Source organism: Enhydra lutris, unplaced genomic scaffold (assembly GCF_002288905.1).
Source record: "Enhydra lutris kenyoni isolate GAN:26980312 unplaced genomic scaffold, ASM228890v2 scaffoldscaffold21, whole genome shotgun sequence".
Taxonomy (NCBI): Eukaryota; Metazoa; Chordata; class Mammalia; order Carnivora; family Mustelidae; genus Enhydra; species Enhydra lutris.
The window spans coordinates 56,103,143-56,174,267 of NW_019154105.1; the positions used below are offsets into that span (position 1 = coordinate 56,103,143).

The 71,125-nt window shown below is 44.5% G+C and overlaps 2 protein-coding genes across 3 annotated transcripts; one reads left to right on the forward strand and one right to left on the reverse strand.

The window, feature by feature from the left end:
• Positions 1-7,701: 7,701 nt before the first annotated feature.
• On the reverse strand, positions 7,702-16,504 carry LOC111148804 (clarin 2). The gene is made up of 3 exons (XM_022505618.1): positions 16,252-16,504; positions 10,269-10,448; positions 7,702-7,967 (listed from the first exon to the last, which is right to left on the reverse strand). The coding sequence occupies exons 1-3, from the start codon at positions 16,502-16,504 to the stop codon at positions 7,702-7,704; spliced, it is 699 nt and encodes a 232-aa protein (XP_022361326.1).
• Positions 16,505-19,926: 3,422 nt separating this feature from the next.
• On the forward strand, positions 19,927-38,158 carry LOC111148980 (quinoid dihydropteridine reductase). 2 transcript variants are annotated; one of them, XM_022505838.1, is made up of 7 exons: positions 19,927-20,066; positions 22,250-22,342; positions 26,788-26,884; positions 29,712-29,852; positions 33,738-33,846; positions 35,204-35,287; positions 37,468-38,158. In XM_022505838.1, the coding sequence occupies exons 1-7, from the start codon at positions 19,968-19,970 to the stop codon at positions 37,571-37,573; spliced, it is 729 nt and encodes a 242-aa protein (XP_022361546.1). In that variant the 5' UTR covers positions 19,927-19,967; the 3' UTR covers positions 37,574-38,158. The 2 variants fall into 2 exon arrangements, with proteins under 2 accessions (XP_022361546.1, XP_022361547.1); XM_022505839.1 differs by lacking the exon at positions 22,250-22,342 and having other exon boundaries at positions 19,928-20,066.
• Positions 38,159-71,125: the final 32,967 nt, after the last annotated feature.

Below are 71,125 nucleotides of genomic sequence, written 5' to 3' on the forward strand. Positions count from 1 at the left end.
GAACATTGCTTTTCAAAACCAAAGTAAAACTTTTAGTAATTTTCTCTGATGACAGAAATCATCCTGGCAATATAATTACTAAATAGTGGATATATAGTGAGCTGTCTCTCGCATGGGTGCTCTAGCTGGGGATACCCAGGGTGACCATCAGCAGGACAACAGGGTTTCCCCACCAATTGGCTCACCGTTCTCTTGAGCAGTACCGAGAAGGTCCACTGGCTTCACATAAGCATCTCCTTCTCCGTAGAAGAATGGACTTTTTGACCTACCTTTCAAATCTTGAGAGAATTGTTAAACAAGGAAAGGAATAAATTACATCCTATTGACTCTTCCCCAAATGGCAAAAGAAAAATCACTGTGGTTGCAAAGGTGTTTGTCATTGTTGCTTATTATTTTTTCCAAAACAAAAAACAGTAAAACAAATCGTCACATGCCCTGTATAAATTTGTTTTATTTAGCTAAGAATTCAGCCTATGAATATCACAGAAATGCATACATATTCAAAATGTAGATGAACTGGAGGTTGGAACTGTCAAAATGTATACGTGTGGCATCTCCATCACCCAGTATCCAATAGCCCAAATGAAAATGCTGAACTTAGGGCCTGGAATGGAGTAGGTGCTCCATTTGTGATAAATCTGAACATATTACTTCCCATTAAAAATAACATTTTAGAGTGGGAAGAAACATTGGATACTATCTTACGCAAGCTGGTTATTTTACAAATGAGAAAACTAGATTTCTGATCTTAAAACCGATAATTAGAGTAAGTACTTCTCAGGGCTCTGGGGAGGCTAAAATGAGATGAGACGGGTGGTGTGTTCCGCGCGAAGCCTGGCCTGTGGCATATGCTCAGTAGGGATCAAATGGTATTCCAGACAGGTGGGGACTCTTCATTTGCTGACTAACTGTTGACATTGTGGTAGAAGAGAAAATGCAATTATAGGAGCAAAGGAGAGTGTGAAACCCAATTTATTTGCGAAGAATTTTGTATATCTCATAATTACATAGGTTTCTTATGATGCTCCACTTAGTTTAACAACCAAAACTCAAAAGGAGAAAGAGGAGGAGGAAAGGGGCAGAAGGAAGAGGAGCCGCAAGAAGAAGTGGGGAAGGAGGGGAGGGAAAAGAAGAAATCTTTCACAAATCGAAATTCATCTCAAATGGGCACAGGTCCTCAGGGTCCTGGGATCAAGATCCCTGCTCAGTGGGGAGTCTGCTTCTCCCTCTCTCTCTGCCACTCCCCCTGCTCATGCTCTCTCGCTCTCTCTCTCTCTCTCTCTCAAATAAAAAAGTGAAATCTTTAAAAAAAAAAGTAAAATGGGCATAGGAACTTTTCTGAGTGGCTGTTTCCAGCATCGTATCTTGAGATCATGGTTTACTTTTGAGATACCCTGTGCCTTATCTAGTCTCCTTCTGTCCCCCCATGACTTCCAAAGATGTACCCCATGGATTGTATAAGTATTTGAACTCCATGTGGGTGATGGAGGTGAGCACTGCGCTTTCAGCAAGAATTTTCTAAATTATGATGCCAGTCTAGTCGTGTTGACTAATAATAACACGGTATTTTGCTCATTTTTTAAAAGATTTTATTTATTTGACAGAGAGAGAGATCACAAGTAGCCAGAGAGGCGGGTGCTGAGTAGAGAGCCTGATTCGGGGCTCAGCCCCAGGAACCTGAGATCATGACCTGAGCCGAAGGCAGAGGCTTAACCCACTGAGCCACCCAGGCTACCACTCATTTGTTTTATATCTAAACCTTATTTATTTATTTATTTATTTCCCCTGAATATGGTGAGATCAAGAAATTCTGGATTTGAGTAACATTGCTCTGGTAGGCAGAAAAATGTTCCCCAAAGATGTCCCAGGTTAGCTGGGTGGACCCAATGGAGTCACAAATATCCTTATAATAAAAGGGATGCATGAGGGTCAGAGTCATCAGAATCATCACCTGTGGGATGGAAGCAGAGGTTGGAGGGACATCATTGCTGGAAAGAGCCAGGAGCCAAGGAATGCAGGCAGCCTCTAGAAGGTGGTGTAAGGGCCTATTTAGCCGGAGTGGCCCCACCTTGGTTGAACAGCCATTTTGTTGTTTATGCAGTAAAACTTAAACTGACCCTGTTGTACCCGCCCCCCTGCCGGGGAACTTACTTAAAAGCAAGTCCGGGAATCCAGTCCCAGGTAACAAAGCCCAAATACAAGGGTGGGTCAGGTCAGGAGGAGGTATCCAATCAGTGGGCCCTCCAACTGTCTCCCTAGCTACCAAGGAGTGTGGGCCCCACCTTTTGGGTGCTAATTCTGACCAAGGTGATAAGCTAGTTCAAATAGCTACTATGGAGTAAATTGTAGTTCAGTTGGCCACCTGTGTGTGACCTAGCATGACCGTGCAGCTTTCTCTGTGTGTTACAATCTCATCGGCCACCTGTGTGTGGCCAGGCCCAACCACATGGACTTTGGTCTATAAAAGTTAGTCTGTAAGGCAGGAAGTCGTTGCCCTCTCTGTAAGGGGTGGCCCCGACAGGTCTGTTTGACGGTCGGTTTGATTCTTGATGCTTGGCGCGAAATAAAGCTTTGCTTGACCTTCGCTTTGTATCAGTCTCGCTCCTTTGACCATGGGCCCGTTATTGGGGAACCCAACGGTGGGAAAGCAGGAAAACATACTCTCCCCTAGAGCCTCCAGAAGAAAGGCAGAAGAAGGCCCATTGAGGATTCCTGGCCTCTGAAACTTTTTTTTTTAAAGATTTTAAAATTTATTTATGAGAGCGAGAGAGAGGGAGCACACACAAACAGGGGGAGCAACAGACTCCCCACTGAGCCAGGAGACCAATGCGGGGCTCAATCCCAGGAGCCCAGGATCATGACCTGAGCCAAAGGCAGATGCTTAACCAACTGAGCCACCCAGGCAGCCTGGCCTCCAAAACTCTTCAGATAATAAATGCATATTGTTATCAACCACCAAGCTCGTGGCAATTTGCTTCAGTAGCAATAGGAGACTAATACAATTGTCATTTTGGATTATGTTGGAAACTTTTGCTATAGCATGCATTAGTTCTCACTGATCACCAATTATTGCACAGCAACCTTACAATTTAGAAAACAGTTAATTTTTTCCCCCCAGTAGAAGTGCAAGCTCATTACATTCTTTGGAAGTGTGAAGAACTGTTTAATTCCCTTTTCACAGGGTTTCCTATTTTTCTTGAAAGAGAGAGGAGTGTGTTTGTAACATAATGCTGTTCTGATTTGACATGGAAGGGTTCTTGCTATCCCAAAGTCTTTGATCAATTGTATATTTTATTGGTACATTTTCATTAATGAAAATCCTGTTTTATGGCCTGAGTGTTTGTGTTCTCCCCAAATCCGTATGTTGAAATCCCAACCTCCAATGTGATGTATTTAAGAGGTGGGGAATTTGGGTGGTTTGGGCCATGAGGGTGGAGCCCTGATGAATGAGGTTAGTGTCTTTATACAAAGGTACAGGGGTCTCTGTCTCCCTCTCTCTGCTGGCCCCCTGCAGGCCAGGACACAGGCTCTCATCAGCTACCAGATCTAGCACTTTGATTGTCAATTTTAGCCCCAGAACCATGAGAAATCCATTTCTGTCATGTAAGCCAGTTGATGGTAATTTGTTATCGCAGCCCAAACGGTCTGAGACATCATGTATTACCCAAATGTCACAGAGTGAACGTGAAGTAGCACTTCGTTTTGCTGATAATGAATTACTTCTCTGAAATTAGCTCAGTCGCAATGGCTTTGATCTCCCCAGTGAATATCAGTAATAATATATCAGTGTGTGCATATGCTAGTTACCTTTAAAGGACATATGAGAATTAATCATCATTATCACACTCTAACCCATGTTACAGAATACTGTTACGGTTAACAGTTTGACTTCGCATGGACTGCTAGCCTAGAAGGAGTGGGTCCTGGGAGCCCATCAGACACTTTGGTGAGCATTAGAAGACACCCCTTCTGGGTGGAAACTTTCCTGAAGTTGCAGGCCATTGCAAGAGGGGGTCATGGGCTAGATTAGAAGAGCTACCTCTTGGGCAGGGTGCAACCCTCACAGCCACATGCAGAAGCCCTGGGAAGGAGCCTTAGAGGTCTTTCAAGAAAGGTAGTCATGGCGCAGCAGGAAAACCAATGGCCTTGGCATTATGTAGATGGGGGTTGAATCCTTTCTCCATCACTTACGAATAGGGTGGCCTATACTTCAAATACTTCACTTCTCTGGACCTGAAATTGCTCATCTGTAAAACAAAGACAAAGATACTTATTTTGAATAATTGTCAGAAGGAGGAAGAAAGTATGGAGGGTGCCTGGCCCACGCTAGATGGTGGTCATTGTCATGTAGTTTGGAATTTCTCATTTTGTACTTGAGGAATGGAGACCTTGAAAGGGCTGGCCCTCACCTAAGGCACATTAACCTCTTTCCCCTGTTTGACCCCCAGCTGCTACTGAAGGTGACTTGAAGCATTAGGCAGGAAGTGAGTTTGGTGACTTTTTTCTAGGTGTGGGGAAAACATAACCATTTCGATGGGCTCTGGGCCTGAGATTTTCCATTCACATGAGTGATATACTTAACAGCCCATTTTGGTGACTTTGAACATCAGACACTTAATTTTTTTTTAAAGGTTTTATTTATTTATTTGACAGAGATCACAAGTAGGCAGAGAGGCAGGCAGAGAGAGAGGGAGAGGGAAGCAGGCTCTCTGCTGAGCTGAGAGCCTGATGTGGGACTCGATCCCAGGACCCTGAGATCATGACCTGAGCCAAAGGCAGCGGCTTAACCCACTGAGCCACCCAGGTGCCCCCAGACACTTAATTTTTAAAGAAGGAGTTTATTTCCTATTTAGACCGTCATTAGCAACAGGGAACCATTCAAGTCTGCAATTTGGAGGAGGGGGAATAAGAGCCTATGAATCACCTTAGTTACTTCATAAGTGGAGTGGAAGGTGTTCCCTAGGACCTCATGGAACACGATGCTGTGTTTATACCAGGTCGGTGTCACCTGGTGGTCACGGTTTAAAACTTTCAAGGTGTTACAGATGCTTCTGAAGCCCTTGAAAGCTCTGGACTCAGTTTCCAGGAAAATTCACAAAAGCCTGCAGTTGGACTCCCTGGAACCCCCTATCTTGGTCCAGGTTAGCGTCTTGATGCGATCATTCTACTGTTAGAGGCAAAAGTGAATTTGCTCTGCCTGTGTGCGGCAGTCTGCACACCCCTGAAGCAGTGATCACATTGAAGGCTGTGGCCGGACTAATGTTGTTAGTCCAGTGTGAATCACAGGGATTTTTGTCTGTCTGTTCTCTGCTCTACTCCCAGCCCCTAGATCAATTTCAGTACTCGCTGAATGAATAAATGTACCAAGACTCAGATAGTTATCATAAATAAATTTGCCAGTCTTCTGTTTGATTTATTTTTCAACTGTCAGGAGGACTTTATATAATAAAATAAAATTTAAATTTATATGGTAAATTTAATAGGACATGGATATTTCCACTTGTTTTCAACTCAGCATTGCACTCTGGCACTATCTCTTGGATCCATCTCCTATCACGTTAACCACCCCTTCTAGCCCTGTGCCATCTGCATATTTGATGAGTGACATCAGTCTGGTAAACAGTACTGCCCCTGTGTGTGGGATGGGGATAGAAGGCTGGAAGGGACAGATGGGCCCAGCAGGGAATCATGAGCAATTAGAACGGAGAGATGCCATGGAAGCCTCCAGAAGCTCAGCGTTAAGCAAAGTCGGGTGTCATTTTAGATGGAGCGAATTTAGGGAATGAGACAACTTTTACTTGGCATGAAGCCAGGAGACCTGACAAAGGAGTCAGCTCAGCTGGCATTGTAGGAAAGTGAGTTAATGGAGTTTTGTACCTGTATGAGCAAGGATTCTCCAGACAAATAGAATCAATAGGATGTGTGTGTGTGTGCAAAGACAGAGAGAGACAGGCAGAGGGAAAGAGAATTTTTTTAAAAGATTTTATTTTATTTATGAGAGAGAGAGAAAGAGCATGAGCAGCGGAAGGAGCAGAGGCAGAGGGAGAAGCAGGCAGCCTGCCGAGCGAGGAGCCCCATGCGGATCTCGATCCCAGGACCCTGGGATCATGACCTGAGCCAAAGGCAGATGCTTAACCAAATGAGCCACCTAGGCACCCCAGAGGATTTTTTTGTTTACACTTGATCTTAGCCAAAAGGCCGAGAAGGGATGAGAATTTTTTTTTAATTGGCTCACATGACTGTGGAGACTGGCAAGTCCAAAATCTGCAGGCTGGGGTGGCAGGCTGGAGATCCAAGTAGAACTGCAGTTTGAGTCCCCTGGCAGCTTGCTGGCAGAATTCCCAGTCCCTTGAGGGAGGTCTGTCTTTTTCCTAAGGCTTTCAACATATTGGGTGAGACCCACCCACATGCTGGAGGGCAACCTCTTACTCAGTCTACTGATTGACATGTTAATCCTGTTCAAAAAATACCTTCACAGAATCGTCTAGAATAGTGTTTGACCAAATATCTGGGTACAGTGGCCTAGCCGAGTTGGCACATATAATTAACCATCATTGTACTGCTGAAGGGAAACCCAACACAAAGCAACTGGGTTTATCTAACTGGTGAATTAGAACAACATTCTAATCTGTCTGGGTGTTCGCACGTCTCTAGGCCCGCTGTGTAATTCCATCGCTTGTGCCCGCCCCCCGCCATTGCTGACTCATCCCAAAATGCCCTTCTGCAAACCTGCTTCCTTCCCCACTGGAAAAACTCTACTCATCTTTCGAAGTTCCGATCAAATGTCAGCTCTGTGATACTTCCTTTAGTACCACATCCCATGCAGGAGAATGAATTCCTTCCCTCAGTCCTTCATGCACCTACTGTCATAACATTTATCACATTGCATTCCAACTGCTTGACCATCCATCCAACAGCAGATTAGCAAAGTGGTTGCAAGTATACAGTTTGGTTCCAGACTTCCTCAACTGAATTCTGGACCTCAGCAAGTTACCCGATCTCTGGATACATTAGTTTCTTTATCTATAAGGTGGAAATAAAGTACCAACAATCTGAATTTATAGTGAGGACCCCATATATGTAGGACTCTTAGATCAGTGTCCAGTATATAGTAACCACTAAAAAAAAAAAGCAATTATTTTTCATTCTTAGTGTTATTGTTGCTATCTGATGCCTGTCATGTGGAAGGATTAAATGTTTCTGGAGGGCAGGGGTGTTACCATATGCCTCTTTACTTCCACCCCTCATATTGTGTGGAACAGAACAGGGGTCTATAGACATTTATTGGAGTGTTCATTACCTTATATCTGTAGAAGACTCTAATCCCAGATATATATATTGATTCAAAGGTTGGCAACATATTGCCCATTTAAACCTCATCACAACATTGCGAGGTCTTATTACCTCCATTTTACAGATGAGGAAAGTGAGAAGCAGGAATTGAGTGAATTGTCCAGTGTCCACACAGCTGGCAAGTAGCAGAGTCTCTAACTCCAAGGTCAGTGAGAGGGAAGGGCAGAGATGCCAGGAGTATGGGAAAGCTTTTTTTTTCTGGTCCAGGCACCGCCCTTCCTCTCTCCACTTTCTCCTTCTTACCTTCCAGAACAGGGGCGCTCTGGACTGCAAAGCCTGAGCGCAAAATGTGGTGGTGGTTCACACCGCAGAACTGACTCAGGAAAGGGTGTGAGCCGCAGAGGACGATCAATACAGGATATCCTCAGCCGTGACCGTGGCCTCTTCGATTTTGGTCTTAATCTCCGGGAGCGGAATTTGACTGATGGCCACCACTACCAAGTTCGCAGCGTGGGCGGAGGCACTGGCCACACAGATCCAAAAGGACTCTTCGTACCGTTCCTCCACCACCACGAAGCGGAAGAGCCTCTCCTGGAAGTTGGCGATGCGCTCGGTGAGGTCGTGAAACTCGACCGCGGCCATGAAGCTGGTGATGGCCAATGCCACGACTCCACCTGCAACCCAAAACGTCACCCTCATTCAGCGTTCCTTGGTACAGCTGTACTGGCCATCTGCGAGAAGGCACTTCTGTAGCACATGCGACACATTTGCTTTGGGTTGAAAAATTCTTAGGGTGACACAACAATTTTTTTTTTTTTCTCAAGCAAACTTTACCTCCACCGTGGGGATCTACCTCCGGACTCCAAGGTGAGAAATCTTTAATCATCCTTAACCACCCTTTAATCATTCCCTTTCCAGCTTAAGGATAAGAAGAGGAGGTAAGAGAAAGAGGAGAGGAAGCAGACAGGGGAACCTGGAATGGTTCCAAACTTCACTCACTTTCCTACCTGTTGCTTCCAACCTCCGTGTTCTGGGCGGTTCTCTCTCTCTTCCTTTTTGCTTTTCTACTGGATGGTTTTAATTAATATTTAAAAAACACATTTATCACACTTTTTGCTTAGATTATTGTGTCTTTGTTAAAGGAAATTTGGACACCAGAGAAAGTCACAAAGATGAAAATACAAATTCACTTTTATCCTAAAAGCTGGGTATAAATACTTTGAACATTTTAATGTGTTTCTTTACATTTCTTCCTCTTTAACAAAATTGTATTCTGAAGCTTTTACTGTGTAATGCTCTTTTTTCCCCCTTTACTTGAACATTTTTCTATATTGTTAAGTATTCTGTTATAGCACCACTTTAAACTGGTGCATAATGTGTTCTTCAAGCAACACACCTAACCAATTTAATTAAGTTTAATTGAGCATGACTTTATTTCTGGATATCTAGATTGCATCTAAATTTTGTTACTATAAAGTGCTGCAGTGAACACCTTTTTATATACATCTGTGTACTCTTTTCCAGTTATTTCCTTAGCATAAATCCCTATTTGGATTGGTTTAATTAAAAAAATATTCATATTTTGGGGGTGCATGTGTGGCTTAGCTGGTTGAGCCCTACTCTTGGTTCAGCTCAGGTGGGGATCTCCGGGTCCTGGGAAAAAGACCTGCCGCAAGCTTCACGCTCAGTAGGAAGTCTGCTTCTCTCCCCACCCCCTCTCTGCCCCTCCTTCTGCAGTCTTTAAAAATATATTATTTTTAATGCCTTGTAACACTTTTAACACTAAAGTTTTGTTGAACTGCCTTTTTAAGATATTCTCATCAGTAGTGCTTGAGAGTGCCATCTCTCTGAAGCAGTAACTTGACAGAGAGGAGCGTTTATCCAATCCTAGGACTGAGCACTTTTTACATGTCAGCCGCTAGGAGGGTTCATGCGGATGGAGCCAAGATACCTGCAGTTTGGAAGGGGCCAGCCATGTATATAAGTAATTTTATAGGATGGTCGTGGTCTGCAAATGCAGGCAAATACACAGTAACTGGTCTACTGACATTACATTATGATACATGGTAAAACAACATTATGTCCTTGTACACTTTTTGGTCACCCTGTATAAGGCAAAGATATGGATAGGTTATTGCCATCATGATCCTTGACCATTTGACTGTTTTCAGAAACAGCTTCATTTCTGGGAATCTTGTTATTTTTTTGCATATGGCTTTTTACGTGCATAACTAAATGCTAAACATGAATTAAATATGTATATTATATAAGATATTATAATATAAAATATTATATATAAATATATAGATATACATATATCTATATATATTTGGGAGTAAAATATAATCCCAAATCAACACACACTTTTGTCTTTTGTCTTGGAAAATAGGTCATGATGGTTATAATTAATACGATGATTAAAGGAAAGACAAAGGGCTTAAACTTAGTTGTACATTGGTTGGAATCCCACCTCTGCTACCTATTGTTGTGTGGCCTTGGGTAAGGCTTTTAACTTCTCTGAGCTTCAGGATCTTCGTCTGTAAATATGGGTCTAACGATACTGCCTCATAAGGAGGTTGTGAGCTTTAAATGAAAAGAGGCCAGGTGCCTCATCTTCTGTCATTTGGAAGGCTCCCTCCCACCCTTACAGCTGTGGGCTCACCTCTTCCCCTCCACCCACAGTGCCCTCTCTTCCCCCTTCCACCCCCAGCTCTCTTCTCTTCTTACTCCCACCTCTCCTCTTTGCTTCAAGTCCTCAGCCACTCATGCAAGCCACCAATTTGGCTCTTTACTGTGACAGAGATTCTGCAACTTTCAGTAAAGAGGACATTCATGCCCATGAGGAAGGTTATAGTTTAGGGAAGTAAAGACTGAGGTGGGCGTTCTAATTCCTGCACAACTTCCACCTACCTACTTGGAACTCAGCCTGGTGGTGGCAGTAGACATGAATTTCTCTCCCTGGGGGCCTTCCTTACCTGCGAGGACGTTCCATAGGCAGATGCCCCCGGGGCCATTGACTGCCCTATATGGAACCTGGATCATGTTGAGAATGGCAAAGCCCATGCTGACCAGAGCCAGGGCCAAGGCCAAGAAGAGGAGCAGCAGAATTGTCACATGGAGGCCTGCATTGAGTTCCTTCACCAGGTGTGGGAAGACTGGGAAGAGAAGACACAGCCAATATTTCAGTGTCAGAGCTGGGCTCAAGTTTACCCCAGGCTTGCTTACCCCAAGGCTTTACTAGAGTGGAGAGAGGGCAAGGCAGCAAGGTCTGGGTTTTCAAAAAGCAGGAGACTTCTTGAGATGAACGCATGGACCCCAGATTTGCCATTCTCATTTGGCCAATAATCCTCTCTTTCTTGCAGTGGATGCAAAATCGGAATGTGCCCTGGCTGGCAATTTAAGTTGCACTGGCTTCAAAGCCCTGGGATCCGGTGTGAGCTAATGCACACAAGCCCTAGATGGTGGCTCTTTAGCAAAGGAGGTGGGCAAGAGAGTCAATCAAAGAGGGCCAACTGAAAAGATTTAATCTGGGTCAGAGAGTTGCTTTCATTAAATCAGACAGGTGCAAGAGGTTTCAGGTACATCTGTGAAGAGTGTAGAAGGGCATAGCAGAGTGAAGCCTAGACCTGGCATCCAAAGATCTGGGTTCAAATCCCAGTTTCACTCATTTGCCGCAGGTATAAAATAGAATCCTCTGAACCCTGCCTCCCCTACCCATCTTACCAGATTGTTGAGTGGATCAAGTGAAATGCATGGGAATAATAATAGCACTTAATAAGCACTGATAGGAAGCTAGGAGCATCACCTTGGATCCCTGGGCAAGGTAGTCATTTTTCCCCATGTATGATGGACACTTACTTTTCATGTGCACCATACTCTATTAGAATATTAATTTTCCATATTCATGTGGCAGAATAATTTAGTGAGATCTTAATTTGTATCTGTTTCCTCTATATTGCTCACCACACAGTAGCCATGAGAAGTAAATGATAAGGTATGGCAGATACTGCCTGGGAAAGACTGAGTTCTCAAGATGGCGGCTGGGGCTGTTGCAGTTCTATTGTTACTCTCTGACTTAGGAAAAGTCACATGACTCCGCAGAGCCTCAGTTTGCTCATCAGTATAATGGGGTAGCAATAGCTGCATATGAACTGAGAGTAACCAACATATGCTGAGCACAGCCACGTCAAGTGCCAAACCCTTTACATCATTATGTCATTCAATGCTTTGGACAAGGATGTAAGGTAGATTTTATTAAACCGATTTCAATTTAGGCTTGGGCATTAAGTCCCTTATCTTTGGGCAAGGTGACTCTGAATTCTATATGAGATTATAATCTTGGATGCCATATGATATATGGAGTTTAGATCGCTGTTTTCAGTAATCACACTGAAGAATTTAAAATGACGGAAGCTAAAGAAAACCCGAGCATACCCCTTCTTCTGCAGCTACTCCAGGGTTTCTACTGAGCACCTCCTGGTCAAATCAGGGTCCACTTTGTGAGTTTGAACTTCCTGCTTCATCCTTTTTTTTTTTTTTTTTTAAAGATTTTGTTTATTTATTTGACAGAGAGAGAGAGAGATCACAAGTAGGCAGAGAGAGAGGAAGGGAAGCAGGCTCCCCGCCTAGCAGAGAGCCTGATGTGGGGCTCGATCCCAGGACCCTGGGATCATGACCTGAGCCGAAGGCAGAGGCTTTAACCCACTGAGCCACCCAGGTGCCCCCCTGCTTCATCCTTTGATGTCACGATCAGCCCCTTCTTGTCCCCCTTGGGGAGCCAGGACTCAAAGCTTTCCTGGTTCCACCTCACTCCCCTGAACTCGTTCCCCTCTGGCTCTTTGCTGGCTCACCTGCCTTCCTGTAGTCACAGAAGGTTGGTGCCTCCCAAGCTTGAGAAATAAATATTGGTCCTTCTCCCTTCAAAATTCTTTCCACTGAGAAGTTTCCAGACACTCCACATTTACATCCTAGTTCTAATCTATCTTTCTTTCCAGTTCTGTATTTCCATTTGTATTTATCTCCAGGTGGTTATCTTGTGGGCATCAGAAACTACTCTGAGCGTCTTTCCAAGGAATTTTTCTTGCAAGGTTTCTCTTTAACCATTGCTTCTCTCCTTTCTTAGTGTCCCTTAGATTTTTTTTTTTTCTTTTCAAATGTTCAGCCCTGCATGAGTGAATGTTATGATAGACTCAAGTCTGTCCTTGACCTGCAGCAGTGCAAAACCAGCCAACACAGTGTAGCTCAGCTCCAGTGAGCGTTTTCAGAGAGAATCAAACCCAAGGTGCTGTGAATGGAAGTTTATATTCCCTCCTCTGGGACACCCCAGGGCAGCTGGGAAAACTAAACGTTCTTGAACGTTGTCCTACCCAGAGTTGGTACTAAAACATCTTTTATGATTCTCACACAATTCTGGTGCTGCAGAGAGCAGACTGTGTTAGATGAGCCCCCGGGGGGGCTGTCTCCTGTGGGGGCATCCCTCTGGGAAGGAAGAGGAGGGAAAGGGACATTTATTGAGCTCCTCCAGTGGACAAACAGAAAGTGCTCCTTTGCTCTGGCTTCTGGCAGAGGGAGTTTACATTCTTGTGAGCTGGGATGGCAGGGGTTTAATCAGCACTGCTGTGGAAGGGTTCAGTTTTTGTCTGTTCTCCTCGGGGCTTCTTCTACTGCAAAGCTGGTATCTGCCTCAGCTCCTTCTCCAGAAATGGTAATTTGTGCTTTGGGATTCCTAAATTATGCTAGACCTACCAACTGCCACCTCACATCCTCTATTATCCATTGAACTGTGCTCTCCCTGTCATCCCCCACAAAAAAGAAAGGTTGAAGTCCTAATCTCCAGCATTTCAGAATATGACCTTATTTGGAAATAGGGTATTTAAGAGCTAATTAAGATGAAGTTGTTAAGATGGGCCCTAATCCAATGTGATTGGTGTCCTGGTAAAAGGGGAAATTTGGACACACAGACACGTGGAGGGAAGACCACGTGAAGAGAGACGGGGAGGATGCCATGTGAAGATTGGATGACATGGCCACAAGCCAAGAACCCTCGGGGCTACCAGGAGCTGGAAGAGGCTAGGAAGGCTCCTTCTCCCATAGGTTCCAGAGGGAGCATGGCTCTGTCCACAAGCTGATTTCTGAGTTCTAGCCTCCAGAACTATGAGAATACATTTCTACTGTTTAAGTCACCCAGTTTGTCATAGTACTTTGTTATGGAAGCTCCGGGGAACTAATATACCCTATGTTTGTTGGGGTAACCACTCAGTCATTTCTAGTGGTATCTGTCCACCCTGGAACCTCACACCCCTAGGAATCCCCATTCACCCACCACTTCCCCATGACCCTTTGCTGGATTCTAGGAGAACAGTTAAGGACTACTAGGGAGATGCCTAGCTTTGGGAAAGTCACCAGTCACAAATTCCAGAAGGAGCAACATGGAGGAAATTAAGAAGTCTGGGATCAGACTAACCTGGGTTGGGGTCTGGCTCCAGCATTGAGGGCTCTGTGACCTTCAGCAAGTTGCTTAACCTCTCTGAGCCTTAGTTTTCTCCTAACTGGCAGGGTTGTGGAGGATTAGTGTAGCATGGGTCACAAGTTTGGTGTCTTGCACGGGAACATTCAGAACAGATGAATTTAAAAGTACTTTATTGTTGGGGTGCCTAGGTGGCTTTGTGGGTTAAGCCTCTGCCTTCGGCTCAGGTCATAATCTCAGGGTCCTGGGATCAAGCCCCAAATTGAGCCCTGCATTGAGCCCCGCATCGGGCTCTCTCCTCATCAGGGAGCCTGCCTCTCTGCCTACTTGTGATCTCTCTCTCTGTCAAATAAATAAATAAAACCTTTTTTAAAAAGTACTTATTGTTATTCATTCGACCAGTGTTTTTGAGTGCCAGTGTTTTGAAGCATTCTTCTGGGGGCTTGAGATCATCAACGAATAAGACAAGATCCTTGCCCTCATGGCACTACATACTAAAGGGGTGGAGACAGATAATAAATAATAAACATAACAGATAAATTATCTAGTATGTAAGAAGGCAGTTATCATGGTTACATGATACATCTTGCTATATAATTACCAGGGGCTATTTTTATTATATTCCCTAAGCACTGTCTGACTACAGTCTCTGGAATCGTGCTGCTTTTAATTGTCACTCCCTTGTTCAAGCTTGAGAACTTCCTTCATGAGGTTCTTTCATTTCCATTAATGATGACTATTTAAAAATTGTGTCTTTTCTCCCTTAGTTTTGTGTGTGAGTGTGTGTGTGTGTGTGTGTGTGTGTGTGTGTGGTTTTGAAAGAATCCCAAACTGCCAAAAATTGTAAGAATGGTACAAAGGAATTTGTTTTTTTTCTCCTGAACTACTGCTGGTAAATTGTCTCTGCATCCCTGAGTACGTTAGGGTCTATTTCGTTCAGAAAGAGATTGCCTTACAGAACCATAGTCGCAAAATCATTAAGTTAATGCTAGCACATGACTATCACTTAATCCTGACACTCCATTCAAGTTCCACCAATTTTCTCACCAAGTGATGTCTTTTAAAGCAAACAGACCCAATGCAGAATCACCTAGTGTGTATCATTGTCATGGTCTCCTTTTGATGACCTTTATTTTTAATTCTTTATGTATATGTGTTTTCCATGTGTGTGGGTGTGTGTAATGTTTTTAATGGAACTATTTTTCCAATACCCTTGGTCCAATTTAATTGCTGGGTAAATATAAATATTCCCAGAGATTTTTTTTCCTGAATATCCATAACAAATATGTATTTCTTTTATGTATATAAGTGATGCCAGCTCATATTATCATATTTGATAATGGCTTTAGCTTTCTGTCTTTATGTATTTTTTAAAAAATATTTTATTTATTTATTTGACAGAGAGAGAGATCACAAGTAGGCAGAGAGTGAGAGAGAGAGGGAAGCAGGCTCCCTGTTGAGCAGAGAGCCCGACGCAGGACTGGATACCAGGATCCTGGGATCATGACCTGAGCTGAAGGCAGAGGCTTTAACCCACTGAGCCACTCAGGTGCCCCTATCTTTATGTATTTAATAAGATATTTAACCCTGGGCAGGATTCTAAAAACTACAATTCTGAAATATAGAAATCAAATGAGTAAAAGTCCTTATCGCCTTGCATTGCATTATGTTGATGAATTATGTTTGTGTAGGACACTGTTCTCTGGAGCGTTCCAGTTGATTCTAAAAACTTGCAGAATATTGACTTTTTTGCTTTGTTTTTTAATTCCCAGAAGACCCTTTGTAAAGCTGGGCTTGGATTTCTGCTCTATTTACACCCAGAGCAGCTCTGAGGTCAGCCTGGATGTCAGCGGATGACCCTGACTACTCACGTTCATGGAGGGCAGTCAGTATCTTGCCCCAGGGCTCCCCTCCAGGGATCACCCAACTTGGGCTCTCAACCCAAGTAGTGTGATTCCAGAGCCCGGGCACACAGCCTCTTTGCCTGTTCTCAGCCTGTGGAGGTTTTATATAAATAGAAGTGGAAGCATGCTGGGCTGGCTGAGAACATCCCAGTCACGTGACAGGTGTCTGAAGTCTGGCTCTGCCACTTCCTGGCTGGGGGACCTCAGGCAAGTTATATAACCTCTCCAAGTCTCAATGTAGTCCTCTGCAAAATGGAAACGTTAATAATTCCTTCTTCATAAATTTGTTTTAAGGCTTAAGAGAGAGAAGCCATGTAAAACATTTAGCAGAATGTCTGATACTTGTAAGCGCTCAATATTTTAATAGTTATTTCTAATAGAGGTGAACTACAGAAGTATACAAATCCCCGTTTTTAATGTTTTTAAAGGCCTCTGCAGGAAAGAAAGAAATGTTCTTGGTGCTGAACAGGAATGTCAACGTGCCTTAAGTTGAGGCAGAAGTCAAATTCCACAGTTAGACATAAGCACTCTTACAAATTAAAAAAAAAAAGTGTCATAAAACAGCTTGTGTGCCCCAAATATACTCACTCGTGAATTGGGACTGGCGGCCCCCGAGCCCGCACTGTCGCACTTTACATCCTCGGAAGAGCCCGTAGTAAATATCCCCAATGAACTTGACCAGCTCTGGGTCGGTGGCATTGACCAGGTCCACTCCAGTCTGACAAAGGATTTTCCCACTCAACCAGTGGGGCGCTGCCAGGGCAACAATGATCAGGATAAAGGAGGAGAAGCTGAGTAAAGATGCCAGCCCATACCACGCCTTTTTGAACCATCCAGGCATTCTAGTGGGTGCAGGTTATCCTGCAGGTGTCCCAGGGGCGGCGAGGGTGGTCAGCATTCTCTGGACACTCTGCGGTCTCCGGCTCCAGGGTCAGCTCTTCCAAACACGGCATTTCAGGATTTCGAGTGCATCTCCTGGTCCTCCCTCACTGCCTGCCTCCACAGCCTGTGTTTACTATCAGCACATCCGGAAGTTTCTACAGAGACCGCCTTCACCTGACTCAAGTGTAGAGGCGTGTGTTACTGAGGGAAGTAACCATATATCTCCCACTAGACTACTATTTCAACAGCGGGTTTAATTGTTCCTTTCAGGTATTTAAATAACCCTGGCGTGGACCTCTTGATGGCCAGGAAGTTATTAGCAGGCAAAAACTAGGTAGATCTGACTATAAAGAAACACTAACTATTCTCAAAAAAATGCATGCAATAGAAGGAAACTGAGCATGTAAGGGTTAGCACTTGAATGCTGCCCACAACGCATGGTATCAAATGTCGAGCTCGGGGCTGTGTGCCTGGGCATTTCTTTCTGTGAAATGTCACTGCTGTCAGGATCTCCAGAACCGTTATTCATACCTTGGGATGACCTCTGTTCTCAAGGTTTTTAATTGAAATGTGTAGACAGGCTATATGATGCGTGGATTTATCACTGGGTGAATCTGCTGTGCGTAAATTGCAGCAGAAGTCAGCTTGTGGCTGGACTGGGGCAGCCTGGACCCCAACATTCACATTCCTGTCCTCCAACAGCACCTCCCCCACCAAAAACCTTGTGTCATCTGAAGTGGGAAAGAAAAGTCTTTTTCTAATGTGTTAGCAAATGATCGCCTTGTCAGGGGCTTTACTTCTAATACTGAAAATTTGTGTGTGTGTGTGTGTGTGTGTGTTTTCTTTTAATGTATAGCCACTAGGAATGAAATATTTCCTACTTTCTATCTTATACCGTGGCTTTTCAATTTTGATTTTTAATCTATTACTGTAAGCCAACTTGACGTCATGTGAGACTGATAACAGCAACTCTCAATAGTTTTGGGAGGTCGCATTTGGCAGAAGTGGCACAGGACATTGTTTATTTGGTCACCGAGGTCTGGAGGGGGGTTCAGGAGTTTGCATTGTTAATGGACAGGAGTTCCAGAAACCTCACTTGGAATGCAATGAGGGGCCAGAGGGACATGGGAATGGAAACATTAGTTTCCTTCCTTATAGTGGGGTTCACTTCTGTGGTCTCTCCATAATGAAAATAAACAAGAGTGTCTCTGAAGCTTGTGTAGATCTTTTCCTCATACAGAAGGCTTTTACTAGATGCTTGTCGTCTCCCCCGGCCCCGGTCCCCACAATGCTGCAACAAGCCTTCGTGGCAGGCAAGGGACGAGGGATGTTCTATCCTGATGAACCCTCTCATGAGAAAACTGGATGTCAGGGCTGGGGCTGGAGTTCAGGTCTTTGAAATATAGCAGGTCATCTTCATCACAATGACCTTGAAATAGCAAATGTTTTTCTGGTAATGAAGACATACAAAAGGCTGAGAAGAGGAGTTGGCGTATTAATAAATGACTAATAACGTTTATTATTCTTATAGTAATGTTAAGCATGCTTTGGACCTGTGCAATACCTTTGCATCATATTTCTCCCTCAGATGATGGGCCTATGTCAACTATTGGTGTTTTAGGGATTAAGCAATTATTTTTAGAATGATTATTTTAGAAAAATATGGGAAACAAATGATTCCCAATAAGCCCTTGAGGTGCTGAATGGAAGTATCGTTAAGTATAACTCTACTGAGGACCTGAGTTCAAATTCCTACTCCTCTGGGCAAGTGCTTGAGGCTCTGGTGCCTCAGTTTCCTAATCTGGCATGGGATTGTTGTACAAAGTAAAATGAAATAGCACATTCAGATTACGGTATACAGAGGGCATCAAATAAGTGGTGTTAATCTCCTCATCTAGACTTCTAGTAATTCTGTTCTTGGTAATGACGCTTCTGATGATAAATGGTGTTGCGGTTGGCATCCTGTTCTCCAAGAAGGTATTTTTGTGTGTCTTATCTGGCACAAGGGTACTGAGCAAACATCTGTATGTCTGCTATATGCATGACATACTGCGTGCGGGTAGAGGGTGATACAAACATGTATAATATTGCCAAAACAGTGATACAAAAATTGTAGTATACTATATTTTAAATGTTTAACACTTCACAAATTAATGCTTTTAAAACAGAAAAAAAAACCCATGAAAATTATTACAAGAGTTCTAAAAAATATGACTACTTATGGTACAACAGGCCTTGGTCTGCTAGAGACACAGTTAAAGATGTGAGTCCAATAATGGGTCCTTGGACCTCTGTGACCGTATGTAAGACCCCATTTGACAGGAATGTTAAAGGTCCACAGTGAAGCCCCACCAAATGGTACCAACTGGCCCCACTAACAGAGCCTGGCATTTTCTTTCTCGTAAACTCAATCTCTTAAGATGTGCAGTGATGGTAACAGAAGGAGTGGCAAAAGTAATTATATTAATAATGTCAATGGGCATTTATTGAGCTCCTACTACTGGCCACACACTGCTCTAAGTATTCTAGTATATTTTTTTAGATTTTATTTATTTATTTGATAGAGATCACAAGTAGGCAGAGAGAGGGGGAAGCAGGCTCCCTGCTTGAGCAGAGAGCCCGATGTGGGGCTCTATCCCAGGATCCTGGGATCATGACCTGAGTGGAAGGCAGAGGCTTTAACCCACTGAGCCACCCAGGTGGCTCCGCCCTGGTGGAGGTCCGCCCTGTGTCTTCTCGCTGCAGCTGTCACTTGCACAGTATTCTAGTATTATTTTAAAAAATCCTTTCCAGAACTCTAGGAGGACAGACCATTAGTATTCCCATTTCACTAAGAGGGGACTGAGGCACAGAGCAGTTAAGCAATTTGCTTAGGAGCACTCAGCTATTAAACAGGGAAGCCAGGCCGTGGAGCTTCAGAGCCTGCACCATTTATTTATTTATTTATCTATCTATCTATTTATTTATTTAAAATTATTATTATTATTATTGCCTGCACTCTTACTTAAAGGTAAAATATATCTATCTATTTATTTAAAATTATTATTATTATTGCCTGCACTCTTACTTAAAGGTAAAATATATACATGGTTTTGTTTGTGTCCCCAGTGGACTCTCAACATCGTGAGCGCACACCTGCTCTCCACCCTCCCCACCCTTAGCCCTGCGCCCTGCACACCGCGGGTGCCTGGCACCTAGAGGCGGGCGGGCCGCGGGGCTCTGCTGGCGCACCTGCAGGGTGTAGATACTCGCTCAGCGTGGCCGCGCGCTAGGCGGCAGCAGCGGGCCCCACGCGGGGTTGGCTGCCACGCGGTCCCTCTTGGCGGGGTCGGTGGGCGGGCCGGGGCGGGGCCGGGCGATCCCGGGCGCAGCGTTCGGGCTCGGGGCATTCTGAGCTTCGGGAGCCCGGCGGGAGTAGCAGGATGGCGGCGGCAGCGGGCGAGGCGCGCCGGGTGCTGGTGTACGGCGGCAGGGGCGCGCTGGGCTCAAGATGCGTGCAGGCGTTCCGGGCCCGCAACTGGGTAATTCAGCCGGGTCTCCGGTGGCGGTAGCGGGCGGGAACGCAGATGACTGGGGAGCAGAGGGCCCTGCCCGTTTAGCCCGGGAGGGCTGACCGGACGAAGCCGGAGCCCCTGCGCGCCCCAAAACAGGAGCGCTTGCACGTGCTTGCACAAGTCTGCTGTTCCTGACTACGAGTGCGTGCTCACGCCCCAGGTGCCGGCCTTTGCTCTGCAAGGGGGTGGGGGATGGGGCCGCTCGCTCGGTCTCCGCCGGGCCCTGCAAGTCAGGGATGGCTCCGGAGAGAATTCCAGAGGGGAATGAAGAGGAGCGGGTTTGAGGGTACAGGGAGAGACGGTGAGAAGGACGTTCTGGAATTTGGCTGCCTGGCACGGGTTACTACCTCTAAAATCGTGAACTTACTGCTTAACGCCCTCGAGCCTCAGTTTCCCCATCTGTAAAATGGGGATGTTGTTAGTAGCTGTCCCTTAGGGGGTTGTGCGGATTGAATGAGATCATTTAAAGTACCTGACTCGTGGTAAGCTGTTGAAAGATTAGCTATTAGTATTACTGGAATTAACCCCATCATTTAGCCAGCCTTGGACGTGGTATTTTGAAGGCTGGGCGCTGCAAATGCTGGTGGCTTCTTCGTTTTGAAAAGATTTCAACTACTTTGCATAATCGGGTAATGCTCCCTGCAGGAAGCAAGTAGGAGTGGAACTGATCTGTGGTCAGAGACCTTGACCCCAGCCGCCAGGCAGGGCTCAGCACATTCCTGGTGGAGGTCCGCCCTGTGTCTTCTCGCTGCAGCTGTCACTTGCACAAAATGTCGTGGAGCTCTGGGGAGCTTCATCTGGGGGGTTTAGTTAGTAGCCGCAGGAGCTTGGGCCAGGGTGCCCAGGAACGAGGGAGAGAGTTTCCTTCTCGTTCAGAATCTGGTATAGGACTTAGAAAAGATTCTAAATGCACCACCGGCTTCTACTCTGAACCTGGGAAGACTGTTTTGAGGCGTCTTCCAAGGTCTGCGGAGGTGAGAGTGGGAACAGGTAAGGAGTGCTGGCCGCGGGCTAGACACTGTGTTCCTATATACTCTTAATTTCGTTTGCTCTTTCCCAGACTTGAATATGGTGGATTCTGTTGGTATCTGTGTATTCAAGAGGGGAGGCTTGTGGGTTCCCCTGGTTGGGGGCACTTGGCACAATCTGGCAAGCTGATTGACCTCTCTACTTGTCTCCCCTACCCTATCTCTTCATTTCTAGGAGCCCTGGGAGGGAGGGGCTGGGATACAACCTTTTCTTTGTGTCTGTATCCCCTGTGGCTGGTGACATAGAAGTAGTAAGTGTTCTTGAATGAATGCTGTGTTCTTCAAAGCTTGTGGTAGAGATATCTATCTGTAGGGCCTGCAGACCTTGGGTCACTGGAACTTTCTGAGAAAGAACTGGGTGTTACCCATGCCAGGAGCTCTTGCAGTTAATTTTCACGCTAACCCTGTTAATTGTTAACAATGAACAGGCATGAGAAAGGCACTAGTTTGTGGGATGAGGACCCAAAGCCATTCCTCTGTGCTTGAGGACAGGGGTCTGAAAACTCTAGCCCTCCAAGGGCCGGATCTGGCTTGCCATCTGGTTTTGTACACCTCATGATCTAAGATTGTTTTCACATTTTTAAATGGTTGGTGGGGGGAGAAAAATGAAAAGAATACTATTTTGTGACATGTGAAAATTACATGAAATTCACGTTTCTGGAGTTTTAGTGCCTGAAGTTTTATCCGGACATAGCCACGCCTGTTGGTTTATCTAAATTGTCTGTGGATGCTCTGGGGTTTAAATAGCAGATCTGAGCCTTTCGACACAGACTGTATGACCAGCAAAATGTTTGGGCCTTTACAGACGAAGATTTATGCAGACCCCTGGTCTAGGGGGTCTCTGGAGGTAGACGGTTTGGCTTCAGAGGTGAGAGGGGAGGAAGAAGGTGAGGTGTTTGGAGGCCGATGGGCTGGGCTAGGCTGGGGCTTGGTCATGGGTAGGCTGACTGAAGCCAGGTGTCCCTGTAAGGATGGCGGGAGGTCAGGAGTGAGATCCTTTCTCCAGTGGGTTTTCTTTTTAAGCCTCTTACCTGTCTCCATTGTCCCCATTTCTGGGTGTGGATCTTTAATGGAATTATAGCTTACTGTCTCTTGACCAAAGCTGTTTTCTCTTCATGCTAGTGGGTTGCCAGCATCGATGTGGTGGAGAATGAAGAAGCCAGTGCCAGTGTTGTGGTTAAAATGACAGACTCGTTCACAGAGCAGGCTGACCAGGTAATTCCAGAAAAGGACCCCCACGTTTGCAAGCACTGTGGTAGGGGGACCATGGAGGGGGAGGGGGAGTGGTTTCCACTGGTGAATGTTCTTTTTTTTCAACTAGTATTCTCTACTTATGGAAAGCCATTTGAGCTCATTGAGGGAAATTTGGAAAAAGTAAAAACAAAAAAAAAATGCAAAGAAGATAAATTACTCATAACCCATTTCTGGTTAGCTCACTATTCACGTTTTGGCCCATTTTCTTTCCCTTTTTTTTTTTTTAAGATTTTATTTATTCATTTGTCAGAGAGAGAGAGAGTACGCACAAGCAGGTAGAGTGGCAGGCAGAGGCGGAGAGAGAAGCAGGCTCCCCACCAAGCAAGGAGCCCGATGCAGGACTCTATCCCAGGACCCTGGGATCATGACCTGAGCTGAAGGCAGTGGCTTAACCGACTGAGCCACCCAGGCGTCCCTTGGCCCATTTTCTTGTCTTTTCTATGCATACTATATGTTTTTAGTTTCATAATTTGAGATAATCTTGTATTTTATATTTCATGGTGAGCTTTTTTTTTTTTTTTTTTGACATAACACTTTATTTAAATACTTCAGTCACTTTAAAAAAAACCCTCTGGGGGTACCTGGCTGGCTCAATAGATTAAGCCGCTGCCTTAGGCTCAGGTCATGATCCCAGCATCCTGGGATCAAACCCCACATTGGGCTTTCTGCTCAGCAGGGAGCCTGCTTCCCCCCTCTTTCTCTCTCTCTCTGCCTGACTCTCTGCCTACTTGTGATCTCTGGCAAATAAATAAATAAATAATCTTAAAAAAAACAACGCTGTCGGCGTGTGATTTTTAATTTTCTTAGTTTCCACTTCCTGCACATGTAAGGGTTTTGTAGTTTTTCTTTTTTAAGTTACCAAGAATCCTGTGAACATCTTTGTCTCCATCTCTGATTACTTAGGATGCATTCTAAAAAGTGGAGCTCCCCAGTTCAAAGCATGAATACTAACAAAAGAGGTTTTTTTAAATTATAAACTGATAGCTTATTGAAAACCAGAAGTCAAACAAATATGTAAGTAAACAGTGAAATACCCGTTTCTCCCCATGATCCTGCCGCTGCCTGGAAGGAACACTGTTGACAAGTTGATGGCCATCTTGGTGTAAATATCAGAGAAGCCCCTCAGTGGTCTAGTCTTTCCTGAAGAGCTGTTCCCACAAGCTGTTTGGGGGACTGTGCTGTCTGTGGTTCTCATGCTGGCGCTATAGCCCACATTCCCAAGGAGATCTCCACATTGTTCTTTGTGTGGTGTGCCATACTTCTGTGAGCACTCTGTGAAGCAGGTGGGCAGGTGGGGATAGACCCATGTTGGAGCTTGGGAGACCGAGTTTCAGACATTTAAGTGACATGGCGAACAGGCTGGCTGGTGGTGGATAAGGAGCATGGATTTTCTTTTATTTTTTTTAAAAGATTTTGTTTATTTGACAGACAGAGATCACAAGTAGGCAGAGAGGCAGGCAGAGAGAGAGAGGAGGAAGCAGGCTCCCTGCTGCGCAGAGAGCCTGATTCGGGGCTTGATCCCAGGACCCTGAGATCATGACCTGAGCCAAAGGCAGAGGCTTTAACCCACCAAGCCACCCGGGCACCCCGGAGCATGGATTTTCTAATAAGGGACTTATCGGGGCGCCAGGATGGCTTCATTGGTGGAGCATCTGACCCTTGATTTCTACTCATGTTGTGATCTCAGGGTCCTGGGATTGAGCCCCACATCAGGCTGAGCAGGGAGCCTGCTTCTCCCTCTCTGTCTTCCACTCCCCTTGCTTCTGCTCTCTTTCTATTCTGTCAAATAAATAAGATCTTAAAAAAACAAGATCTTAAAAAAAAGTGATACATGTATGATGTAGAAAATTAAGTAAAGCAAAAAGAAGTGGGGGGGATTTTAGCCCCACTATGTACTTAATGTTTTGCAGTATTTCCTTCCAATCCATTTCTCCAAATGTACACATGTGTAAGTCTAAAAAATGAAAAACAATAATCCAAACTGAGCATACTGTCTTGCTCATTTGCTCTTTCTACAGCATCTGTTTGACAGAGGTTAGGATGCAAAAAGCCAGCTGACTTATTCCAGAATATAGGTTTTTGTTCTTACTTTTCTTGACATGATCCTAATGTTTGCTGAACCCAGTGATTACCTGTTGGCCTTAATGGGCTTAATAATAAAACCCAGCTAGGCAATGTTATATGTCAGGCTCTGGTCTAAGTGCTTGATTCACTTTAACTTGCTTAATCTCTGTTACACTCCCAAAACAAAGTTTCTGATTGATCTCTCTTTTCAAAATGGGGAATTTGAAGCAGAGAAAAGCTTTGGCATTTGCTCAAGGTCAAACAGGCAGGAGGTGGCAGAGTTGGGATTTGAACCGGCGCAATGGGGTTTGATATCTGCGCTCTTGACTCCATGCTAAGCTGCCTCTCAGCAACGTAGCTCCATGTGAACCAAGTAATGAGAGCCAAAGTAAATGCAAGGAAGCACCTGGGCTTGGTATCGGCAGCTCTTCTGTGTTCATTGTCTTGTCTCTTCCTGTTAATTGCAGGGTTTTGAGGTCATGTGCGTTTTTGAAATTGACCCCATCTGAGACTTGACAGTGCATTTTATTTTATTTTATTAAAAAAAAATTTTTTTTAAAGATTTTATTTATTTGACAGAGATCACAAGTAGGCAGAGAGGCAGGCAGAGGGAGAGGGGGAGGCATGCTTCCCGCTGAGCAGAGAGCCTAGGACCCTGGAATTATGACCTGAGGAGCTGAAGGAAGAGGCTTTAACCCACTGAGCCACCCAGGCACCTCAGTGCATTTTAAAGAGAAAGATGGAGCAATGCCTTAGTTATTACAAGTTCAGACTTTAAAACCTTTAACCCTCCCTAACCGCCACTCACTTAGTTAAGAATTTCTGGGTAAACGGCATGACATCCAGTTTTTGTTTTTAAGGCTTCAGAAAAGGAAATTCAATCCTAATATGAGTAAAATTGACCCCTGAGGCAGGAAATTCACTAGAGACAGTGAGGAGATAAGATGTGAGAAAGGCATTAAATCTTTTTTTTTTTCTTTTTTCTTTTTTCTTTTGGGAGAGAGGACAGAGGGAGAGGGAGAATCTCACATGGGGCTTGCTCTCACAACCCTGAGATCATGACTTGAGCTGAAATCAAGAGTTGGCGGCTTAACCGACTGAGCCACCCAGGCACCCTTAAAGGCATTAAGTCTTTGGAAAACTATTGGGCAGAGAGTAAAATTGAAGGGGGAGAAATTTTAAAATGCACAAATGTAAAAACAAGTCAAACAGGCGCATTGTTTCTGTGGGCTCCATACTTCCCTGAAGAGTAGAACATGCACAGGGCTGTGTGTACATATGGACATTGGAAGATCTCCAACGTCTGGCAGCTGGGATCTGGGCTCTTGGTAACAGGACTTGGTTTAAGAATGAGAGGCCGGGGCAGCCTGGCAACCAGCGTAATAGGAGGAAGGTCGACAAACGTAAGGCAGGATTAGGTGAGACACTCGTGAGTAGAGACCAAGGGAAATTCAGGAATTTCTTAAGAGGAAAGATGTAGGTATGGGGCGTAGGGAGATTGGTTTCCATTGCCCAACCCTTCTCTTGGAGGCAGTGATTGGAGTCCTTAGAAATTGATGGGGAAAGAGGTGGGGGACTGAAATGTTGCCATTGGTAACACTTGCCACTTGGGTCAGGTCATCTTAGCCATTCTAGAGAAGTGCGAAAGGGTCATGTGGTTGATGGCCAGAATTGCCTGTCTTGCCAGATTTTTGTTCTGATAAATTGTAACAAAAGGACAGTGTATATTTTCAACACTTCAAAAATTTCAAACAGAAGTAGAGAGATAAATGAACACCATGTATCTGGTATTGACCAACATTTTGCCATTGACTATTTTTATTTTTTTTAATTGAAGTATAGTTATTTTTTATTGCTCTTTTTAAAAAATATAATTTTTCACTGGCATTTTGATTTGGAGTTGCACTTCTGGGGATTTTTGTATGGAGGGGAGAAAAGAATTGATTATCTCAGATAGTGTTTCTGTGATGCGTGAAGAAAGTCTGGAAAGAAATACACCAGAAGGTTAGTTGTGGGCAGTGAAGCTCTCGGTGAATTCTTTAAATTTTAAAGCCTTCTCCTAACTTTACTCCCGTTGTTTTATTCGAGGCATGCTTAGGTCCCAGCCCTTCAGGATGCTCCAGAGAAGACTCTAGATTGCTTTGTAAAAATCACATTGAATTTTCTTTATCCAAAATGCTTATTGTAGATTGGTCGTGCATCCAGTCTTTCAAAGTGTTCATTGCCAGTGCTGTTAACTGACTTTGAAACGAAGTGAAAAATAAACAGAGGTGTCCATGAAGATGTTAGCTTGTTTAGGTTTACCTGACGGTTTATGCACTTTTTTGTCCGCTTTGTTTAAGGTGACTGCTGAGGTCGGAAAGCTCTTGGGTGAGGAGAAGGTGGACGCGATCCTTTGTGTGGCTGGAGGCTGGGCTGGAGGCAACGCCAAATCCAAGTGTGAGTCTTTTTCTGCATTAATCATTCATTCCACTCTGCTCTTTGTCCAGCTGGCACGGATTGGGTCCATCCCGTGTGCCGGGCCACATGTTTTCTGTATTCTCCCAGAAGCTTTGCAATAGCTCGGAGAGGTAGGGATTAACCTCCCATGTGACAGATAAAGGAAAAACTTCCCATAAAAGAGGGTTAGGGAAAAGGGACGTTGAGTTTGAAGTTTAGAATAGAAGCAGAAAGAAATCAACATTGTGTCCACCCTAATCTTTCAGGGCCTCTTACTGGGAACTGGAGGATATGTGAGAAATGGAGAGATCCTTCTGAAAGTCAGACTCAAAACTGTGTGTGTATTAAAGCTGAGTATAGGGGCACCTGGATGGCTCAGTCGGTTGCCTTAGGCTCAGGTCATGATCCCAGGGTCCCTGCTCCCAGGGTCCCTGCTCAGCAGGGAGTCTGCTCCTCCCTTTCCCTGCCCCTCCCCCCTCCGTGGTGCTCTGTCTCTCGATTTCTTTCACTCTCAAATAAATAAATAAAAAATGGTTACTTAAAAAAATAAAGCTGAATATGTTTTTCAACTTACTATGGAAATTTTCAAGCATACAGAGAAGTTGAAAGAACAGAAGTTGAAAGAAGTGGGGCACCTGGGTGGCTCAGTGGTTAAGTCTCTGCCTTCAGCTCAGGTCATGATCTCAGGATCCTGGGATCGAGCCCCACATTGGGCTCTCTGCTCAGCGGGGAGCCTGCTTCCCCCTCTCTCTCTGCCTACTTGTGATTTCTGCCTGTCAAATAAATTTAAAAAAAAAGTTGAATGCACTGTGCCCTTACTTATATATAAGTGTAGGAGGTAAATTTAATATGTATATATATTTTAGTTGAAAATATATTTTAGTTGAAAACATGAACATCTGGAAATAATAAAATATTAACGAAATTTTTATGGTTGCCTGACACTGAAACATTTTTTAAAAACGTATTTACTAGGGCGCCTGGGTGGCTCAGTGGTTAAACCTTCTGCCTTCAGCTCAGGTCATGATCCCTAGGTCCTGGGATTGAGCCCCGCATTGGGCTCTCTGCTCAGCAGGGAGCCTGCTTCCTCCTCTCCCTCTCTCTGCCTGCCTCTCTGTCTGCTTGTGATCTCTGTCAAGTAAATAAAATCTTTTAAAAATAACCAAAAACATATTTACTTACTTATTTTTCTTCCTTGTTATGATTTGTGTACATATCTAGATTCAGTAATTAACATTTGCTGGACTCCTGCTCTCTTTCTGGTGTGTGTGTGTCCTGTGTGTGTATTTTTTTTGTTAACCATTTGAAAGTAAGTTGACATTGTGCCACTCTTCGGCATGCATCTTTAGGGAGTAAACCCATTCTCCTACATTCTCATAATACCATGGACCTCCCTAAGAAAATTAATAATGGTTCCATAAGATTACTAATACTCAGGCTGTATTCAGATTCCTTAATTTATTCCAGATCTTGTATCATTTTTTTTTCCCCACCTAAATGTTCTAGTCAGGGTTTGTGCATTGCATTTTGTTGTTTTTAGTCCCTTAATCTAGAATTTTTTTTTTTTTTTCCTATGATAGACTTGGTGTGTTCAGGGCACTTTTCTCATAGACTGTCCTACATACTGAATTTGTCCATTTCTTTAAGGTGTCACGTACCTTGTTCCCTTGTCCATGGTATTTCCTGTGAACTAGAATTTAGATCAAGAGACTTACTTAGATCCAGGTTAAATATTTTGGAGGTGAGTGTTCCTCCTGAGTGATGTGTGCTTCATGTGACATCATGTTGGGATACTTAACGAGGTCAGATCATGTCGCCACCCACAGTGATGTCAATTGGGTGCTCGGTTAAGGTGGTAGCGACAGACTGCCATTGTGAAGGTAACGTTTTCATGTTGGTAGTTAGTGATTGTGGGATGCTATGTGGGCATCGTGTGTGAATGTCCTATTTCTAAGCCTCTTGAGGGTCTCAAATTCCCCAAACCTAGTGGTGTTAAGCCTCCATTGATAATCTCTGCCTGAGTCCGTGGTTTTTAAATTCTGTCATTCCTTCTTTGTGTATCAGTCAAAGCTCTATAAAAAGGAATTGATTTCTCTGTGAAATCAGTTACATGTAAAATTGGTATTTTGTGGAGTGATCAGATTGGCAAAACACCCTCATAGCCTTTTGTGTGTTTTGGAAACAAGAATTGATGACTTTTTTTTTTTGGTCTAGTCCTTGGTAGCTGGGAAATTCAGTGCCCAGGTTATCTCTGCCTGATGACCTGTCCTCCTGTATCAGGAGGCCTTTCTCTCTGGCTTGTGGCTTCTTTCTCTCTTGCCTCGTGGGTGATGGGATGTACATTAGCACTTACTCCCCGCCACATCTCAGGCAAGGCCAGAGGGTGAAAATAAGCGTGAAGTGGTTGTTTTATCAGCTCTCTTTTAAAGAATCTTTAAAGCTGGCATTAAACTTTCAGGCATAAAAAATGTAGCTCTATAAAATCCCTCTACTAGTCCCTCAGACTTTTATTCCAGGTAGAACATGACTTAGACTTACAGGTTCTTACTCTGAGTCTCTTGCCCTTTATAAAGAAAACAATTTTTTAGTTAGAGCCAATCCAGAGTATTAGTTAACATTGAGGAAGCTGAGACTCCGGTAATCCTGTGGTCTGGCTTCGAACTCAAGTCTCTGACTACAGGCCCTGTGCCGTTTGGACTGGACCTTGTCGCTGGGGACAAGGAGGGGAGGAGTCGCTGTTGGGGCCTCGTGACGCCATGAGTGGAACTCACCTTCCACTGTCTTTCCTGCAGATGCCGAGCTCACATGTTTTTCTTTCTCCACTCAGCTCTCTTTAAAAACTGTGACCTGATGTGGAAGCAAAGCATATGGACGTCGACCATCTCCAGCCACCTGGCCACCAGGCACCTCAAGGAAGGAGGCCTCCTGACCTTGGCTGGTGCCAAGGCTGCTCTGGATGGGACTCCAGGTAAGCCTTCATTTCCCAGTCTGTGAAAAGGGAGCACTCCCCCTTCCCTCCTGGGCTGCTGGGTGCGTCCCTGAGGTCAGGGACCTGGGAGCCCCTCACCCTCCAAGATGCTTTACAGCTGGGTGGAGTTGGCTTCCTTGAGGCCTGGATCTTTATAGGGGGAGGACTCCTGACCCTTCTAGGTGCATTGTCTTCATGCTGGTCTGGGGACAGAGTCCTGTAATCTGGCATTCCCACCGGCTTCCCGTGTCAGAGATCTACCCTTCAAGGCATGGTGCTGAGCCAGATACTGATCAGTTAATAAACAAGTTTTATCTTCATGGCAGAGTGTCTGCATGTCCCCGGGAAGCAGCTCAGCCTCTGGAAATGGGGGTTGTGGGGTAAGAGAAGCCAGCAGTGGTTTCTCCACCAGAGCCGAGGGGCTTTGAACAGATTCTTTGATGTCTTTGACCAAATTCTGCTGTAGTTTCTCACTGTAAGTGGCAGTAATGCCACACCGATGTGTAGCCATGAGGCATTGGAGGCATGGACGCATATCCAGTGCCCAGCACGGGCCCAGCCCTCTTACAGCTGCTCCTGTCCTCTTGTGTATATTCTCACTGAATCCTGAGGTGGGTAGTTCTTCTCTTGCCTTTTACAGGCAGGCAGACTGGAAGTTCAGTGAAGTGATGGGTCATGATGGCATCAGTGAACTGCAGATTTACTTTGAACCAAAACCCTGATCCTTTCTAAATTGTGTATCTTTTCTCTTACACCACACAGATGCGAGTTTTCCTTGGCGTTTTTCCTTCCTCTTCGTTTCCTGGGGCTGCCGTGACAGTGGACTGTGGCCTCAGGGGTAAACAGAGAAACTTATTTTCTTACAGTTCCTGGGGCTGGAAAGCCTGAGACAGAGGTGTCGGCAGGCTAGGTGTCTTCTGAGGCCTCTCTCCTTGGTTTTCAGACGGCTGCTCCCTGTGTCCTCTTGTGGTCTTCCCTTTGTGTGTCTGTCCTGATCCCCTCTTCTTGTAAGGACACCAGTCACATTACTTTAGGGCCCAAAGACCTCATTGTAACTTCATGACCCTTTTAAAGACCTTGTCTCCAAATACAGTCACGTTCTGAGGTACCACAGGTTAGGATTCCAACATATGAATTTTGGGGGTACAAGTCAATCCATAACCCTCCCTTTGGGATAAGGCTAATGAAATTTAAGTGGGGTAGGGGAACAGCACAGAGAGGCAGAAAGTGTCTCCCTCTGCTACCTAAGTAAGCTCTTCTCTTAAAAAAAGGAAGGGAGGTTTTTTGGGGAGGAGGTGCTTTTTAGTAAGTGGTAGAGATCTCGAGCACCTTTTTCAATTTTAATGCAAGTCACTGAAGTGTGAGGCTCTTACAAATTAACAATTTCTTGGCACTCGTTTTCATATTAGATGTCTTGGAGCCTGTGATCTTACACGCCCATGGCTCTTGCAGTAATTATAGCTCTGTAAATGTTAGATGTTAGTGTGGTTGAGATCTGATTTTTATTAAAGGTGACATAGAACAGAGGCACTAGAAAGTGAGTAGAGAAATGAGTAAGTTTATAGCTTGACATTTAAAAAAGAAAACCCTATGACCAAAAGACTAATTTTTCTAAAGAACAAAACAGTCTTTTCCTTTATTTTGGCTTTTAAATATCTTTTTTATTTATAGTTTTGGATATTGGCTAAGACTGCATTGTTTTGGAACCACACTGATTGGTTTTCTGTTGTGGTTTGGTCGCTTACTGTGCAGTATTTGGCAAGTTATTTAACTTATCTGAGCCTCAGTTTTGTCATCTGTAAAATGGGGATAAATAATTGTACCACCTCTGTGTGGTAGTTGAGACTTGTAAATATCTTAATGGGTATAAATGGCTTAGAAAGATTAAATTATAGAGTCAGTGGTCAGTGTGAACTTTCATTATTATTTATTTCAGACTGATGTTAAAAGCCCAGCTATTTCTGCTTTGTATATTAATAAGCTTGTTCATGTTTAAGTTCTTAGTTAGATGTTGTTAAATGCATTTGAGTCATGAGGTCTTTTAAATTTGATTCAGATCCCAGAGTAATCTGGGGAAATCTATGCATAATCCAAAAGTAAATGATGAACAGGCTTAGTGGTCCTTCAAGCACATGAAAGATTTTTGTTTTTGTTTTTTTAAGAAAGGTTGTTCAAAGGGTGCCTGGATGGCTCAGTGGGTTGGGTGACTGCCTTCGGCTTGGGTCGTGGTCCTGCGGTCCTGGGATCGAGCCCCACATCAGGCTCCCTGCTCAGTGGGGAGCCTGCTTCTCCCTCTCCTTCTGCCGCTCCCTCTGCTTATGCTCTCTCTCTCTCACTCTCTCTGAAATAGATAAATAAATAAAACTTAAAAAAAAAAAAAAAAAGAAAGGTTGTTCAAAATTGGAGAGTTTTCTCTTGGAAAAGTACTCAGAAAACCTCACCCTTCAGTGTCCAGGCTTGTATCTATAGCATCTCCTGGTGGATAAATGATTAGAAGGAAGGTGATTACTTGTTTACCACCTAGGGACCTGTGCTGTGTTTGGAAATCAGTCTTTAGGGACTACACTGATCATTTTAATAATTGGGAGGAAAGTGTTTATCTTCTCCATGAATGCATCTTGCAAATGATCCCCTTACCTACATTGTGTGGAATCCTGTGGAATTAAGTCATAAGGGTCTCTGGTAGCTTGTTGCTGGTTGCTGGTTTCTTTCTTCTTCGTGTTGTTTGAATGGAATGAGGAGGGGGCCTTGCGTGTCTGCTGGGGCCTGGGGCTGCGTGCATAAGATTCGTGTGCTGGTTAATTTTAATCACGCAGAGTGTGTTAGATCTTTATATCATTGTTGGTTTCCTTTCCCAGATGAGACAGAGAAGCCAGAGATGGCGAAATCTTCTTGTGCTTCTCAGTAGCGCTTTGAGACCTTGACCCTCTTTTGCAATTCAAGGTTGCTGTTGGAGAGCGCAGTGATTGGTTCCTTAGCTGGGCTGTGGTCCCCACCTCCCCTGGATTTTTGATGGCCTTCTCGTCTGTTAATACCTTGAACAGCATGCTTGCTGAGTTTTTCTAAGAAGGCTGCTGATCTCCAGAAGAAACAGTGGTTTTTTGAAGGAGGAGAGGTGTTTACTTACTTGGTTGTTGTTGGTTAGAGAGAATCTACAGCTGGGTCCCATTGGGGAGAGAGACCGGTTTCTTGCCACCTGTGGGACAGACGGAAACCGGACCTAGTGAAATGCATGCCTTGCTTCATTCAGCAAACATTCACCAACCAGGCGGGAGGAAAGGAAGATTAATAGATTGTGTGTATCCTTAAAATGTGAGAATTGTTCAACTGCTATTCCTTATAAACAGTGAGTGGGGCACACTACTGCTGTCACTTTGACGGGAAACATTTATTGAGCACCTGTCCTGGGCTGAACCCACAGTCAGGTAGTTTCTCCCCATTTTCCAGATGGGGTAACAGGATTAGAAAAGTTTTGAAAACTTGGCTGTGATTTCTTTAGCGGTGAGTGGAGGAGCTGGGACTTGAACTTGGGCAGCCTGCTCTCCAGATGACTGCTCCATCTTGCCCTTGAGCATGTATTGATCTGAGGGTTTAGACGCAGCTCTTGCCTGGCCTCTAACCTCGAAGCAAGTCTGTGTGTGAGCCTGGGCACGTTTCGCATCCTGTCTGCGCCTCGGTTTGGTCAGCGGTAAAAATAAGATCGACCTCATGGTTTTTATGATAAATGTGAACTGTGGGGTGAGTAACAGGAACACTTGAATATTATGTCCCTTTCCTTCTCTCTACAGGTGTCCATCCTTCTCTTCCTCCAAGACTGGTGCTATGGTCTCTGGACACACTCGTGGTGGCCACTGGTCACTGAACTGTTTTCTCCCCCTTCCCCAGGGATGATCGGCTACGGCATGGCCAAGGGCGCTGTACACCAGCTGTGCCAGAGCCTCGCTGGGAAGAATAGCGGCATGCCTTCTGGCTCTGCAGCGGTTGCCGTGCTCCCGTAAGTGGTGGGGCTTCCCGGTCCCTACCCACCTCTGCCCCACTGCCAAGAGTTAACATTTGAGTAGCTTTCCACCAGGGACTTGTGTGTGCTGTTGTCTTGGCTTCTAGAATTTGCCAGAGGCCCTGAAGATGCTTCTTCAGATGTTGGGCATGTCCCCGGGCTGTCCAGAGTGGTTGATTGGCTGAGGGGTGGGTCTGTTTGTCTTGCCTCTTTTCTTTCCGGGTTTTTTTTCCTTCCCTCTATCTGTCCCTCTGTTCCTCCTTATTAAACGTAGCCTACACATTTTATTTTGATACGTATAGTTCTTTTAAGTTATAAGGTCAGTGGAAGAGAGATTGTATTTAGTGTTTGTGTGTGGTAGGGGATGGGGTCTGAGAGAATGTGGGAAACTGGGAGATGCTCCTATTTGTGACCAGGAGGAGGGTCCCTAGTCAGCCGTTCCAAGGCAAGGCAGCTGCTTTGGAGGTATAGTTCCTTCCTGCTGGAAGGATTCTAGCACCGACTGGCTTGCCTCTTGCCGGCAGTTCTAGAAAGTAGACATTGGAACCGAGAGGGTCCTGGGATTTCTGGTTCCCTTTCACTTGTGAGCTTCTGTGAGTCTGTGACCTGCTCCCCAGCTGTTTTGTTTTTTTTTTTTAAAAGCTTTTATTTATTTATTTATTTGAGAGAGAGAGAGAGAGAGAGAGAATGAGAGATGAGAAGGTCAGAGGAAGAAGCAGACTCCCCGCTGAGCTGGGAGCCCGATGCGGGACTCTAGGATCATGACCTGAGCCAAAGACAGTTGCTTAACCAACTGAGCCACCCAGGTGACCTCCTCCAGCTGTTTTGAATGATTCCTGAGGTCTGAATGTTCTTGGGAGAGTCATACCTGTCTGCATTCTGTATTTTCTTGTTGAAAATCTCGAGGTTTTACAGAAAACAGCCACAAAAACAAAGGATGAGACTTTTCCCATATTTAAGGGAATATTATTTTTAGTACCCTTAAAAAATCCTGAGAGACGAGTCTGCTACGTTTTAGGGCATGGAGTAAAGATAAAAGCAGCGAAGCAGTTTATTTGACTATACTTAAGAAATGGCAGGACTGTGTTTTAAAAGAGACTTTTTCATTTTGTTCCTGTCTGCCTGGAGGGTGAGTCATGAAACACCTCCCTGAGTTAGGTTCGGACGTGATATCTATAAGTGTGGAGGGCTCCCTGGCTTCCCTCTGACTGTCCTCATGGGACCTTTCTGTGTAAGTGTGGCCACCCCTGGTGCCAGAGGCTCATTGTGCATTTTCCCAGCTGAGGAGGATGGGGAGGCTGTAATTCTGAGAGCCAGCAGGTACACACAACAGCCCTGTGTCTGTGCCCTGCAGGGTGACCCTGGATACCCCAATGAATAGGAAATCCATGCCCGAGGCCGACTTCAGTTCCTGGACGCCCTTGGAGTTCCTGGTTGAGTGAGTACTGACATGGTGTCATAATATGGGCAGCTGCCTGCCTCAGTTGTCCACCTTTTATAGACTGGGGGACAAGCTGTGTTATCTTAGCTAACACACAGCTCTGTGAGGTCACCAGGCCCCCGAGGGTGTGTCACACATCCCTGTGAATCTCAGAGGGGGCTTGATAGTGCTGACCTCTGAATCTTGAGCTGACTGGCTTGAGCACATTGTCTCACTGCTCCAGGCCTCAGTTTCCCCATCTGTATAATGGAGTCCTTCATAACTGTGAGGGGGATTACATGTGGGAACGCTTGGCTTGTCACGATGTCTGACCCATGTAGTAGGTGTTCCGTAAACCTCTACTCCTGTTAACATTGTCATCTCTGCTAAGGGGAGCAGCGGTCTGGGGGTAAGATGCTGATCTAGGGCACATCGGGGCTCCTGTGTCTGAATTAGCACTGAGACACAGACCTACAGAAAGTGTCCTATATTCCCCAAATCCCATTCAGCCCTTTGTGAATTTGGGTGGCATTTGAAGATCACAGAGAAAGAGTGAGCTTTCTCACTCTGTTGTGTGTGTCTAGATCTCAGTTCCCCAAAGCTCTCCATGTGGTAAGATGTACTCCCTAAGCACCCACTGTGGGCCAGGTGCTGTGCTGGGCCCTGGGCAAGGGAGATGGATAAGGAGCAGTCCCTGCCCTCACTGAGCTGGGGCTGACCTTCCCCCTGCTGGCATCGGTGTGGGCCAGGTTTGGGATGTGCTTCTGGCCTGAGGTTACATCTCTTTTTCATTAAATTGAGAGATACCAGGGACTTTTATCTGATGTTTGGGATTAGTTTTAAGTAGTCCTTTTTATGTGCCAGGCACCGTTTTAAACCCTTAACTATTATCTTATTTAATGTTCATAGCAAGTCAGTGGGGGTGGTGCTCTTATCTTTATTTAAGGTTTGGGGACTTGGAGGCCTGGAAGCTGGGGAGTAAGGAACGTGCCTAAGATCACATAGCAGAGCCGAGATTTGAGCCGAAGGGTGTGGCTGCTGAGCCCGTGGTCTTAATAGGGCCCACAGTTCTTTCTGCCTCCCAGGGTTTGAATTGGGTTTTGCATTTAAGCTTCTTTTTAAAAGCCAACACTTCCCAACCACATCCATGACCTAGGTTCTAGATGCAACATCTGGGGTCATGTGTGTGAATTAGAGCCAAGCTGTAGATCCACAGAGGGTGGCTGGGATAGCCCTCCTTTGTCCCAGAAATCACGATACCATTTGTGGGATTTGAAAACTCACTTGGCAAAGTGGCATGAAATGTGCCTTGAATGTCTGGAGCTTGGTGTTCTCCCTCGTCTACGGCAGACTAATGAGGAAGATGAAGAAATAAGACCGTTTGATACATGTGTAAGTAACACACACGTGCTGACACATCCAGCTTCAAAACCAGTCTCCTTCAGAGACTTCCCTAAGCCCTGCCTGGCCCCAGAGAAGGGTCATGGATGTTATGTCAGGGAGTTTCAGCCGTGCTTTGGTCTTTGGGCTCATGTAATAAGGCTCTCGGATTCTTCAGCTGTCAAGGGTGGGCCCTCGAATGACTTGACATTAAATGTCAGCTCTGGTCAGGTTACTGTTAGGTATAACAAGTAGCTGATAATTTTTCGAACATTTACATGAATGTGCTGTGTCCTTTTTAATTTCTATCTTCTTAGAGGTCTTCCCAAGCAGGGTTCCCTCCTTCCACACAGAGCGTTAATTCCCCCCCATTCCTGCATTTAATATATTGTATTTTAATAGTCTGTTTTTTGTATCTTTGCCCATTGCTGTGGGTGTTCCATTTTTGTTTCCTTAAAAAAGAAAAAAAATGAATTTTTCTTTTAAATTTCTAGGAAAGTAATAGAGTAAAATATATCTCTTATCTCTTAGAATTAAATAGTTAAGGTTTCTTTTTAGTCACTTAAAATCACAGTGCTGGGTTATAAAGGATTCCAACAATGAAGAAGAATACAAATGTACTTAAGTTAAAATCTCGCTGAATCCTGCCACTTGGAAATTCGAATGAATATTGAGATTATGAGGGGCCCGGGTGTGTGTATCTGTGGCTTTTCCCACGGCTGCTGCTGCTCTCCTCTTCCTCCAAGCCACTGGTGGGAATAGAAGCATGTGTTCAGATTTTTGCTTTGAAAATGTAAAGCTGATCTTCTTTGTTCTAGAACCTTCCATGACTGGATCACAGGGAAAAACCGACCGAGCTCAGGGAGCCTGATCCAGGTGGTAACCACAGAGGGAAAGACAGAGCTCACCCCGGCGTATTTTTAAGCTTCATCTCAGTGCCTCCTCGGGACCTGCCAGATGAGTCGTTTGTCTCAGCGTGGCTGTGTCCAGCCCCGTGTTTTCTGTAATCCCTGTTTGTGGTACGAGATAGCGAGTCCTGTTTTTCCTCTTTCCCAATGTGCATTTTTCCTCCCCGGACAGTGTAAAATGTTTATGGGAAATAAAAAAGATACATGAGGGTAGAGGCCCGCAGATGGCACTTCAGTCTGTGTCAGCGATGCGAGTTAAGAGGTGTTGAATGGGCCCCTCTTGTATTTGTGTCATCTCGAATTGCATTTGAGACTCCCGATTCTCTGTCCCTGACGGTGGCTGTTGACCCGCCTGCCCAGTTCAGAGGGTTGTTGATAGGGGGGATGTTTGGGGGGCCTGAGTTATTTTTGAATGTGACATTTATGTCGTGGATATTGTTGTTGGAGCCTCAAATTGAACTGCCTTACAACTCCTTTTGTGGTGTAACTAAAATCCCGTGGATTCTGTTGAGACGCCTTCTTCCTGTACAGTTGCCAAAAGTGCAGCAGAACTACTTGTGGTCATTTGGAGTTTATCTTGCTAATAAATGCACTTCATTTATTGTGTCGTCTTCTTTCATCAGCCGCGTCTTAAATACAGATACAGATGAACCTACAACCGTCAGGGGAAAGGGTGGACTCAAAGCCCGAGATAAGTGTTTTCTTTCTTTTTTAAAGATTTTATTTATTTGTCTGAGAGAGAGAGAGAGAGCAAGAGCACAAGTAGGGGGAGCAGCAGGCAGAGGGAGAGGAAGAAGCAGGCTACCCACTGAGCAGGGAGCCCCACGTGGAGCTTGATCCCAGGACCCCGGGATCCTGACCTGAGCCGAAGGCAGACTCTGAACCGACTGAGCCACCCTAGTGCTTGTTTTTTTGATTCTTTAAAAAGATTTCTATTGAGGTAAAATTCAAATAACAAAATTAAGCATTTTAAAGCGGAAAATTCAGTAGCATTTAGTGTGTTCACAGTGCTCTTTAATCACCACCACCGTCTAGGTCCAGAATACACTCATCACCCCAAATGAAACCCCATCCCCACTGATCGGTTGCTTCTCATTCCCCATGCGTGCCTCCAGGCCCTGGCAACCATGAGTCTGCTTCCAGTCTGTGAAGTGGCCTGTTCTGGATTTGTCATGTGAGTGGAGTCCAGTAACGTGCAGCCTTTGGTGCCTGGCTTCTCACTCTGCGTGTTTTCCAGGCTCACCCACGAAGGAGCCAGGTGTCCGTACCTTGTTCCTTTCTGTGGCTAACAGTATTTCTTTGTGTAGGCAGCAATTATCCCCTCCTGCGTTGATGCATACGTGGATGGTTTCTGCCTCTTGGCTGATGTGACTGGTGCTGCTGGGAGCATTGGTGGGGGGACCTGTTCTCAGTTCTTTGGGTAGAGTGGGGTTGCTGGGCCATTTGGCAGTTCTGCATTTAACTATTTGAGGGGACTTTTCGGACCCTAGACACTGTACTTTGTGGGGACCAAGGGCAAGCCACCCCAAATGGGCCATTTGGGCCAGATGCATATTTTGAGCTGAAGGCAGGCAAGACCCCATGGGCTCAAGAGAAACTTGGGCCCCTCTCTTAACTACACAGAAGAATCTAAAGTGGGCATCTTTCCCAGAATAAGGGTTATTAGCAGAGAAGTTTTATCTGAATGACCCATCTGTATGACAGGGCAAACACCGAATTACCAAACATCTGCTCTTCTATTGCCTGTGAATTATGTTTTCTCTTCGAAAACCCAGACCCCTACCCCCTGCTCCTTAGTTCGGGATGACTTATGTAGCTCATTTTGCCTGTCTTTGGAATTTCCATGTCTGTGTGGATTCCCCATACGTGTATTATTAAATTTGATACCCTGTTAATCTGTTTCGGTGTCCACTTGGTTCTTAGACCAGCCTGAAGGACCTTTGAAGGGGACAGGATATTCTTTTTTTTTTTTTCTTTTCAGCGTAACAGAATTCATTGTTTTTGCACCACACCCAGTGCTCCATGCAATACGTGCCCTCCATAATACCCATCACCTCCCCAACCTCCCACCCCCCACCCCTTCAAAATCCTCAGGTTGTTTTTCAGAGCCTATAGTCTCTCATGGTTCATCTCCTCCTCCATTTCCCTCAACTCCCTTCTCCCTCTCCCCATGTCCTCCGTGTTATTCCTTATGCTCCGCAAATAAGTGAAACCATATAATTGACTCTCTCTGCTTGACTTATTTCACTCACCATAATCTCTTCCAGTCCTGTCCATGTTGATAAAGTTGCGTATTCATCCTTTCTGATGGAGGCATAATACTCCATAGTGTATATGGACCACATCTTCCTTAACCATTCATCTGTTGAAGGGCATCTTGGTTCTTTCCACAGTTTGGTGACCGTGGCCATTGCTGCTATAAACATTGGGGTACAGATAGCCCTTCTTTTCGCTACATCTGTATCTTTGGGGTAAATACCCAGTAGTGCAATTGCAGGGTCATAGGGAAGCTCTATTTTTAATTTCTTAAGGAATCTCCACACTTCTCCAAAGTGGCTGTAGTCTCTTCAATAAATGGTGCTGGGAAAATTGGACAGCTATATGTAGAAGAATGAAACTTGACCATTCTCTTACACCGTACACAAAGATAAACTCGAAATGGATAAAAGACCTCAACGTGAGACAGGAATCCATCAGAATCCTAGAGGAGAACATAAGCAGTAACCTCTTCGATATCAGCCACAGCAACTTCTTTCAAGATATGTCTCCAAAGACAAAGGAAACAAAAGAGAAAATGAACTTTTGGGACTTCATCAAGATCAAAAGCTTCTGCACAGCCAAGGAAACAGTCAAAAAAACAAAGAGGCAACCCACGGAATAGGAGAAGATATTTGTAAATGACAGTACAGACAAAAGGTTGATACCCAGGATCTATAAAGAACTTCTCAAACTCAACACACACAAAACAGATAATCATACCAAAAAATGGGCAGAAGATCTGAACAGACACTTCTCCAATGAAGACATACAAATGGCTATCAGACACATTAAAAAATGTTCATCATCACTAGCCATCAGGGAGATTCAAATTAAAACCACATTGAGATACCACCTTACACCAGTTAGAATGGCCAAAATTAGCAAGACGGGAAACAATGTTGGAGAGGATGTGGAGAAAGGGGAACCCTCTTACACTGTTGGTAGGGACAGGATATTCTTGGTCCCTGACAGCTTCAAGGTGATGGTATCCAAATTGTACAGGAAAGCAGGAAAGAAGGTGGGGGCTCAGGAAGGCGGGACTGATTTGTTCAAATCCCCCAGGGCTATGGTCTGAATGTTTGTGTCCTCCCCATCTCATTCCCAAACTCGTATGCTGAAATCCTCGTGCCCAGTGCATTGGCATTAGGAGGTGGGCCTTTAGCACCCTTATAAACATGGCTCCTGTGAGATCCCTGGCCCGTCCACCGCTGAGATCCAAGTCTGTGACCCCGAAGAGGGCCCTTACCCGACCATGTCCCCGCCTTGATCTCAGACTTCAGCCTCCAGAACTGCGAGCAGTACCTGTCTGTTTACAAATCACCCCAGCCTGTGGTGTTTTATTGTGGTGCCCACGGCATTGCATGTCTGTTCTGGTGAACCCAAGACGGACAATTTCCATTCTTCATGTGAAGAAACAGTCCCATAAGTTAAGCGACTCTCCGGCAATGTAATTAGTTTCAGGAGAGCTGATTTCGTTCCACTTGGCAACCAGAACTTATGATTGATTATTTAGGCGTGTTTCTCTTTCCTTAGTGATGTACAAAAAGACGAGAAGGAGCAAGGGGTGAGGAAGAGGGGATGTTTTCTTTCATGCTTTAGCTTACTGTTCAACAAGTAGTTTCTGAGTGCCTCCTACGTCATAGGCTCTGGTCTGTGACACACAGGTGCCTGAAGGAGACAAAGACTTCTCTCCTTAAGAGTTTCATTCTGTACATTAAACAGTGTACTAGAACCTGGATATGTGTAGACTATGTGAAAAAAGTAGAGCCTGTGGGGGAAAAACATGGTGGGGGGTGGTAAAGGAGTGTTGGGGTGGGAGGGGCTTACAGTTTAAGGTAGGGGGTGGTATGCCTGAGTGTCCTCCCCAAAATTCCTCTGTTGAAGGCTGACCCCCCAATGCGGCTGTAATTGGAGATGGCCGCTAAAGAAGGTTATTAAGGTGAAATGAGATAATAAAGTAGGGGGAATCTGGATCCCAGATAATCAATGTCTTTATGAGAAGAGACACCAGAGAGCTCTCTGTGCTCTTGCTTTGAGGAAAAGCTGTATGAAGTGTGGGGGGGAGGGGGGAGACCTTCCCCTGTGCTATGGTCCTAGCTGGACCGAGATCAAGTTGACATGTGACAGATTAACAAGAGAAAATGAAATTTAAGGGGCATAAGTACAGAGAGTCCACACAGGCAGCAAATTCCAGAGACAACGAGGCAACAGGAAGCTTACATGAGCTAAGGAGAGGGGTAGTGCCTGGGGATACAAAGAGAAGCTCATTAGCAGGGAGAAGAGTGGAGATGTCTGGGGAAACAAGGTTGCCCTTTTATGCAGTTAAGTTCTTAGGTGAAGGGGAGTGTCTGTTTTAGGCTCTCTTTTCTGATGTAAATTTAGGCAGCTGTGGGGTAGGGGAGCAGAGAGCTTTTCCTGAATCTGTTGGGTTTTTATTACTTTTAACTCAAAACTATCTTTATGCCTAAGTGGCCAGTCTTGAGGCAGCCTGTCCTGGGCCCCTGCAGCTGATAAGGCAAGAAGGTGGATGTCTGCAAAACTAGGAAGAGTCCTGAGCAGAATCCTAATTGACTAGTACCTTAATCTTGGACTTCAGGCCTTCAGAAAGTAAACTGTTGGTTAGGCCACTCATTGGTGGTATTCTGTTATGGCAGCCAGAGCTGACTAAGGCAGACAGTGAGTGAGGACCTCATGTTAGGAGGTGACATTTGAGCACATCTTAAAGGAGGTATAGAAGTTAGCCACTCATTTAGGTTTGTTTCTCACTTCTTAGGTGGGGGAACCAGGCAGTGCAAAGGCCCCAAGGCAGGAGTGTTCCAGGCATGGCTGAGGAGGCCTTGGTGGTGGAGTGGAGTGGTGGGGAGAGTAAGGGGCAGCTGTAGATGAGGCCAGAGACATGATCATGTGGAGCACAGGTTCCCAAACCATCTCGGTTCATGGTGCCCTTAGTGTCTTAGTAGTTTTTCATGATGCCTTAAATCAAAGGAAATACAGAACAGTGTTGTTGTGTTTTTTTTTTTTTTTTTTTTTTTTAATTTGACAGACAGAGATCACAGGCAGAGAGGCAGGCAGAGAGAGAGGAGGAAGCAGGCTCCCCCATGAGCAGAGAGCCCGATGCGGGGCTCGATCCCAGGACACTGGAATCATGACCCGAGCTGAAGGCAGAGGCTTTAACCCACTGAGCCACCCAGGCACCCCCAGAACAGTGATTTTATAAGTGGTTAGATCCTCACAACTCAGTAGTCGAGTCTGGCAGATGTTGCTGTGTTAACCTTGGAAATGGAAGCCATCCTGTGGTGCCCCTGTGAATACACCGTGCTGTTCTAAGGTGCCTCGGGGGACAGTTCGAAAATGGCAAATGTAGGGTGGCCCATTTTCAGGACTTTGGCTTTGACCTGTGACAGCCATTGCTGGGATTCGGAGTGAAGGAGTCACAAGATACATTTTAAAAGATTGGTTCGACTGTTGTGTTGAGGGTAATTCTGAGGCTAATTGCCATCATCCAGGCAAGAGATGATAGAGCAGCTAGGGAGGGAGACATGGGTGTGGTGGGAAGATAGTCATAATAGCATCTATTTTAAAGGTGGACTCAACAGGTTGATTTATTGTGAGGGTGAGAGAGAGCGGAGTCACTGATGACTTCCAAGGTCTGTGACATGAGCGGAAGGGAAGATTGGGTTGCTTATAAATGTTATGGAGAAGGCTGTGGATAGGACAAGCTGTGCTGGGGTATCAGAAGTGTAGTTTGGACAAAGGTTTGCTCTACTAATATCCCAGTGGGCAGATGCATTTGGAGTCTGGAGTTCGAGAGAGAGAGCGATCTGGAGGCTGTGGGCATTTGAAGCTGTGTGATTAGATGGATAAGACCATGGGAGTGTGTCAGTCATGATCTAGGAGGTAAAGACCACACAGTGAGGTGAGCAGGGCAAGTTGAAGGTAAAGAATGGTTGAAGACTAAAGGATTAAGTCTAAAAAGCTAAAGAAAACTGAACCTTGGACTAGGGGAAGAGTACTCAAGGAAGGACAAATTTGGAAGGCAGACCCCTCCCCAAGGCTAGCATCTGGACCTCTTTCGAGAAGGTATGGTTGTGACTCATTGGATAGCACAGAAGTTTCCTGGGTGTTCTAGGCTAGTGCTGGTCTGTGATCACTGGGAAGCAGGAGATGCCCTGCCAAGATATAAGTAGACTGAGGCTGGGAAGCACACCCACTGGGGCATCTTTGAGATTCACTGGGGATTCTGCCCACTGGGAACTGCTGAAACTTAACAGGAAGCTATCCATGGGAGTGTTGCCAGATGTCCTCTACAGGCACATGTATGGTGGTCATGAGGCAGGGGCAATACGGAAATGAACCAGGACCAGGAAGAGAAGCCCCTTTCTCTTGCAGTGTCCCTCCAGCATGCTCTACTGGCAAACGGAACATTGCATCAACTTGCAGGAGTAATGCTTGCAGGGTTCATCTCCATTCAAGCAGAACAGGCAATGAGATGTGACTTCGGAGCAGAGAGACAATACACTGGTAACTGGCTGTTATGGACTGGATGTTTGTGTCCCCCCCCCCGCCCCATTCATATGTTGAGACCCACCCCACCCCCAATGTGATGATGTTGGGAGGTGGGGCCTTTGGGAGATATTTAGGATGAGATGAGTCACCGCAGTGGGACCCGCACGATTCGTGTCCTTACGAGAATTGTGAAAGAGCTCGCTTCTCTCCTCTGGTTGCTGCAGATGTGAGGAGACAAGGAGAAGTCAGCGTTCTGCAACTCAGAAGTGGGCTCTCACCAAACCCCAAATATACCGGCAGCCGGATCTCAGACTTCCAGCCTCCACGACTGTGAGAAATACATTGCTGTTTTTTATAAGCCACTCAATCTGCGCTAGTGTGATACAGCAGCCTGGACGAAGATGCTAGCAATCCATTAAATACGTGTGGAGAGGAGAAGGCCAAGGACCCAGAGCTCTAAAACCGAGAGAATAGGGAGAGGAGATCAACTAGGCGCACTGAGAAGGAACAACCAACAAGGTGGGAGGAAAATTACAAATGTGGTGGGGTGCCTGAATGGCTCACTTAGTTGAGCGTCTGTCTGCCTTCAACTCAGGTCCTGGGATTGAACCCCCATTGGGTTCCTTGCTCAGTGGGGAGCCTGCTTCTCCCTGTCCCTCTGCCTGCCGCTCCCCCTGCTCATGCTCTCTCCCTCTTCCTGTCAAATAAAATCTTAAAAAGTATAAGGATGCCTGTGTTTGAACACAGTACTTCTGCTTACTTGTCGTAGAAACCTCGAGTCTATCATTTAATCTATCTGTGTCTCATTCAGATGAGAGATGGGAGCATAATGGTAATGATCTCCAAGGATTAAGCAGATGAATTAATGCAAAGGGACTGGTGCATAAAAGTGCTCAGAAAGTGTTAGTTAAATAGATTAGTCTCTAATTTATCTTGAAATATGATAGGAAAACCAGAATGTTACCTTTTAAGAGCACATCATTCAGTAGTACAATTAGCTGTTAAACACCTTCTCAGGGTCAGGTTAAAAACATGCACTTAATTGGAGAACATTTACTGACCTACTGTGATTTGCAAAATGTGGTATGTATTACAAAGGTGGGTAAGAGATTTGCCTTAAGAGGCATTTGAAGACTTTTGGGGAGAGAAAGAGGAACACAAAGAGCTATCATTTACTGTTTACCTTATACTTTATCATTTATATTTATATTGTTTATATAATATATAGTATTATTGTTTATATAATATATAGTATATAATATATATATTATTTATATTTATTATAAAATTTATCATTTATTGTTTACCTTATACTTTCACTTCACAAGGGTCACGAGAGATTAAGTAATTTCCCCAAACCACATAGAGAGAAAGTATGTAGAGAGAAGCCAGGATTTGCACTGAGGTCTGTGGGATTGCTCACTAAACAATAAACTTGGAATATGTTTTCATTTGATTTTCACAAATAACCCTTGGTTTTGGTGCCTTGGTTTATGCATTCCCCAGATATGCGTGGGTGGCTTTGTGCCCAGAGCAGCGCTATGTAACCTGTAGTTCCTGCAGTTCCAGAACTCGCCCCTGATGCTGCTTCCCCTTATCTGCACCACCTGGCAGAGAGGCTGTCCTGCACACTGGCCAGTGGGACCTCCAGGGGCTGGGCTCCCATGGTGGCGACCTGGAGGGGCCTAGTGATCACTCTGAAGGGGATAAGTTGCCATCCCGTTGGAGTGGGGAGGAGCCTGGAGAGAGCCTTTTGCTCCCTTGGATGGACTTTTCTGAGATGCAATAATTCATTCAGTCCCTCTGAAGACATCTTGCCAGGCCAAGCAGCCGGCTGCCCTTGTTACTAAGCTGTGATTGGCCCAGGAGTGCACTGCCTAGAATTTGTTCTTTTTAACATTTTATTTATTTATTTATTTGAGAGAGAGAGTGAGAGAGCTATGACAAGCAGGGGGAAGGAGCAGAAGGAGAGGGAGAAGCAGACTCCCCACTGAGCAGGGAGCCGGATGCAGGACTCAATCCCAGGACCCCGAGATCATGTCCTGAGCCGAAGGCAGATGCTTAACAGACTGAGCCACCCAGGTGCCCCTGTTCTGTTTATTTTCCTGTCTTGCTTCCTTTCCTCTTCATTTCTGCTTCCTGAGATTACATAGACCCCAAAAGAAAGTCTTAGTACATAAACTTTTTTTCTTTCTCTCTTTCTTTTTTTTTTTTTTTTTAAAAGATTTTATTTATTCATTTGACAGAGAGAGACACAGCAAGAGAGGGAACACAAGCAGGGGGAGTGGGAGAGGGAGAAGCAGGCCCCCTGCCAAGCAGGGAGCCTGATGCGGGGCTCGATCCCAGAACCCTGGGATCATGACCCGAGCCGAAGGCAAAGGCTTAACTGACTGAGCCACCCAGGTGCCCCCATAAACTTTTTTTCTTTAGGCAGCTCCTGTTATTATGGGATTTTTATCTATCTGTCTATCAATCATCTCTCCAATCTATCTACAGATTTGCTGAGATATAATTCACATACCCTATAATTCACCCATTAAAATCTACAACTCAACAAAGGGCCTTTAGTATATTCATCAAATTGCCAACATCACCACGATCAACTCTAGAATATTTTCATTATGCCAAAAAGAAAACCCGTACCCTTAGCCATCAGCCACAAACCTTCCATCTCCCTCAGGCTTAGATCACCACGAATATACTCTCTGTCGCTATTGATTTGTTTTTTTCTGGACATTTCATGTAAATGAAGTCGTGAGGTATGTGGTCTTTGTGACAGGCTTACGTTCACATGACATCTTGGCAGGATTGATCTGTGTTGGAGAGTGCACCCGTGCTTCATTTTTTGTTACCAAATAACTTCCCATTGTATGGATTTGCCATATTTTATTTATCCATTCTTCAGTTGATAGACATTTGAATTGTTTCCACTTTTTGGCTATTATGAATTACGCTGCTACAAATATTTGTGTACACCTTTTGCTGTGAATATGTGTTTTGCTTCTCTCGGGTATATGCCTACGCATAAAACTGCTGGTATTGTTATGGTAACTGTATCGTTAACTGTTTTAGGAATTGCTTGTTTTCCAAAGCAGCTCACCCTTGACATTCCCATGATGATTTCATTTGGCCATCTTGCATATCTTTAGTGAAATGTCTGCTCAAATCTTTTGTCTTTTTAAATATTGTGCTTTCATTTTTCTTATTGAGTTCTGATAGTTCTTTACATATTCTAGTACACGTCGCTTATCAGATACATGAGTTGTGAATATTTCCTCCCGTTCTGTGGGTGGTTTTTCACTTTATAGGTGGGATACTTTGAAGCACATACTTTCTAATCGTGGTGCTGTCCAGCCAGCACATAAGCTGTCACTTCCAGCAGCCGTATTTTAGGGAATCTCGACTAAGACCCCCAATGAGGTAGGTGAGAGTCCCATTTTACTTGTAAGATGTCTAAGGGTTGTAATTTCCCCAAATCACATAGAGAGAAAGCATGTAGAGGGAAACCAGGATTTGCACCAAAGTCTATGTGATTGCTCAGTGTATGCATGGGGTGGGACACACTCATTGTCGATTGAGTTTTCTCTTTGACATCGTGCTCCCAGCCTGTGTGGCCTGGTAGCAGGTGCCATGCATGGACCATCTGCTCCGTGCCTGGTGCTTCACCCACCTTCTTGGCTGCTCTTCCTCAAGCAGCCTTGAAGGGTCCACATCTTCATCCTCCAAGACGGGAGTAATCATCTTTTCCTCTCTTGAGGTTCTCACTTGCTCCTTGACACAGGAGGAGGATGAGGGATATTTTTGAGAAGGGGGAGTGGCGGAAAGACTGGTAGGACCCTATGGGCCATCATCTGGCCACTGCACGGGTTTCTGGTGGGGTGGGCTCCCACTGCCCTGCCCTCTCTCCTTTGGTCCTGAAGAACTGATTTGTAACACCCTCTGCACTTTATCTCCTTTTGTCTGCTCTTGATTGTTGAGGAGCTTTGAGGAGAGGAAGAATGAAGGTCCGGATCTCCCTAACCCTTAAAGCATCATTTCTGTCTTGCATCCTCATTGTTCAGGGAATGCTGAATAAGTGGACGAAAGACAAGCTTGAAGTTCACTCACCTGCATGTTCTTCGTAATCGATGGAGTCCTATATCCACAGAGGTTGGGGAAGTCAGACTGTAATTTCTCTCTCCTGAAGCCAAAGTTCTTTTTTTTTTTTTTTTTAATATTTATTTATTTGAGAGAGAGCGAGTGAGAGAGCACAAGTGTGAGCAGGGAGGAGGGGCAAAGGGACAGAATCTGCAAGCAGACACCCTGCTGAGTGAGGAGCCCAACACGGGGCTCCATCTCATGACCCCTGATCTCATGACCTGAGCTGAAATCAAGAGTTGGACAGTCAACCCACTGAGCCACCCAGGCACCCCAGAAAGCCAAAAATTTTAAACCACCTCATTTCTGCCATCTGTCAGTCTGTCCATCTCTCATCTACCCTTTGCTTTTCTCGGGCTTGCAGGGTGGGTGGTGGACTCAAGTGTACCTTGATTCCATACTTGGCCCTGCTACATAGTAGTGGTGGGACCATGAGCAATGTGGGGGGGGGGGGGGGGGGATGATGTCCTCTGGCCTCTTTTCTAAGATCTAGTCCTTGCCTTTCTCTGTCCCACTCTGTACTGCAGAGAACTACATTTCCCACACTCCCTTACCAGCCAGCTTCCTGTAGGTTTTGGCAGTGGGGTGGGGTGGAAGAAGGGGGCCCTGGTGGCAGCCAGAGGGCGGAGGGAGAAACCACAGTATCCCTGTGCCCCCTTCCCTGAGTCAGGTGGCATCTCTGGGGGGCAATGACATCTTCAGCCATGACTGTGTCTCTTCCATTGCCCCAGCCCCCGGCTCTGTGGAGCTGGTTCCTGGCAGGCCGGCCCACGCAGCCTCTTCCTTTGATTCCCGGCCCTGGGGGTGGCAGTGGGTTTCCACCGTTGCTAATCTTTGGGTCACCTCACCATCCCCTGTTTGGACTCTGGATTTTTCCACCTCCCATGTGGTCCATTCTTTTTATTAAACCCTCCCTGTTCGAGTAGCTTCTGTTTGCTGGCTGGACCCTGATTGAAGCAATTTCTCCATCTGTAAATGGAAATGATAAGCTCTACCTTAAGGGGCAGCTGTGGATATTCAATAAGATGATACATGATTATTATTTATTTGTATTATCGTGCTGCAGGGGAACATGGTAGTCCTAACCTGGAAGAGAGTACATTTTGATTTGCACGTAGCGTCTTTAATTTGCCCCCAGAACCACTGGGTCTCAAGGTCACAATTTCCGTCTCTCTGGGAAGTGGTAGCAGCGTCATCTCTGGCCATTCTGGACACCTGTTGGGGGCCCGAACCAGTCTGGGAGAGGCCTTCCCAGGGCGGCCACATTCTGTGGCAGGTCCCAGCTCAGGGCAGGATGGATAGTATGGTGTCGTCACTATGAGCCTTCTGACGCCGCGGCTGTTGAGAAATTCTAGAACTGGTAAAGGTTGAAGTGATGTGGCCAGGGAAACTGAAGGCACGCCCTGACTCCAAAGTACAGCTCTGAGCCTCTAGGAGGCTTGAAACGTGGGTTTAGAAGGTTCTGCTTTTAGGTCTCGGCCTATGGAAGAAAACTGGGATGGAGTCCAGATTTTTTCCCACAGGTCAGTTTCCACTGTGACATTGTATCACTTGGATTTAAAATAAATGTCATCTGGCACATTTTAGGGAAAGAAGGGGGCATGGGAAGTTCCAAGGAGGCCAAAAGAAGCAGATGAATAGTAAGAGAATCCTTTTAGCCAGAGGCTTCTGCAGTCCTTGGACCAGTCTGTGTGCAGGGGATTGTGGGTAGAAACCTGATGTGCTTCTAGAATGTTCTTAACAGTAAAATCATCTCTGTGTGTCCTGGGGATACTCCTGAGTCAAACAAGTCCCTTTTTGACCTCTGTCTCAGTTTCCTAGATACATGTTTGCCCTATTTTCAGATCGAATTTCTTACTAAAATATTTGCAAATTATTTTATCTCTGGATAAAGTAATTTGGACTGGAAATCTGGATAAGAGAACAATATTCCACCTCCCTGGTTATCTAAGGAATGCAAACTGAAATGAGATAGTGGTAATAGTAGTTAACAGACAGGCAGTGACTTTTAATGCATGTGGTGATGTGTCTTGTTGGACCCTGCTAGTAGGAAAGCCAAAAAGAACTTTTTTTGGAGGATAATTTGAGGGTCTCTATCATTATTCTAAAAACTTTATACCACTTGACCTAGTAATCCCATATATGTAGTGCTATGGAATAATCAGAAACAAGGACAAAAGTTATAACAAATATGTTAATTCCTGCATCATGAATTACTGAAATCCCTGAAACAGCTCAAAAGACCGACCAACAACAGAGTATTGTCAAATAATCACCAAAGCTGACATTTGTGGAGTACTTTCCACACTGTGCAGGCCACACTTGACAGACATTAACCAATCTTTTTAACTCCAATGAGAAACTCCTACTTTGATGTCCCTTTTTACAGTTAGAAGTATGAGGCAGAGGGAGAACTACTTGCCCCAAGTCACCCGGAAATAGTGAGAGCCAGGATTTGAAAGACACTCAGACAACAGTGTGCTCTCAGCCACCATGCTCTACCAGCCACAAATAAGCCAGAGAATTAGCATCACTTAGTTGTGCTAATAACAGATATAATTTATTGTTATTGCCCTTATTAAAGATCACATTTTCAAATAATGCTTAGTGATATGAGAAATTTTTCATGGTGTAGTACCATGTGAAAGTCAGGATGCATGATACACGTGATTACATCATATCATGGGACCCTAGTTAAACACATCGTGCCGTATTTTGTCGATGTGAAGACACTTTGTGTATTTGTGTATTTCACCGTTGCCGAAACCAGTGGCGTCTTACCACTGATGGTGTCTCGTAGCTTAATTGGTAGCGTTCTTAGTGCCCATAAAGTCAGGGTGTCACTTAAAACCAATAGTGTTCTAGATTCATTAAAGTACTGAATACAGTGAGGTGGGAAAAACAGGAAGGAAAGACACCAGAACAGCAGCGGTGAGGGGTCTCTGGGTTGTGGGTGAGGCCTTAAGTTTATGCAAATGAGATGAATCTTGACCGTTGGACTCTGCCTCTGCCAGAGAAGGATGGTTGTTTCCTCTGGTTAGCAGTTAGTTAATAATTGGTCCTCCTTTGTTTACTGTCCATCTTGCCTGCACGCGATAACAAACAAAAGGCAGACTCTGTTTACTCGGTGAACGCTGCATCCCACGCTATTCTATAGGGTTAGCCAGCGATCTAGCCCAGAACAGGACACACAGTAGCAGCTGCCAGTGCTGGTTTCTTGACTGACGCAGCCTCTTCTCTTCCCTCCTGCATCTTCGGGGCTGCTGACAGCATAGGGCGCCTCGTGCATGCCAGGCACCATGTCAGTTCTTCACTTCATCTGTTTCAGCCTCAGAATAACCTTATACGTCATTAGTATTTTTCCATTTTACAGATGAGAACACTGAGGCACAGAGAGGAACAGCCGCTTGTGCAGCACACAGCTCTGAGTGGTTGAACTGGGGTTCCTCCCTGGGAGGACGGCTCTGTACGCTGAGCTCTCCACCAGCCTGTTGGGAGTTTTGCCCTCAGTGGTATCACCTGAACCGCGGGTTGCTCCAGGAGGTTAAATAACCGGCTTAAAAGGTCACCACTAATGGCTGACCCAGGTAAACTAAGAAGCTCATCCAAAGCTGGGGTGATGGAAAAAGGCTGGGAGTGGAAGGGACATAAGTACTCCCCTTCCCTGCTCTACAATCCTGGCTTTCTCCCCCTCCCTTTTTCTCCCCTTTACCCTTTGCCTTGTCTCTATGGTCCTCCCTTCCTGAAAAGTGGTAAGATTTTTTTTTTAAAGTAAGCTCTATACCCAGTGTGGGGCTTGAACTCATGACCCCCAGATCAATAGAGTCACTTGCTCTATCGACTGAATCAGCCAGGTGCCCCAGTGATGAGATTTTATACAGCGTTGGTTGCCCTACAAAAACGTACCAAGTTAAATTCTGTATATAGAAAGTAAAGCTCATCTTAAGCTCTTCACTGAATTCCAGCTAACTCTTAGCTGAAGAAGAAATGTGGTTGAAGAGGGCTGCTGGCTTTTTTTTTTTTTTTTTTTAAGATTTTATTTAATTTGTTTGAGAGAAACAGCAGAGTGAGAGCAGGAGCTGGGGGTGGGGTGGGGGAAGGGCAGAGGGAGAGGGAGAGGGAGAAGCAGACTCCCACTGAGCAGGAGTCCCCATGAGGGCGGGGCTAGATCCCAGGAGCCTTGGATCTCATCCTGAGCTGGAGGCGGCGGGCTTAACCGACTGAGCCACCCAGATGCCCTGTGCTGCCTGCTCATTAGGGTCTTTGCATGAGTCTTCCCACTGCCCCATGGCCCTGTTATTTCCTCCTCATTTCATAGCATCACTTGGGGCACAGGGGGTGGGAGGGGAGGGTGGGGGTAATGTCGAATTCCACATTGCCAGTTTCATAGTCCTTTCCAGAATTGCAGTTTTGCCTTTGTTTGCATGATCATGATTAATGTCTGTCCCCCAGCAGCCTTTAAGTTCCATGAAACAAGAATAGCAGTGTTTGCTTGTTTTTTGTTTTTTTAAGATTTATTTATTTTGGGGGGGGTGGAGCATATGACAGAGGTGGGGAGGGGCAGAGGGAGAGGGAGATAGAGAATCTCAGGCAGATTCCCCGCGCTGGATCTCACAATCCTGAGATGATGACCTGAGTCAAGATCAGCAGTCGGATGCCTAACGGTCTGAGCCACCCACGCACCACACTGTTTGTTGTTTAAACTCACCTTCACCTCTCCGACACACAGCGCAGTGTGGGGCACATTGGAGATATATATATTTGTTGAACATGAAGAGTGCCCTGGAACAGCGGAGGAAATCACAGCCCTCCCTAGAATATATAGGTTGCTGTGACCCCCTGTGGGTGTCTGCTGTCATGGCCTGGGAACTTTGGTCCCTTGCTATGATATCGTGATTTATAATAGAAATCCATATTTGGTCTTAGTCCCTGTTTCTGGCACAGAGCTCCTAAAACCAAAACCCTCTTTCTCCACAACAGATATCTTTCATATCCATTCAAATTTGGAATTTTTGAAGTGACAAGAGCAAGACAGCTGTGTTTTGTTTGAAGTGACTTTTGGACCACACCTGAGGTTGGGGGTGGTTGCCAGGAGAACCCACCAGGTGACTGGAGGGTAAAACTTTTAGCCCCACCTCCCAAACTGGAGCAGGGAGATGGTCTGGAGACTGAATCAACTGCAGGAGACCAATGATTTAATCAGTCATACCTACATGGTGAAGCCACCAAAGGACCCAAAAGGATGGGGTTTGGAGAGCTTCTGGAGTGGAGAACATGTGGAGATGGGGGGAGGGTGGTGCCCTCCAAGAGGGCCCGGGACCTCTGCTGTCCTTCCCCCAGAACTTGCCCTCTTCTGGTTCTTAGTTATATTCTTTGAGAGTAAACCAGTAAGTAAAATGTTCTTTTGAGTTCTGTGAGCCCCTCTAGCAAATTAATTGAACCCAAAGAGAGAATCTTGGGAACTTCCAGTCTATAGCTGTTTGGTCAAGAAGCACAGGTGACATCTTGGACTTGTTACTGGCAACTGCAGTGGGTAGTGTCGTGGGACCGAGCTCTTACCTCGTGGGATGTGAGGCTGTTTCACAGTAGAGAGTGTCAGAATGGAGTTGAATCAGAGGACACCCAGCTGGTGTTGGAGGATTGCTTGGTGTGGGGGAAAATACCCATATGTAATTGGTGTCAGAATCCTTACCCGCCAAACTCCTCTGGCCATTCTCTTCCTCAGTCTTGTGCCACAGTGACACAAAACGGCAGCCAGAGTGGCACAGGCAGGCAGGTGCTTTGGGCCAAGGGAGAATGACTGGGCTATAGGCTCTCAGTTCTGCTGTGGTCTCTTGTCTCATGGGAGGCAATGCCTCGGGGTGGGCTCTGTGCCTCTGGTTTTCGGGAACAGTAAGGACGTCGGAATCAGTAAACTTGATACTGAATTCTTTTTATCCCTCACTCGTGCTCCAGCCTAACACATTTTTTTTCACCTGTTCCCGCAATGGTCTAGCGATCCTTTTCTTCCTCCAAGGGGCTCAGACAAGCCTCACGGAGATGTTTGGGCCACAAACTGGGCTAAAAATTTGATGCATCTTTGAACGGATATGAAAGATATCTGTTGTGGAGAAAGAGGTTTTTGGCTAATAAAAATTTCATGGAAAATGCTTCTCTCTCTTTTTTTGAGCTAATTTATTTCCATAATTAATTTCTAACATTTTTTTTTATTTTTTATTTTTTTTAAAGATTTTTATTTATTTATTTGACAGAGAGAGATCACAAGTAGACGGAGAGGCAGGCAGAGAGAGAGAGAGAGAAGCAGGCTCCCTGCCGAGCAGAGAGCCCGATGCGGGACTCGATCCCAGGACCCTGAGATCATGACCCGAGCCGAAGGCAGCGGCTTAACCCACTGAGCCACCCAGGCGCCCCTGTTTCTAACATTTTTAAAGTACTTTTGCCACATCACTTTTTTGTAAGGATGTATTCTGTCTTCATGATTTTCCTATCTGATCTTCCAAATCGGACTTCTTGGGAGGCCTGTGAAAGGGCTTGTGGTTTAGGTGGCCAATGGCTGGGACACAGCAGAGAGGTAAAGGAAATCTGAATCAGCATTTCAGCCCACAGTGATCTGTGACTGCCAGTGCAGAAAAAGAAAACTGAAATGAGAGTTTTAAAAATGTCCACTTGGCGGCGCTGTCGGTTTATCTAGCTACAAACTACACCGGTGCATTTTAACGACCCTTAAAAATTGATGCCCTAGACCACTTTCCACAAACACAGATCCCACAATTACAACTAAACAACTTGCATCTCAATGAATAAGTTCTGAAGATCTAACGCACAGCAAAAGTGGTTATAGTCAACAATGCTATATTATGTACTTCAACATTGCAAAGAGAAAAAGTCAATGTTCTTACCACATACACACAAAAATGATAATTATGTGATGGATAGAGGTGTTAGCAAAGATGGTGGCAATCATATTGCAATATATAAATGTATCAGGTCATCATGTCCACTTTAAAGTGATGCAATGATATATGTCAATTATATCTCAATAAAAACAAAAATCAAAAAAGGAAGACAGCATTTGGTGTGCTTATTTGCCTGTTTTTACCTTTAGGACTGTAAAACTCGTGGATGAATGTCAGTTCTCCCAGAGATGCTGCTTAGTTCTCTTCTTTCTCTAACTTTGTTAGTCATCAAAAGGATCATCTAGGGAGCTTATTAAAAATGGATTCCTGAGTTCTGGGATCGAGTCCCGCATTGGGCTCCCTGCTCAGCAGGGAGTCTGCTTCTCCCTCTGACCTTCCCCCTCTCTTTGCTCTCTCTCTCGTTTTCCTCTCTCTCAGATAAATAAATAAATGAAATCTTAAAAACAAAAACAAAACAAAAACAAAAACCGGGTTCCTGAAACCCTCCCCAGTTCTGAATCAGTAGTTGTGGGATGGTCCCATGTCTAAGTTGTCTATTGTACAACAAATCACCCTCAGACTCAGTGGTTTAAAGGAATAGTACTTATTGCACAGTTTCTGTGGGTCAGGAATTTGGGGCTGGTTAATTTGGGGGCTCTGGCTCAGGGTGTCCCATGAGATTACTGTCAGATATCACCAGGGCTGCATTCATCTGAAGGCTTGATCGAGCTAGTGAATCCACTTCCACGAGTGCTGGGAAGTTGCTTCCAGGACGAGTCCAGGACAGGAAAGGTGTGCTAGACTGGCTCAGATATATTCAGCCACAGGTGCTGTCTGGGAATAGCAGTTTTCAATGGTGGTTCTTTTGTTGGGTGCATCCCTGCTGGGGTCCTCTGACTACAACCTCTGCCCAGTAACACTGAGCATAGTTTTCTACTTCAGCAGGTGTAACCTTTGGTTCTAGGCTTCCAGGTTTCCCTTCTGTTCTGGTCACTTTGTCCTTCCAGGCCATTCAAGATGGCTTGAGATTGGTTCTTTTCCACATAGCTCACACCTGGCTTGCAGAAAAACATGATCCTTTGCCTCCTCTCGCTTTTCTGAGTGAAAAGAAAGGAGAAACACCACAGGTCTCCGAAGCTCCTCCAAGACATTGTCTCTCCTTTTACAAATTCCCTCTCTTACAGGCTGGAGGGGGGTGTTCAAGGACCCTGGTAATGGATTCCCAGTCTCTTGATGGGCCCTGCACAAATGATCTAACACTCTGCTTGGGGACTTGGTACCTATCCTGTTCTCAGCCTGTGGGTATCACCAGAAACACTGACACACCATGTCCTTTCAACATCCTCCTCTAACTCTCCACACTCCAATGTTCAAGCTGCACCAACCAGACTCTGGTTCCAGGGAATGTCTTGACTCTCTGCACTTGGGTGTCCCAGTGGTGACCTGAACGTGGCATATCAGAGCCCAGTATCCAACCCTGTCTTAGCTTGGATTGCTATAATATAGTACCACAACCTGGGCGGCTTATAAACAACAAAAATTTATTGCTCATGGTTCTGGAGGCTGGAAGTCTGAGATGAGGGAGCCAGCATGACAGGGGGAGAGCCCATTTCTGAATCACAGATTTCTCATTGTATCCCCCCCATGGTGGGAGGGGCTGGGAGCACTCTGGAGTCTCTTTTTCAAGAGCACTAATCCCTTTCACGAGGTCATGAGAGTTTGGTGCTGTGTTAGGTGTCCCTCTTCCCTTCCTGTGATTCTTTATGCCATCACTGGACCCTTCTTATGCCCAGCTTTGCGACTTGTTTGTCTGCATTTTACTCCAGCTGTTGCTGGGGCTGCCAGCTTTGAGCAGGTTCAAGCTGACCCTGCCCCCCCCCCCCCCCCCCCCCCCCGTGTATTCTGTCCTCTATTTCACTTTCTGCCCCTGGGGCTCGCCGTATTGTGAGGCTCTGGATGCCTGCAGAAATGCACCAGGCATGTGCACGTGCACAAACCCAGGAGGGCGGAGTTCCCATCCTAAGGGGTAATCTTGAACCCTGGGGCACGGGGCATGTTAGCTGGTGGACAAACGTCTTCTCTTCTGTCTGTTTCTCAGCAGGAGGCACATTCCTTGTGGCTACATCGAGAGTCCCAGAGGGATCAAGCCCCAATTGCCCCACGTGATCCAGCCTGATGAAACATTATATACTGGCTTTCTTTTCTGCCTGGTTCTCTCTTCCCAAGCCCCCAGACCTCCATCCCTGTCCCCTAGGACCACTTCCCCAAATAAATGAATGCCTACAATCCCTTATCTTAGGTTTGCTTTTTAGGGGGATCTCAAACTATCTTTAACTCTACCACTGCCTTTGCCAAGTATGATAATTATTTGTCTATCTTTCTCTTCCAGCTATAAGATCTCTAAAGACTGTGCCTTATTTTGTGATCCATGTAGTTCATAATAAATGCTTGTTTATTTATTTTTATTTTTTAATTTTTAAAAAATATTTTATTCATTTGAGAGAGAGAGAGATCACAAGCAGGGGGAAGGAAAAGAGGGAAAAGCAGACTCCTCACTGAACAGGGGGCCTGATGTGGGACTTGATCCCAGGATGCTGGGATCATGACCTGAGCCAAAGGCAGATGCTTAACTGACTGAGCCACCCAGGCGCCCCAATAAGTACTTGTTTAATGAATGGCTCAGAGATAGAAAGAACATGATGAGTTTACAAACAGCAGCTAAAGGTATTGGGGTGAATTACACTTCTAAGATACCCTCCCTGCTTTATCTCATTTAACTCTACAGCAATTCTAGGAGGCATGTACTACTATTACCCTGATTTTACAGATGAGGAACAAGTTTAGAGAGGTCAAGTAACTTGCCTAGACACATAGATGGGGAGAAAAGAAGTCATGATTTGAACTCTGGGCTGATTCTCACATTGGCTTCTTACCATCATTATTACTGGGGAACTACAGAAGCTTGTTCTTGGAGCATAAAGTGCCTGCGACGGACTCCATGGAAAAGAGGTTGTTTTGGCTGTTTGTCTGGATCATGAGGGATCTTCGCCTAGTGGCTTTTTTAAATCTTGCAGACAATGGAGAACCTCCAAAGGCTTACAAACATTGTCTCATTGTGAGCTTTTCCAGCTTTCTTTGCCTTTTAGAAAACACAAGCAGTTTGGAAAACATCCACAAGGGGGCAGGCGTTGGTCACAGATGAGAAATGGAGAAAACCTTCACGTGAAACTGTTCAATTTTCTTTTACTCGTGGGGCCTCTGCTCAGCTCTTGGAGTAGATCTAGGATCGATAAGTAACCTCCAGCACCGGAGACTTGCTGCTGTTCCTTCTGCTTTTTTCCCCGGGCCTCCCTCTCTCCTTCCCTCCCACTCTCTCTCCCCTGCACTCCTTTTGTTTACTCTCTTCACCGAAGTGGAGAGTCAGGTTAAAAAAGTGGTAGTTTTCCTAAACATCACCACACTTACAACGTCTTAAAGCCCAGTCCACATACAAACAGATGATGGTATACAAACACACACACACACACACACCCCAGCAAGGGTCTGTCAGGAATCTCTGTAACGTTTCCATCACCTCTACATTTGAAATGGCTATTTATTCCAATTCATCCTTAACTAACGTTTACTGAACACACAGTGTGTGTCAGTCTTGGTGCTAGAGGACCAAGCATATGGTATTTCGTTGACTCTTCCCACGAATACTTTGAGGTTGAAAGGATTTTCCATATTTACAAATGAGGCACTTGAGTATCAGAGAGGTGACGATCATACCGCTGGCACGTCATGGAGCTGTAATTTAAACCAGGTTTTGGATTTCCACTCTACTGATCCTGCCCTTAAACCACACTTGATTGGCTGATGTATCACCATCTCTATGTGAGTCTGATTCAGAGTGACCAGAGTGGAAATGGGGGAGACGTTAACCAGTTTTTCTCTTTGATGTCAACTAAGCTTGGTGCATAGATGCTCCAAGGCCAAGAAGAGAAATGAGAACAGAGGTGGTCGTCACTCTGAACTTCAGCTTTCTGACCCTGAGCAGAGGGTGGAGGGCTCAGGGAAGAGGAGCTGAGTTAGGGGTCATGGAATGAGAGTCTTTCATTAACTCAAGTGATCTGTGATCCCTTGCTCAACTGGGGACTGCCCTGGATACTCCTGGTGGCCAGTACAGGGCTGGGGGCTGGGGTCCAAAACATTCAGGTTCCACTGGATCCTTTGTACAGAAGGAAGACTAAAGACTAGGGGTATTGAAGTGACCAGTCTAACGCCAATCAATGAAAGAGCCAAGTGTGGAACTCTGGTTTTTCATCTTGGGGGTGTTGAGTATTCCCTCCCATCAGTTTTCTAAAGTGTTTATGTTCTGTTCCATGGGGGTAGGTATATAAGGAGATGGGGGGTGGGATGGGACACAGGTGAGAGTTTTTCACTTAATAATCATGTATTTATTTTACTGTGTATTAGAAGATCCCTAACAAGCACTTCAAAGCCATTGATTCCATGGATACTATTGTTAGAATGAGGCTAAATAAGTAAGTAAATTAGTAAGTAAAAAATGGATAGATTTAAACATTACATAGAGAATATATCAGAATAGTCAATAGTATTGAAAGGGAACCACAATGTTGGAGGATTGATACTACCTGACTTCAAGACTTACTGTAAAGCTAGAGTAATCAAGACAGTGTGGCACTGGCAAAAGAACAGATAAATAGACCAATGGAACAGAACAGAGAGCCCCAAATAGACCCACATAAATATAGTCAACTGATCTTTGATACAGGAGCAAAGACAATACAATGAAGCAAAGATGGACTTTTTAACATATGGTGCTGGAACAACAGGATATCCACATGCAAAAAATCTCAGACAGGCCTTCTATCCTTCACAAAATTAACTCAAAATGGTTCACAGACCTAAATGTAAAATATGAAACTATTAATCTTTTAGAGTATAACATAGGAGAAAATCTAGAAAACCTTGGCTACGATGGTGCCTTTTTAGATATAACACCAAAGGCATCATCCTTAAAAGAAATAATTGATAAACTAGGACTTCATGAAAATTAAAAACTTCTGCTCTGGGAATAACAATATCAAATGAATTGGAATAAAAGCAGCAGAATGGGAGAAAATACTGGCAAAAGACACTTTTGATAAAGAACTGTCAACCAAAATATATAAAGAACTCTTAAAACTCAACAATAAGAGAACAAACAACTCAATTTAAAAATGGGCCAAAGATTTCAACAGACACTTCATCGAAGGATACATACAAATGGCAAAAAAGTATATGGAAAGATACGCCATATCACATGTCATCAAGGAACTGCAAACTAAATGATGAGATGCCACTGTATACCTATCAAAATGGCCAAAACCTGGAGCTCTTATGACACTAAATATGGTTGAGGATGTGGAACAGCAGGAACTCTCATTCATTGCTGGTGGCAAGGCAAAATGGCGGAGCCACTTTGGAAGACAGTTTGGCAGTTTTGAACAGAGCTAAATATACTCTTACCATGTGACCCAGAAATCATATATATTGGTATTTACCCAGAGGAGTTGAAAACTTATGTCTACACAAAAACCTGAACATGAATGTTTATAACATCTCTATTAATAATCGCTGAATCATGGAAGTAACCAAGATGTCCTTCCACAGGTAAATGGATAAACTGTGGTCCATCCAGACAGTGGAATACTATTCAGCATTAAAAAGTAACGAGCTATCAAGTCATAAAAAGACAGGGAGGATCTTAAATGCCTATCATGAAGTGAAGGAAGTCAATTGGAGAGGGCTCCACGCTGTATGATTCCAACTACTTGCCATTCTAAAAATGGAAAAACTATGGAGACAGTAAGAAGATCAGGGGGGAGGGGGAGGGAAGAGATGGATAGGCAGAGCACAGAGAATAGTTAGGGCAGTTAAAACACTCTGATATTATAATCATGGATATATGTCATTATACATTTGTCCAAACCCATAGAATATAGAATAGCAAGAGTGAACCCTAAGGTAAACTGTGGGTGATTATACTGTGTCATTGGATTATGATGTGTCACTGAAGGCTCACTACGTACTATTCTGGTGAGTGATGTTGATAATGGGGGGGATTACGGTGTGTTGGGGAGGAGGTATACAGCCAATCTCTGTATCTTCCTCTCAATTATATTGTATACGTAAAACCGCTCTAAAAAATAAAGTCTTTAAAAAATACATAAGAAGGGGCGTCTGGGTGGCTCAGTGGGTTAAGCCTCTGCCTTCGGCTCAGGTCATGGTCTCAGGGTCCTGGTATCGAGTCCCACATCGGGCTCTCCGCTCAGCAGGGAGCCTGCTTCCCCCTCTCTCTCTGCCTGCCTCTCTGCCTACTTGTGATCTCTGTCTGTCAAGTAAATAAATAAAATCTTCTAAAAAATAAAAAAAAATAAAAAAATAAAAAATATATAAGAAAACATTACATAAAGTATTAGTTTCTTATTGTTGCTGTAACAAATTACCACAAAGGCAGTGGCTTAATATAACCACATTTACTATCTTACAGTTGTGGGGGTCAGAAGTCCTAAAGTCCTGGTGTCAGCAGGCCTGTATTCCTTTTGGAGGCTCTAGGGAAAAGCCAGCTCTAGAGTCCAAATTATCAGATATTATTTGCATGATTGGTATCCTTGGAGGTGCATCTAAAAAGACATCAACCTGCCGCTGGTCCTCCTATGTTGTCTTATGTCATCTTCCAGTTTTACATTTTACATTTAGGTCTGTGATTCATTTCAAATTGGTTTTTGTGAAGAGGTGGATTTTTTTCCTCATCTTTTCCAGATGCTAGAGGTGCCTTCCTTGGCTTGAAGCCTTCCTTGGCTTGAAGCCTTTCCATGCCAGCCTCATGCCTGCTTCTGTCTTCACACCTCTTTCTTTTGACTCCGACCATCTTTCTTCCCTCTTACCATTACACAGGCCAACTGGTTAATGTCGGACAATTTCCCCATTTCAAGATCCTTAATCTAATCATGTCTACAAAATCCATTTTGCCAAGTAAAGTAGCATATTCTTAAGTTCTGGAGATGAGAACATTAACAGCTTTGGGGGAGCCTTATTCTATCACTTGTAGACCTGGTCTGAATATATGGTGGAAATCGTGAAGGTCTTATTTAAATGCTTGAAAACTGGGAAATTCTGTCTTACACCCCAGCTGCCTCCTTAGAGGATGTTTATGGATGTGACATCAGCTTCCTTAGGGATTTGTGTAGTTGAAGGGTTAGGGAGTGGAAAACGTCACTACTTGCGAGCGTTAACTGCCTGTTAATGAGGACAACTGTGTCACGGGAATGGCCATCAGAGAGCTCGCAGATCTGGAGTAAAATCTGGGAACCGGCACTGGGAGGAGCTGATTTGTTCCGCTTAAAAAGCATGAAGAGAATCCGAGTGAAGGGCGATGCTTGTCCTTGTTGGGGTGGCATGGGGCCGAGGGACACCTAAAGAATGGGCTGCTGATATTTGATACGGGTTTGTTTTCATTCTCGCCACGTCATTTCTTGGTGTTGCGTCATGCTTGGGGAGTGTAAATCTGTTGTGCGCATGCGTACGCATATCTTGGTGCACAGGTGCAGCTCTTGGCAAAAATACCAGCTCCCGCGGGCCAGAATTTTTATCCCCACTTCTCCTCCTCCCAGTTAAGGGAAAGGCTGATTTTCACAGCTTGGCCTGGAGGGCCAGGTTCTGAGTGGATGGCGTTCCAGGACAGGTGAGATGGCCAAGCACAGGCAAAGGCAACAGCGAGAGGGAAGCATTGGCCAACTTTGGCCTCACACATCATCATGCCGGAAGCTCAGACCCAGAGAGGTTATGCAACCACTGCAGGTGAACCAGCCAGCAGTTTAGTCATCTGTGTGACACCACAGCCAGTTCTGGAATTGTGGGCATGGGCAAACATGCCGGGTCACTGGGTTTGGGAGACAGAATGGTCTCAGTGCTAGAGTTTGCAGTTCATCCTGAACTTAATGTCACATCATCTAGATCTTCCAGCATCAACTTCAATGAGTATTCATTCTCCAAAAACTTAAAAAGTGTGGGTAGCTATGCTACCCCATAGGTGGGGTATGCTGCAGTGTATTGGATGTGGATCTGTACTGTTTTCCAAAATATGTTCCTTAGAACACCATTGTCTCAGGTTGGTAATGGGTGTCCATGAACAAAGGAGTTCTACAAGTAAAGAAAATACTGAAAATCAATCAGTCAATCAATCAATCAATCATCTTCCTTTTGTCTGTCATTTATGTATTCCTTGCTGAAAGTCTCAGAACCTCTAATGTATACATTGGAAATCTCCAAGAAGGACATGTAGTACACAGCATTTCCTTGGGATCATTATTTAGGGAATGTGCTTCTGGCACAAAGAAAGTACTCTGTGAATGTGTGTGGCATGAATGAACGAATGAGTGAACGTTACCGGTGTGCACTGCAGGAGTTCTATGCAGGGAAAGAAAACTTCTCGGATCAATATACAGCTCAGGACTATGGTCCAATGGAAAATATTTATGAAACATTGACTATGCTAAAGCTACCATTTACTAAGTACCTACTATGTGCTAGCATGATGATGCTTTCTTATATTTATTATCTTTTCAGTTAAAATGGGATTGAGAGGTATGTCCAGTCATTTGGGAGGCTTCTGTTGTCTCCATGGAAGTAATCTTTACAAAGCAATTGTGATAGTCCAACAAAGACTTAACCGAACCTGCCATCATAATAGGAAGGACTAAAGACCATCTGACCCTTTAAGCCACTTGAAATACTAGCAATTAATGGCAGAGTGTTACGCATAATTAGACATCACTAGTGTGCAGCTCCTTTTAAAATGCAGCATTTACCCTGGATGCCAATCTTTCCTTTAGTCAGGGAACCACCCTTGTACTGTACATTGTTAAGTGAAAGCAAGCAGCTAGGTTAAATTCTAATTAAATGTTGCCATTGTTATTTGAAAAATAACAGCTTAGTGTTGGTGTCAAATGGACTTTTATCAGCAGATGGAATGAATGAAAGCATTTTTGTCATTCGAGGGCTATCTAATACATGTGAATGACACTGTTGCAGAAGCCTTCCTTGACTTTAGTTAAGGTTGAAACAGAGAATTAATATGGTAAGGATGTAAATGAGGGTGTCATTTAGCACAAGGAAAGGATTATGTCGTATCTGGTTTCCTTTGAGCTTCTACTGATGCTTGTAAGTAGGCTGGAGATTTTCCAGTGCAGCAAATTCCAAATATAACTCGTGTTCCTGGTTGACAGTTCAATGGACAAGCTGTTCTCTCTTCCTGTTGACAACTTCCGTAAACTGGCTATCTGAACAGGAATAGGAGTGCCTTTCCCCAGGGGCAGAAGGATAAAATATGAAGGAGAACTCTGAGTTTTAAGAGAACATGTACTTACCAAGAGGACAAACTAATTAAGTGTTGTCTTAGGGCAGGGAGGAAACACAAGGCGGAGTTTCGCGTAGATACAGAGTTTAGGGAGGCAACATAATGGCAGCATTGGACGTCAGAGATTTACTTACTAATTACTGGCTCAGTCCTCCTGTGTGCCAGTGGTGTGTAGTGAGTGCCCTAGTAATTCAGGACAGTCACTGCCTCTGAGGCTCTTAGATTTTACAAGAGTGAGAACACTTACAGTTGAATGTGGCTGTAGAAGGATGGCAGAATCCAAATGCCGGATCTTTCTTTCAGTTTCTATCTGTGTGATCTTGGACACATCATCCCTGTGAGTCTCCATTTCCTCATCTTTGAAATGGGAGCGCAAACATGTGCTCCACAGGTTCACAGAAAGGATGAAATGAGGAACTATATGAAAAGGTCTCTTTAGTTCTAGATAGTTCCATGCATACACATAACTAGTCCTCAGCAACCTGCTGTTTCCTTTCTCGGATTGTAGAATAACTTCTATTGGACTAGGCACGAAGAGGGTTATGTAAAGAGAGATAGTTCACACCTATCCTAGATAATAATAATGAAAGAGAGAGCAACTTGATCAAGGTAACTTTTTCTTTTCTCACTGGGGTTGACTCTGAGCACATCTGGCTAGACATCATTCCGTGTTTGGGAATGATCTCAGGAGACTGGTATTATCTTCTTTTACTATCAGCTTGAACTCACAAGTGAGTGTTGATAGCATTTGCTCTTTTATCCTGCAGACATCCACTGATGATGTGGGTAGTGTAGGTGAATGATGGGTGGTCTTGACAGATGAATGGGAAGAGCTAGAGTCTCTTCTCTAACCCGACCCCTGGAGTCGGGTTACTTAGCACCTGTGTTCTTAGGAAAGTTGTTTAATGTCTGTAACATATGGAGACTAATTTCTATCTCACAGGGTTGTCACAATCCTTAAATAAGAAAATATATTGAAATGGTTAAATGAGATAATACATTATATAATTCATCTCTATATAATACATCTGCAGCATATAAGTGTGTTGGTACCAAAATTTGCATATAATATTTTGTTGTAAAGACCATAAGTTCCTTACTTGCCAGCTTGTGTCTTATTAGAAAAGCAATGTAGTATCATCTTCGTAGTATCACAGTTAAGTGGGTGAGCTCTAGAATCAATCCCAGAGTTTAAGCCTCAGCTCTGCTGCTCACCAGCAGGGGTTCTTGGATATAGTTTGTGTCTCTGAAACTCAGTATCCTAAACCTGGCGGATAATAATGCCACCTCACAGGGTGCTATGAGAATTCAGTAGTCTATATGAACCTCTGCTTAAGGATGAGGGACAAGCTAGCTGGTAACAGATTAACCCTTCCAAGGACACAAATTTACAGTTTGGAAAAATAACAGACAGCTGGTTGTTGGAAACATGACAAAGACAGCTGGTTGAGTGCATCAGAGAACAATCAAGGTAGAAAAGAATTTTTGTAGTCTCGTACTTCTTCATCCAGCTAATGGTTACTTAAATGTGTTCACCTTGTACAGATTGATTGAGTGGTACTCCTGTGAGCTTTTTTGCATGTAGGCTACAGTTCAATAAGAAAAGTTATTAAAAAATGGGATAGGTTTTCAGAAGCCCTGGTTATAGCACATTCTAGTGTGCTTCCAGATGTTATCCGCTAGGTATGTAGATATGTATGTGGATATTTACCCAGGCCTCACCCTGTACCCTACACGTAGGAGATGTTCAGTAGGTCTCTGTAGAATCTAACTTAACTGCTTTTTCCTGGTGCCTCTTGAAAACATATTTTCTCTCTTTTGTTTTTCCTTTCTTTTTAATTTAATTTAATTTTTCCAGTGTTCCAAGATTCATTGTTTATGCAGCACACCCAGTGCTCCACGCAATACCCATCACGAGGCTCACCTAACCCCCCCACTCTCCTCCCCTCCAAAACCCTCTGTTTGTTTCTCAGAGTCCACAGTCTCTCATGTTTCACCTTCCCCTCTGATTTCCCTCAATTCACTTTTCCTTTCCTTCTCCTAATGTCCTCCATGCTCTTCCTTATGCTCCACAAGTTGTTTTTCCTTTAAAACTCATTCTCATATCATTTTCTTCCTCTTTTGTTTATGGCAAGTTGATTATTTTGGCAGAAACTTAAATTGCACCCCTGGTCCCTGGGAGGCATCAATGACAGACTGTTTCATGATAAAGAGATGTAATCGCCTCGATGCTATGATGAACCTGTCTGCCAAGCTTGGGGCCAAGTCATCAAACACACTTGAACACATGACAAACCCATGTGTGGTGTCCTCGTGACCACTCACCACCATGTTGGTGGCTGCTCCAAGCAGTGTACTGGTCACGCCCAAATCAGGGGCAGCAGATTTCTGAAAAGCAGAGAGAATCCTGAGCAGGTCGTCATTTTCCATATTTATGGTTAAATAATGAAAATGTTAATACAGTAAAGAAATCTTAGCTATTGACTTAAAATGAAAGCACCGCTGTACTTTTTTACCCCTTGAGCTAAATAAAGAACTGAATTGGGAGGAGCCTTACGTGAACTGGACTTTGGAGGTGTTCTGGATGAAATGTCTGAAAGCAGGGAGGCTTTCTTGTCCAATGAAAAGACGGGTCAGAGAACCTGGTTGTCACTCCGAATCCCTCTACTCACCTTTTCCCGTCCCTTCCAGATACTCTCCTTCTGAACAACAAATTAATTTCCGGTTCCCTTTTATAAGTGACATATAGCCCTTTGTAGGATATGTAGGTTGAACCAACAGAATTGGAAGTCAACCTTAGGGGCACCTGGGTGGCTCAGTCATTAAACATCTGCCTTCGGCTCAGGTCATGATCCCAGGATTCTGGGGTCGAGCCCCTCACTGGACTCCTTCCTCAGTGGGAGGCCTGCTTCTCGCTGTTCCACTCCCCCTGCTTGTGTTCCCTCTCTCTCTCTGTCAAATGAATAAATAAAATAAAAAAAAAAAAAAAAAAGACGTCAACCTTAGAAGGAGGTCAGAATAAGAAGAATTGGGCAACATTAGCAGACTCTTGGTTTTGTTCCTGATTCCTTCTTCCCTCACCCTCTGTCCACCACTCAGCAAGCTTAAGGTCTGCAAAGCAGAGCAGAAAACTTCAGGTGAAAGTCAGTTTTAGAGCTCAGTTAGCTCCTGCTTTGTCTTGTTTGTTTCTGCCCCTGCACCTTCCTGACATCTGTACTGGCTTATTTAACTGATGCATTTAAAAGATACCTTTTAAAAATTTCATTTAGTATTTTAATGGTTTTTCAGTGGACAGGTGTCTAAAGTACATGGTCTCCTATCCTGCCAGAAATAAAAATCTCATCAACATATTATCCAAGAAAAGGCAGTACTCATTCAGATCCAGCTTTTGAAATATTTTTTCCTCATTGCCACCTTATATTCTTTCTTTTATTTATTTTTTAAAAGATTTTATTTATTTATTTGACAGACAGAGATCACAAGTAGGAAGAGAGGCAGGTAGAGAAAGAGAGAGGAGGAAGCAGGCTCTCTGCTGAGCAGAGAGCCCAATGTGGGGCTCGATCCCAGGACCCTGAGATCATGACCCGAGCCAAAGGCAGAGGCTTCAACCCACTGAGCCACCCAGGCGCCCCTATATTCTTTAGGAAAAAAAAAAAAAGATTTTCTTTATTTATTTGAGAGAGAGAATGAGAGAGAGCATGAGAGGGGAGAAGATCAGAGGGAGAAGCAGACTTCCCATGGAGCTGGAAGCCCAATGTGGGACTCGATCCCAGACCTTGGGATCATGACCTGAGCTGAAGGCCGTCACTTAACCAACTGAGCCACCCAGGCACCCGCCACATTATATTCTTTTATGTAGATCGTGCCATTTATTTGTTCACTAGATACCTCCTGAGAACCTACTGTGTGCCAGCCATTGCTTTGGATGCTGAAGTTACAGTGAACAAAGTAGACTCATTGTGTAAAAAACAAACAAACAAACAAACAAACACACTAGCGTTAACCTAATTTTGTGAATAATGACCCCTGAACATGTGTGTAAAATAAAATGTAAGAAATTCTAAACAGGCTCCTCTAGTGTCAAGTGAAGTGTTCTCAAAGAGCTAAAAAATATTATAAAGCCTCTATTTACATCTTGCCTTTTAGTTGCAATTTTGCCAGTACATTTCCAACATGTCAGGATGCTTCTAAATTTGTTTTTGTGTTTGCTCTGTCGTAATTAAACACACACTTGATCATGTTAAGCCTCATGAGTACCTGTTTAGAAGCTAAAGATTTGTCACTTTGGACACATATAATGATCTTGATGTCCACCTCAGTTCTATTAGTTTATGACATTTACCCTTCCACCAGAAAATGGACATTTTAGTTTTTTTCAGTTTTTCACTCATTATATGAAATGAGGATCTAATGTTCTCCAACTTTGCCAAACAAGATAACAGCTGATCTTTATAAACTGCTTTGGGCACTGTGATAAATGAACATTATCTTATTTAATCCTGGTAGAGGAGTGCATCTGTGGACTATGTTATAAGACTGCATTCTGCTCAATGATTTATTGGAAAGAAAGAGAAATTGATGCATTAGAAAGATCATCACGGCAGAGTGAACAGTACACAAAAGAGATAATTAGCATTCTTTCAAATTTCAACTTACTCAAATACAGCTGTAGTTATTTCAATGAGTGAGTGATCTCCTGATTATACTTTTCAAGCAATACAAAGTCTAAGAAAGGCTATTAAGTCAGTAAGTTCTAAGTTCTAATTGATTTGGGGTGAATGTGTGGGACTTTCTTATCAGGAACCAGATAGGAGTGGGTTGAGATCCCCACTTTCCCTCTATTACTAGCCATGACCTTGAACATTGTACTTAACTCTTTGAACTTTGGTTTATTTGGCTGTAAATGTAAACTTCAAAAGGTCATGAGAAGGATAAAATAATTTGTTTGTAAAGTTGGTATAGCTTGAAACTTGGATCATAGTTGTCCAATAAATACTTGGGTCCCCATTTTCTGCAGTCAGGTATATTGTAAGTATTCAATGAATATTTGTTGGAGGTGTTGAGGTATGTTATTAATAATCAAAATGGGGTATAATATTAAAATAAAATTAGTTATTGAAGTTGGAAAGAAGGTTGAAACCTTTCAAGCTTTATTCATTCTTCCTTTCCTCATATGGAACTTTTTAAGGCTGGATGCCCTGGAATGACCAGTTGTTTAATTGTTTTGTTTCTTTCCTGTTTAACCCTGGCAGAATAGCTCTATGACCTAAATATATCCTTAGGCAAATAAGATTGTAGATGAAAAAGTTGGGAGTATGTATTTCTTCCTTCTGCTCTCTGAAGACTCTCTGCTCTCTTCTGCTTCCTGGGATGCTGAGGAGATCTTTCCTGGCGTAGTCTTCCTTGGTTAGTCTTTTCAGGACAGAAGGCAGGGGTGGGAAAAGCGAGCTGCCTCTGCTCATCTGCCTTTCTTCGGTCACATGCACGTAGAGGGTCGCATGTACGACGGGACTGGGCTTGATGGGAGGACATTTGCCTATTTTTAACTTATAAAGTCCTTGGGAAAGCCTTGGAAGTAGAGATCACCAAAGCTCCCTGCTACCTGGTTTTCCTCTTCTTCCTGGGTCTGCAGAGGACTACACTTCCCTGCCCCCTTGCCTGTTGGGGGAGCTACATGTCTGGTTTGGACAAAGGGTTGTGGCTAATGCGATATGTGTCACTTCTGAGCCAAAGCATAAGGCATGAAGATATGAGATCTCCACGTTCTTGCTTCTTCACTTTGTCTTGAGATGTCAGAAGCACCAAGTGAATCTTATCTACGTCGCTGAGTTACTGCACTGGTCACAGTTGCCCTGGAGTCCACTGCTCCACAGTGGACCTTGCAAAAGTGAGAAATAAATTCTTATGGCATGAAGGCACTGAAATTCAGGGACTATTTTTGTTACTGCCTCATAATCTAGTTGTTTCTGACCAAGAGAGTCTCTTTAGGAAGGTTTGAAATGGGGAGCATTCCATGCTACCAACAAAATATCATAAGATTCTGCCAGACAAAATACTCCTGTCTTACATTATGGAGGACCAAAGCTTGAGGTGGGAGGTGAGAGGAAGGGAAGCAATAAATCAAAATAAGCAGCAACAGAATTACTGTATAAAATAACATCTGATTATTTTTGGGGGGTTTTGAAATAACCCGTAAACTTTCTGCATTCTTAAATTCTCAAATAAATTTCATACCCTTTGCCCATCTAAAAAGAATCTCGCTGAAGACTAGTTGTTTTCAGAATGCCTTGAAGTTTGCTCGCAGCAGAAAGCAGCTAAGTGCTTGTCTGTGGCTGAGCTCCTTTGCAAGCTGGGGATGGTAATG

Bases quoted from the DNA above. Each gene is read 5' to 3' on its own strand.
- LOC111148804 (XM_022505618.1), bottom strand. From the start codon at position 16,504: ATGCCTGGATGGTTCAAAAAGGCGTGGTATGGGCTGGCATCTTTACTC. The intron at 10,449-16,251 runs GTGAGTATATTT...TTCTCTTCCCAG, and splicing joins CCGCCAGTCCCAATTCACGA to TCTTCCCACACCTGGTGAAG. The intron at 7,968-10,268 runs GTAAGGAAGGCC...TTTGGGTTGCAG, and splicing joins CCTATGGAACGTCCTCGCAG to GTGGAGTCGTGGCATTGGCC.
- LOC111148980 (XM_022505838.1), top strand. From the start codon at position 19,968: ATGGCGGCGGCAGCGGGCGAGGCGCGCCGGGTGCTGGTGTACGGCGGC. The intron at 29,853-33,737 runs GTAAGCCTTCAT...CCCCTTCCCCAG, and splicing joins TGCTCTGGATGGGACTCCAG to GGATGATCGGCTACGGCATG. The intron at 33,847-35,203 runs GTAAGTGGTGGG...TGTGCCCTGCAG, and splicing joins GCAGCGGTTGCCGTGCTCCC to GGTGACCCTGGATACCCCAA.